Source organism: Aulonocara sp. 'chitande type north' Nkhata Bay, linkage group LG23, assembly GCF_057382095.1.
Source record: "Aulonocara sp. 'chitande type north' Nkhata Bay isolate Kocher_YH1m ecotype deep benthic linkage group LG23, A_spYH_male_GT1.1, whole genome shotgun sequence".
Lineage (NCBI taxonomy): Eukaryota > Metazoa > Chordata > Actinopteri > Cichliformes > Cichlidae > Aulonocara > Aulonocara sp. 'chitande type north' Nkhata Bay.
Window position 1 is genome coordinate 1,582,792 of NC_141365.1, and position 66,143 is coordinate 1,648,934.

Genomic DNA, 66,143 nt, shown 5'->3' on the forward strand with positions numbered 1-66,143 from the left:
GTTAAAAACAATTTTGTATTATTTGACTATGTACGTATTTTCCATTTTCTGTGTTTTTTCATTATTATAGGCAAGGCTGCATAACTTTAAAACATCAGTTCATTGAAAACTGCATTTTTAGTTTAGTTCGTCAGAGGCTATATAAGGAGAGGAGTGCTGAACACCCTCATTCTAGCCCTGACAGCCAAAGGAGCAACATCTCCAGATTATTCACAGCAGCCACTTTTTCGTTTTGTACCGCGTGTGCCCTGGCCTGAAGAAGACCCGGTGGGGTCGAAACGTTGCCCCGGGCACACTATCATTTGGCCTATTTTGAATTTATTAAGAATTAATCAGTTTTTCTTTATTTTTTTAAAAAAACAAACGCTTTCTTTTTTTCTCATTTTTTTTGCACTATAAATTAGATACATTATCATTCATACCTACATTCATAAATAACAAACAAACAAAATTTATTAAATTATAATACCAAAGGCTGCATCATCCACACAAAACTTTATTATTAGATAACAAAGGCTTCATCACAGACGAGACAATAATGGTCTACCTGGATGAGGACCAGGATTGGATCCCTGTACGGTACCGGGGACGGCGTCTTGTGCCTGGTGGCCGTAACAGGCAGTGGAGTAGCGGGAGGGCCCAAGGGAAGGACCGTGCACCTCCGCGTCCCTTCGGGGGCCGGAACACTTTTCCTCTCCCTAACCCTAACCCTAACCCCTAACCCCTAACCCTCCTAACCCCTTCCCTGTCCTAACCCCAACCCCAACCCATGTCCTAACCCCTATCCTTTTCCCTTACCCTAACCCTAACCATTCCCTTGTTCCTAATCCTAACCCTATCCCCTATCCTGTTTCCTTACCCTAACCCTAACCACTTCCCACTCCTAGCCCTAACCCTAACCTATCGTCCTAACCCCTGTCCTATATCCTAACCCTAATCCCCTTCCCTATTCCTACTCCTATTCCTAACCCTAGTCCCATCCCCTTCCCCTTTCCCCCATCTCCCACTATTTTGTTGAATACTTGGTGAAAAATATGTAAAATACTAAAAAATTAAAAATTAAAAAATTAAAAACACAAAAAAACAAATGAATAAATAAATAAATACTTCATGGATGTATAAATATTAAGTTTAAAACCTTTTTGTAAATAGTAATTTTATTTTCTGTATATACACACCATTTAGTTCATGTTGGTTCATATGGTGTTGTTTTAATTCATTGTAAGGGTTAAAAAACGTTTAAATTCATTTTTACTGTGGGGTTTTCTTTTTCTTTTTCTTTTTCTTTTTGTTGAAATTTCAGAAGCCGTTGAGGCGGAGCCAGAGCTTATTTAAGGGGTGAGCCTGCAGGCCAGGCTCATTTTTTTGCTGCCCTTCGACGATGACAGTCGCTTTTTCTGCAGTGGGCTTATTTTAGTTTTGAGTGTGCCCAGGCCTGAAGAAGACCACAATTGGTCGAAACGTCGCCACAGTGGCACACGCTTAGTTTTTTTTGAACCCTTTTCAGGGACTTGTTAGTTTTTTGAACCCTTTTCCGGGCATTTTTTGTTTTTAAGAGTTTTATTCTCTTTTTTGATTTTTATTTTCTCTTTTTCTAAAAAAATAAAAAATTAAAAAAAGTAAAAAACATAAAAAAATAACAAAAAAATATTGAAAAATTTACTTGAGCCCTCCATCATGTCTGATGAGGGGTGGCAGCAGGTCCGCTATGGGAGGAGGGGTCGCTCCCGTATGCGGCCCGATACTTATCGACCCCAATCTCGAGACCAGGACTGGTTTGTAGGGAACCGGGGAGGGAGGGGCCCAGGAGGGAAGGACCGTGCATTCCTTGGTCCCCCCCAGGGGGGACGGGGCCATTACCATTATCCTAACCCTAACCCTTGCTAGCAAGGGCAGCCTCCACTCTAAGAGACTCCAGTGAGAGAACTGCCCCGGTCTTTATTTTATACTCCATTGAGTGTGTGTGTGTGTGTGTGTGTGTGTGTGTTGACAGAGAGAGAGAGAGAGAGAGAGAGACAGAGAGAGAGAGAGAGAGAGGGAGAGATACAAAGGAATGTAATTCAAATTTTGCACTTCAGACCTTACAGTGTGTGTGTGTGTGTGTGTGTGTGTGTGTGTGTGTCTGTCTTTTACACAAAAAATGCACTTGCAACAACTTTAATATGGAATGTACTGGACTTCCCAGCTAGGCGCCCTCCTGTGGATGACAGGTGCAATTGATTGTCAAAAGCAGATATCTAACAGCTTCTGACACTTTGTACCGCATTGAGCCAGCAGAGGGAGCCCCCCTGGTTCAATCCCAGTTGCACAGCAGTTGTGACCAGCTTCTGTCTGTGTGCTTTGGTGTGTGTCAGTGTGTGTGTGTGTGTGTTGACAGAGAGAGAGAGAGAGAGACAGAGAGAGAGAGAGAGAGAGAGAGAGAGAGAGAGAGGGAGAGATACAAAGGAATGTAATTCAAATTTTGCACTTCAGACCTTACTGTGTGTGTGTGTGTGTGTGTGTGTGTGTGTGTGTGTGTGTGTGTGTGTGTCTGTCTTTTACACAAAAAATGCACTTGCAACAACTTTAATATGGAATGTACTGGACTTCCCAGCTAGGCGCCCTCCTGTGGACGACAGGTGCAATCCCAGTTGCACAGCACTTGACCAGCTTCTGTGTGTGTGTGTGTGTGTGTGTGTGTGTGTGTGTGTGTGACAGACAGACAGACAGACAGACAGACAGACAGAGAGGGAGATTCAAAGCATCAGGACCAGGAGATGACACAGTGCTCCAAAGGCCTGGTTCTGCTGCCTCCTCCTCCACCCACCTGCTGCAGACGCTTCTGTGAAGGGAAACTGCTACATGTTATGTCACCGATCCCTGCCATGCTGCGTGTCGAACAACCCGGCAGGGCCTGCTGAGTACAGTGGTGGTGGACCCAGGCCCTCTGCACCTTCCTTTCTCCGACTGGGACCGTTTTGTCCCATCCTTTTTGGTCCGATTCGCCATATCTCCAGAACCGAAGAAGCCATCGGCGTGGCCTCTTCGCCACAGCGTCCGGCACCCACCAAAACCCCCACCTAGACACCAACATCAGCCCTCTACACCTCTTACTTTTTCAGTTATTCCACTTTTGTCCCATCCTCTCCTGGCTTTTTCCCCATAACCTATCATTTAAGCCTCATCATACCTGCCGTGGGCCACTGGAGGGAGACAAATCACCATGCACTAAAATTCAAATTTTGCACTGCAAACCTCACAGTGTCTGTGTCTGTGTGTGTGTGTGTGTGTGTGTGTGTGTGCGCGCTTTGGTGTGTGTGTGTGTGTGTGTGTGTGTGTGTGCGCGCTTTGGTGTGTGTGCTTTGGTGTGTGTGTGTGTGTGTGTGTGTGTGTGACAGAGAGAGAGAGAGAGAGAGTGACACTTGCTGTGTATTTAAGAAACAAACGCTCAAAGAAACCAAACAGAATGACACAGGCAGAAAGACACTGTTTTATTTTGGTAACCAATGATGCATTTCTTATCCCCTTGTACAGGGCCTTTTATGACAGGAACAGGAACCACAGAGCGTCAGCCGCACACATCGAAGCTGCACAGGGCACACGCGGCACCACGCAGAATAAATGACGTTCCTGGGCCAAGGCCGAAGCCCAGCCACCCGCTGCCTCCTCGCCGCCTCCTCCCGGGACCTTCAAGGACCACCCACCAGCCACTGGTACACATTCCAATCTTACACAATGGCCCCAGCATCACAGGGCATCTCCTGACATTAAAATCTATCCTGATTTCTGTTGTTTTTCCCTCATCTCTGAGCCGCTGAGTGTGAGTGTGTGTGTGTGTGTGTGTGTGTGTGTGTGTGTGTGTGTGTGTGTGTGTGTGTGTGTGTCTCTCTCTTTTACACAAAAAACACATGTCAGTTGTTAAGGAAAATGTTATAAAACACTTCTTCAGTAAAGACTCAGAGAAGAGAAACACACAGAACTTCTTGCTAGCAAGGGCAGCCTCCACTCTAAGAGACTCCAGTGAGAGAACTGCCCCGGTCTTTATTTTATACTCCATTGAGCGTGTGTGTGTGCGTGTGTGTGTTGACAGAGAGAGAGAGAGAGAGAGACAGAGAGAGAGAGAGAGAGGGAGAGATACAAAGGAATGTAATTCAAATTTTGCACTTCAGACCTTACAGTGTGTGTGTGTGTGTGTGTGTGTGTGTGTGTGTGTGTGTGTGTGTTGACAGAGAGAGAGAGAGAGAGAGAGAGACAGAGAGAGAGAGAGAGAGAGAGAGAGAGAGGGAGAGATACAAAGGAATGTAATTCAAATTTTGCACTTCAGACCTTACAGTGTGTGTGTGTGTGTGTGTGTGTGTGTGTGTGTGTGTGTGTGTGTGTGTGTCTGTCTTTTACACAAAAAATGCACTTGCAACAACTTTAATATGGAATGTACTGGACTTCCCAGCTAGGCGCCCTCCTGTGGATGACAGGTGCAATTGATTGTCAAAAGCAGATATCTAACAGCTTCTGACACTTTGTACCGCATTGAGCCAGCAGAGGGAGCCCCCCTGGTTCAATCCCAGTTGCACAGCAGTTGTGACCAGCTTCTGTCTGTGTGCTTTGGTGTGTGTGTGTGTGTGTGTGTTGACAGAGAGAGAGAGAGAGAGACAGAGAGAGAGAGAGAGAGAGAGAGAGAGAGAGAGAGAGAGAGAGGGAGAGATACAAAGGAATGTAATTCAAATTTTGCACTTCAGACCTTACTGTGTGTGTGTGTGTGTGTGTGTGTGTGTGTGTGTGTGTGTGTGTCTGTCTTTTACACAAAAAATGCACTTGCAACAACTTTAATATGGAATGTACTGGACTTCCCAGCTAGGCGCCCTCCTGTGGACGACAGGTGCAATCCCAGTTGCACAGCACTTGACCAGCTTCTGTGTGTGTGTGTGTGTGTGTGACAGACAGACAGACAGACAGACAGAGAGGGAGATTCAAAGCATCAGGACCAGGAGATGACACAGTGCTCCAAAGGCCTGGTTCTGCTGCCTCCTCCTCCACCCACCTGCTGCAGACGCTTCTGTGAAGGGAAACTGCTACATGTTATGTCACCGATCCCTGCCATGCTGCGTGTCGAACGACCCGGCAGGGCCTGCTGAGTACAGTGGTGGTGGAATCGGCCCGATCGGACACTCCTATCTGCCACTTTGACCTTTTTATTCCGTCAAATTTGGACCCATTTACACCAAGTCCAGAACCGTTGGTGCTATCGACATGGGGTCTTCACCAGGGTGTCCGGAGCACCCCGAAACCCCCCCGTAGACACCACTTTCATCCCTCTACGACACTTACTTTCCCAGTTATTCCATTTTATTCCGTCAAGCTCTGGCTATTACCCCCTAACCTAACCAACCCTCATCATACCTGCATTTGTCCACTGGAGGGAGACAAAAACACCAAGCTCTGAGATTCAAATTTTGAACTGCAGACCTCACAGTGTCTGTGTGTGTGTGTGTGTGTGTGTGTGTGTGTGTGTGTGTGTGTGTGTGTGTGTGACAGAGAGAGAGAGAGAGTGACACTTGCTGTGTATTTAAGAAACAAACGCTCAAAGAAACCAAACAGAATGACACAGGCAGAAAGACACTGTTTTATTTTGGTAACCAATGATGCATTTCTTCTCCCCTTGTACAGTACACCCTGAAGCCGTGTGTGGACCAGGAGATCAGCAGAACAGGAACCACAGAGCGTCAGCGGCAGACATCCAAGCTGCACAGGGCACACGCAGCACCAGGCAGAATTAATGACGTCCCTGATCCACAGCTCAAGCCCAGCCACCCGCTGCCTCCTCGCCGCCTCCTCCCGGGACCTTCAAGGACCACCCACCAGCCACTGGTACACATTCCAATCTTACACAATGGCCCCAGCATCACAGGGCATCTCCTGACATTAAAATCTATCCTGATTTCTGTTGTTTTTCCCTCATCTCTGAGCCGCTGAGTGTGAGTGTGTGTGTGTGTGTGTGTGTGTGTGTGTGTGTGTGTGTGTCTCTCTCTCTTTTACACAAAAAACACATGTCAGTTGTTAAGGAAAATGTTATAAAACACTTCTTCAGTAAAGACTCAGAGAAGAGAAACACACAGAACTTCTTGCTAGCAAGGGCAGCCTCCACTCTAAGAGACTCCAGTGAGAGAACTGCCCCGGTCTTTATTTTATACTCCATTGAGTGTGTGTGTGTGTGTGTGTGTGTGTGTGTTGACAGAGAGAGAGAGAGAGAGAGAGAGACAGAGAGAGAGAGAGAGAGAGGGAGAGATACAAAGGAATGTAATTCAAATTTTGCACTTCAGACCTTACAGTGTGTGTGTGTGTGTGTGTGTGTGTGTGTGTGTGTCTGTCTTTTACACAAAAAATGCACTTGCAACAACTTTAATATGGAATGTACTGGACTTCCCAGCTAGGCGCCCTCCTGTGGATGACAGGTGCAATTGATTGTCAAAAGCAGATATCTAACAGCTTCTGACACTTTGTACCGCATTGAGCCAGCAGAGGGAGCCCCCCTGGTTCAATCCCAGTTGCACAGCAGTTGTGACCAGCTTCTGTCTGTGTGCTTTGGTGTGTGTCAGTGTGTGTGTGTGTGTGTTGACAGAGAGAGAGAGAGAGAGACAGAGAGAGAGAGAGAGAGAGAGAGAGAGAGAGAGAGGGAGAGATACAAAGGAATGTAATTCAAATTTTGCACTTCAGACCTTACTGTGTGTGTGTGTGTGTGTGTGTGTGTGTGTGTGTGTGTGTGTGTGTGTGTCTGTCTTTTACACAAAAAATGCACTTGCAACAACTTTAATATGGAATGTACTGGACTTCCCAGCTAGGCGCCCTCCTGTGGACGACAGGTGCAATCCCAGTTGCACAGCACTTGACCAGCTTCTGTGTGTGTGTGTGTGTGTGTGTGTGTGTGTGTGTGTGTGACAGACAGACAGACAGACAGACAGACAGACAGAGAGGGAGATTCAAAGCATCAGGACCAGGAGATGACACAGTGCTCCAAAGGCCTGGTTCTGCTGCCTCCTCCTCCACCCACCTGCTGCAGACGCTTCTGTGAAGGGAAACTGCTACATGTTATGTCACCGATCCCTGCCATGCTGCGTGTCGAACAACCCGGCAGGGCCTGCTGAGTACAGTGGTGGTGGACCCAGGCCCTCTGCACCTTCCTTTCTCCGACTGGGACCGTTTTGTCCCATCCTTTTTGGTCCGATTCGCCATATCTCCAGAACCGAAGAAGCCATCGGCGTGGCCTCTTCGCCACAGCGTCCGGCACCCACCAAAACCCCCACCTAGACACCAACATCAGCCCTCTACACCTCTTACTTTTTCAGTTATTCCACTTTTGTCCCATCCTCTCCTGGCTTTTTCCCCCTAACCCTAACCCTAACCCTAACCCCCCCTAACCCCTAACCCTACCCTACCCTAACCCTAACCCCCCTAACCCCTAACCCTAACCCTAACCCTAACCCTTGAGCCGGGAGCAGGGATGGCCAGTGCATTGGTGCTCGATCGCCTGCGGCGACCGAGCCCCCATCTTATGTTTCCCTAACCCTAACCCTAACCCTAACCCCCTAACCCTAACCCTAACCCCTAACCCTAACCCCTAACCCTAAAAACCTAAATAAAAGGAAGAGAAAGAACCTAAATAAAAAGAGTCATTATTACCGGGCCAGTCTGAAGAAGGCACAACTCAGCCGAAACGTCGCGACGGCCCCAAGACAGTTAACCCAAGATATGGGCAATTTTTGGAACACCCGGGCAGGGTCTCCACCTCCCGGCAAGAACCCTCGGCCCCCACGATGGTCAGTGCCTGCCAGGCCCTTGGTGGCCTGTTTTCACCTAACCCCTAACTTTGCCCGTGCCTCGTGGGGGTGGGAGATGCCCCTGCCTGTCCCAAACCCTTACCCTAACCAGGGGGGGGTTTGAAATTCAACTTTGAACAAAAAACCTAAAAAGAGGAAAGAAAAAAACCTAAAAAAAGAAGGGAGAAGAAATAATAAAGTAAAAAAATACTTACCTGTCGCAGAACCTAAAAAAAGAAGAAAAAGTAAAGTTAAAATATACTTACCTGAAAAAACCTAAATAAAAGGAAGAGAAAGAACCTAAATAAAAAGAGTCATTATTACCGGGCCAGTCTGAAGAAGGCACAACTCAGCCGAAACGTCGCGACGGCCCCAAGACAGTTAACCCAAGATATGGGCAATTTTTGGAACACCCGGGCAGGGTCTCCACCTCCCGGCAAGAACCCTCGGCCCCCACGATGGTCAGTGCCTGCCAGGCCCTTGGTGGCCTGTTTTCACCTAACCCCTAACTTTGCCCGTGCCTCGTGGGGGTGGGAGATGCCCCTGCCTGTCCCAAACCCTTACCCTAACCAGGGGGGGGTTTGAAATTCAACTTTGAACAAAAAACCTAAAAAGAGGAAAGAAAAAAACCTAAAAAAAGAAGGGAGAAGAAATAATAAAGTAAAAAAATACTTACCTGTCGCAGAACCTAAAAAAAGAAGAAAAAGTAAAGTTAAAATATACTTACCTGAAAAAACCTAAATAAAAGGAAGAGAAAGAACCTAAATAAAAAGAGTCATTATTACCGGGCCAGTCTGAAGAAGGCACAACTCAGCCGAAACGTCGCGACGGCCCCAAGACAGTTAACCCAAGATATGGGCAATTTTTGGAACACCCGGGCAGGGTCTCCACCTCCCGGCAAGAACCCTCGGCCCCCACGATGGTCAGTGCCTGCCAGGCCCTTGGTGGCCTGTTTTCACCTAACCCCTAACTTTGCCCGTGCCTCGTGGGGGTGGGAGATGCCCCTGCCTGTCCCAAACCCTTACCCTAACCAGGGGGGGGTTTGAAATTCAACTTTGAACAAAAAACCTAAAAAGAGGAAAGAAAAAAACCTAAAAAAAGAAGGGAGAAGAAATAATAAAGTAAAAAAATACTTACCTGTCGCAGAACCTAAAAAAAGAAGAAAAAGTAAAGTTAAAATATACTTACCTGAAAAAACCTAAATAAAAGGAAGAGAAAGAACCTAAATAAAAAGAGTCATTATTACCGGGCCAGTCTGAAGAAGGCACAACTCAGCCGAAACGTCGCGACGGCCCCAAGACAGTTAACCCAAGATATGGGCAATTTTTGGAACACCCGGGCAGGGTCTCCACCTCCCGGCAAGAACCCTCGGCCCCCACGATGGTCAGTGCCTGCCAGGCCCTTGGTGGCCTGTTTTCACCTAACCCCTAACTTTGCCCGTGCCTCGTGGGGGTGGGAGATGCCCCTGCCTGTCCCAAACCCTTACCCTAACCAGGGGGGGGTTTGAAATTCAACTTTGAACAAAAAACCTAAAAAGAGGAAAGAAAAAAACCTAAAAAAAGAAGGGAGAAGAAATAATAAAGTAAAAAAATACTTACCTGTCGCAGAACCTAAAAAAAGAAGAAAAAGTAAAGTTAAAATATACTTACCTGAAAAAACCTAAATAAAAGGAAGAGAAAGAACCTAAATAAAAAGAGTCATTATTACCGGGCCAGTCTGAAGAAGGCACAACTCAGCCGAAACGTCGCGACGGCCCCAAGACAGTTAACCCAAGATATGGGCAATTTTTGGAACACCCGGGCAGGGTCTCCACCTCCCGGCAAGAACCCTCGGCCCCCACGATGGTCAGTGCCTGCCAGGCCCTTGGTGGCCTGTTTTCACCTAACCCCTAACTTTGCCCGTGCCTCGTGGGGGTGGGAGATGCCCCTGCCTGTCCCAAACCCTTACCCTAACCAGGGGGGGGTTTGAAATTCAACTTTGAACAAAAAACCTAAAAAGAGGAAAGAAAAAAACCTAAAAAAAGAAGGGAGAAGAAATAATAAAGTAAAAAAATACTTACCTGTCGCAGAACCTAAAAAAAGAAGAAAAAGTAAAGTTAAAATATACTTACCTGAAAAAACCTAAATAAAAGGAAGAGAAAGAACCTAAATAAAAAGAGTCATTATTACCGGGCCAGTCTGAAGAAGGCACAACTCAGCCGAAACGTCGCGACGGCCCCAAGACAGTTAACCCAAGATATGGGCAATTTTTGGAACACCCGGGCAGGGTCTCCACCTCCCGGCAAGAACCCTCGGCCCCCACGATGGTCAGTGCCTGCCAGGCCCTTGGTGGCCTGTTTTCACCTAACCCCTAACTTTGCCCGTGCCTCGTGGGGGTGGGAGATGCCCCTGCCTGTCCCAAACCCTTACCCTAACCAGGGGGGGGTTTGAAATTCAACTTTGAACAAAAAACCTAAAAAGAGGAAAGAAAAAAACCTAAAAAAAGAAGGGAGAAGAAATAATAAAGTAAAAAAATACTTACCTGTCGCAGAACCTAAAAAAAGAAGAAAAAGTAAAGTTAAAATATACTTACCTGAAAAAACCTAAATAAAAGGAAGAGAAAGAACCTAAATAAAAAGAGTCATTATTACCGGGCCAGTCTGAAGAAGGCACAACTCAGCCGAAACGTCGCGACGGCCCCAAGACAGTTAACCCAAGATATGGGCAATTTTTGGAACACCCGGGCAGGGTCTCCACCTCCCGGCAAGAACCCTCGGCCCCCACGATGGTCAGTGCCTGCCAGGCCCTTGGTGGCCTGTTTTCACCTAACCCCTAACTTTGCCCGTGCCTCGTGGGGGTGGGAGATGCCCCTGCCTGTCCCAAACCCTTACCCTAACCAGGGGGGGGTTTGAAATTCAACTTTGAACAAAAAACCTAAAAAGAGGAAAGAAAAAAACCTAAAAAAAGAAGGGAGAAGAAATAATAAAGTAAAAAAATACTTACCTGTCGCAGAACCTAAAAAAAGAAGAAAAAGTAAAGTTAAAATATACTTACCTGAAAAAACCTAAATAAAAGGAAGAGAAAGAACCTAAATAAAAAGAGTCATTATTACCGGGCCAGTCTGAAGAAGGCACAACTCAGCCGAAACGTCGCGACGGCCCCAAGACAGTTAACCCAAGATATGGGCAATTTTTGGAACACCCGGGCAGGGTCTCCACCTCCCGGCAAGAACCCTCGGCCCCCACGATGGTCAGTGCCTGCCAGGCCCTTGGTGGCCTGTTTTCACCTAACCCCTAACTTTGCCCGTGCCTCGTGGGGGTGGGAGATGCCCCTGCCTGTCCCAAACCCTTACCCTAACCAGGGGGGGGTTTGAAATTCAACTTTGAACAAAAAACCTAAAAAGAGGAAAGAAAAAAACCTAAAAAAAGAAGGGAGAAGAAATAATAAAGTAAAAAAATACTTACCTGTCGCAGAACCTAAAAAAAGAAGAAAAAGTAAAGTTAAAATATACTTACCTGAAAAAACCTAAATAAAAGGAAGAGAAAGAACCTAAATAAAAAGAGTCATTATTACCGGGCCAGTCTGAAGAAGGCACAACTCAGCCGAAACGTCGCGACGGCCCCAAGACAGTTAACCCAAGATATGGGCAATTTTTGGAACACCCGGGCAGGGTCTCCACCTCCCGGCAAGAACCCTCGGCCCCCACGATGGTCAGTGCCTGCCAGGCCCTTGGTGGCCTGTTTTCACCTAACCCCTAACTTTGCCCGTGCCTCGTGGGGGTGGGAGATGCCCCTGCCTGTCCCAAACCCTTACCCTAACCAGGGGGGGGTTTGAAATTCAACTTTGAACAAAAAACCTAAAAAGAGGAAAGAAAAAAACCTAAAAAAAGAAGGGAGAAGAAATAATAAAGTAAAAAAATACTTACCTGTCGCAGAACCTAAAAAAAGAAGAAAAAGTAAAGTTAAAATATACTTACCTGAAAAAACCTAAATAAAAGGAAGAGAAAGAACCTAAATAAAAAGAGTCATTATTACCGGGCCAGTCTGAAGAAGGCACAACTCAGCCGAAACGTCGCGACGGCCCCAAGACAGTTAACCCAAGATATGGGCAATTTTTGGAACACCCGGGCAGGGTCTCCACCTCCCGGCAAGAACCCTCGGCCCCCACGATGGTCAGTGCCTGCCAGGCCCTTGGTGGCCTGTTTTCACCTAACCCCTAACTTTGCCCGTGCCTCGTGGGGGTGGGAGATGCCCCTGCCTGTCCCAAACCCTTACCCTAACCAGGGGGGGGTTTGAAATTCAACTTTGAACAAAAAACCTAAAAAGAGGAAAGAAAAAAACCTAAAAAAAGAAGGGAGAAGAAATAATAAAGTAAAAAAATACTTACCTGTCGCAGAACCTAAAAAAAGAAGAAAAAGTAAAGTTAAAATATACTTACCTGAAAAAACCTAAATAAAAGGAAGAGAAAGAACCTAAATAAAAAGAGTCATTATTACCGGGCCAGTCTGAAGAAGGCACAACTCAGCCGAAACGTCGCGACGGCCCCAAGACAGTTAACCCAAGATATGGGCAATTTTTGGAACACCCGGGCAGGGTCTCCACCTCCCGGCAAGAACCCTCGGCCCCCACGATGGTCAGTGCCTGCCAGGCCCTTGGTGGCCTGTTTTCACCTAACCCCTAACTTTGCCCGTGCCTCGTGGGGGTGGGAGATGCCCCTGCCTGTCCCAAACCCTTACCCTAACCAGGGGGGGGTTTGAAATTCAACTTTGAACAAAAAACCTAAAAAGAGGAAAGAAAAAAACCTAAAAAAAGAAGGGAGAAGAAATAATAAAGTAAAAAAATACTTACCTGTCGCAGAACCTAAAAAAAGAAGAAAAAGTAAAGTTAAAATATACTTACCTGAAAAAACCTAAATAAAAGGAAGAGAAAGAACCTAAATAAAAAGAGTCATTATTACCGGGCCAGTCTGAAGAAGGCACAACTCAGCCGAAACGTCGCGACGGCCCCAAGACAGTTAACCCAAGATATGGGCAATTTTTGGAACACCCGGGCAGGGTCTCCACCTCCCGGCAAGAACCCTCGGCCCCCACGATGGTCAGTGCCTGCCAGGCCCTTGGTGGCCTGTTTTCACCTAACCCCTAACTTTGCCCGTGCCTCGTGGGGGTGGGAGATGCCCCTGCCTGTCCCAAACCCTTACCCTAACCAGGGGGGGGTTTGAAATTCAACTTTGAACAAAAAACCTAAAAAGAGGAAAGAAAAAAACCTAAAAAAAGAAGGGAGAAGAAATAATAAAGTAAAAAAATACTTACCTGTCGCAGAACCTAAAAAAAGAAGAAAAAGTAAAGTTAAAATATACTTACCTGAAAAAACCTAAATAAAAGGAAGAGAAAGAACCTAAATAAAAAGAGTCATTATTACCGGGCCAGTCTGAAGAAGGCACAACTCAGCCGAAACGTCGCGACGGCCCCAAGACAGTTAACCCAAGATATGGGCAATTTTTGGAACACCCGGGCAGGGTCTCCACCTCCCGGCAAGAACCCTCGGCCCCCACGATGGTCAGTGCCTGCCAGGCCCTTGGTGGCCTGTTTTCACCTAACCCCTAACCCTAACCCTAACAGTTGATAACTGCATTTGGGAAACTTAAACCCTAAGTGGGAAGTTAATATCTAAAAATGCCAAGCATTTGGGTTGAGGTGGCCATGAAATAAGACTTAATTTGTCCTCTTATCTATGTTGAGGCCTCTGCTGACCGACTGACCGTTTACCTGATTTCGTTATAGTGATGTCTTCCCCCCATCATTTACTGGGGAGTATAATGGCTGTCCTATTGCAATAGGAAAAAGCAGCCTTTCAAGTTGTGGTTCTCGTGGATTGCTTGTTCAATTACTCTTAAAAAGCCATTCTTAATATTGGACTCTTATTATTATGGGTTGTCTTACATAGCCTTTTAGTTTTGGAATGAAGGTGAATATGGGTTGATTGTTTATTTAGTTTTTGCAGATTTTTTTATGTATTTTCTTTTTCCTTTCTTTCCCTGTTTTTCACGTTCCTGCTCCGGATGTTACCCGTTGTCGGGTTCTCCCCCTGGTCCGCGACAGCCCTAAGACTCCCTCCGGACCCCACTCCCTTACCTAGTTTTTTTATAATTTTCCTTTCCATCCCCATTTGATTATATTTGTCTTAACTTTAGCTTTGTTCTTTTTCATCCCCCTTGTTTTTCAGAGATATATTTTTTTGTGTTCACCTTCTTTCTTAAAAAATAAGGTCTTTTTTTATATATGTATACATATATTTTATTAAACTATCCTCAGCAGGAGGATGTGTTAATCATAAAAATTATTAATAATAATTTTATGGTTTTGAATTGTATTGTCATGGGTTTTGTTTTTATATTTTTTTACAATTTTCTATGGTTAATTTTATCTTTTTTTTATCAATTTCATATGATATTTTAAATGGGTTTTTTTATTTTCATTTTTTAATCTTGTTGTTGTTTTTTTAGAGAGAGGCCTGGACACCTTTTATTATTGGGGAGGGATTTGGTGACATGAAACCCATGTGACCTATGATTACCAATCCTGGGAGGGGCCCAGGACTTGGGCATCTCCCAGGAAATGTGTTTAAATGCCTCGCTCCTTCCGGACACCTAGTAGCATGTATCCCTCTGAAGAAGCGGTAACTCCGCGAAACGTCAGGGACGCTAGACCAAACTTATTGGAAGAAAGGCGACTTTTTTAGCCCTTCCAGAGATGGGCGACAAGTAACTTTGTTTAGCCCAGTCACATGAAAGACTATTTTAATTGACAAACTTTTTACAACTATAAAGTGGGGAGTTTTTATTCACCTGTAGCAAAGTGACCGTGAACTCTAAACGGGTAGTGAGAGGTGGCGTTGGATCTGAGCGAGGCATCGGTTTGTGCACCTAAACCCTCTTGTCTTTTGAGTCTTCACCGACCAACAGACACTGACGCGGGGACGCCCGTGGTCGGTGGGACTACCATATTTTTCGGGTCCAGGATGGAGGCACACCGGTCGGAAACGCCACGACTGCCAGAAAACGACATGCAGGATGGCGGATGGACGTTTCCACGCCACCAGCGAAGAGCACGGAGGAGGCAGAGATCACTGAGCCTGAATCGAGTGGTCCAACAAACACAAAGAAACTCAGGTGAGCTCCCCACTGACAAATATAAGGTACAAAACAATAACTTTGAAACCTTAGGTGAAAGTTTGTCTGGTGACGGTCTGGCTACGCATGCTGGGGGTCGGGAGGGGACGAGGCATGGGGAGGGATGGGGTCGCCCGTACATGAGACGTGTCAGACAACAAGGAGGACAAGATGCTCCCGCACCAAAGCGTGCACTTGATGCCGACACAAGGAAGAGTGCGAAGAATATATTTAATTTAATACGGACAGTACACCATAAAAGTGTAATTGAAGAAGCACGCGACACGGGCTTATACCCCAGGGGTATGATAAAACAGGTGTCCAGGCTCTCTAGTTTTATAAAACCGGCTGTGCCCACAGAACAAGTTAGGAGGCAACTTGATCAAAATACAGACTCTTGGATGTCTAAAAATTTAGATATTCTTTATGATCATTATGCCACTGTCATTGAATCTTTAAAAGAAACTAGAAAGACTGAGGTGTCATTTCAGGTGGCAAAGACGTGGGCTTTTAAAAGATACGGGGCTCGCTTACGTGTTTCTACAATGTCAACAGTTGAAACTCTGTTTAAATCGTCAGGGGAAGAGGGTGGAGGGAGGGCCCGTTCGGAGGCCGGCCACACACGGGAACAGAATACAGTACAGAGGGGGGGAAGATCGGGGGTAATGCCGATTGATTTGAGAGATGATAACGAATTTCCGCCCTTACCTACAATGGTTAAAAACCAGACTGCTAGTAGCAGTAATACACAAAATGTTTCCCATCAGAAAAACCTATCGTTGGGAAAAAGGAAAACTATTGTAGAAGAGCTGAATGAGCTTCAGACTGTTAATGCCCGTGCGCCGGCCACCGCGGGAGCTCTCCCGCAGGGGAGAAATGTAGATGGGGGGAAGACGGGAGAGGGTGGGAGTAGGGTGGAGACAACAGCCAGAATTAGATCAAACGTGGTGGTTGATTTAGATGAAACCGATGACATTCTGCCTGCCTCTTTGTGCTCTCCCCCTGTGTGTCCTAGAAATACTGTGCGCCGTGACTTGCCCTTAACGGCCGCGAACAGGTTGCCATCTGAGCCTGCCACCCCTTCAGTTTCTTGCTCCACGTCTCGCGCAGGAGACCGGACGAATGGTCCGGACCCTATAATGAAACAACAACAAAAGCGAGTAAAAATCCAAACCTCTGCTGAAACAGGTGATAAGATAGTGGGTGAAATGACGATTGAGGCCCTGCAACAGCAGGAGCCGGCGGGAAACCTGAGCAGTGACTCATTGGACCGCGCTGATCCCCACTATTATAATATTAAGAGTAATTTTCACCTTAGCGAGGAGGATAATGAGAGCGATGGCTCGGTGGCAGAGTTCAAAACCGTGCGGCAAATAAAGCAGAGGGAGTCTCACAGTGGACGCGGGATTACGGGAAAGGGAGATCTGGTTGAGGCGGGGGGGGAGATGAGGGGCGCAGAGGGGGGCTACCATACACCTACTTACCATCGGGCGAGGCCTAGTAGGAAACTGCAGGATTGGAGAATTAAAATTGACAAACCTGTAGTTTTCTTGGGCGACTCCAATTTAAATAGGATACCCCCCTTCCAGAATGATCAGATTCAGGTAGAGAGCTACCCGGGTGCGAATTTTTATCACTTTTTTAACCTGTTGGAAATGACACCGGTGTGTGAAAGTACGGCAATGGTGATTTTGTCTGTAGGCCTTAACAATAAGGACCAGGATCCCCAGAAGACCTCAATTAAACAACTACGCAAGGTAGTGAATGGGGCGAAAGCCGTTTTTCCGAATGCGGACATTTTTGTAGCCCACATCCACTTTTCCAAATCACTGTCCAAACTCCAACAGACAAATCTCACTATGATCAATAACTTCATCAGTACACATTATAATTATTTACCTTGTATAGCACAACAACACTTCCATACCGTAGCTGATGGTATTCATTGGACAAGTGAGACTGCTAAAAAAATCTTTGACTGCTGGTGTGAAAGCCTGCGACTAAACGTGGGTTTAGAGGAGTGACAGAGCCGTGCACGGAGCAGCGGATTGAGGATAAGACTCCTGTTCCCCTGCCAGATTTAGATTGGTCCTCTCCCTCTAATGTGTTGAACCTTTCTAGGCTTTTTGTCCCATCACCAACACAATTAGGTTTACTGGAGAAGGGCCTCACTTTCAGCCCAAAACCATTCAGCTTCTCCCGGGAGCTACTTCGACGTGACTTACATAATTACCATAGACGCTTAAAATTGAGAGATTATTTTGACAATGATGACTTTTGCAGAGAGCCCTTTATTCAGCCGTCTGTTTGGGAACCAGAGTGGGGCGCTTTGAGTGACTCGCTTAGAGATCTGATAAGGAGGGACATTCGGTCATTTCATTCCTTCTGTCCGCAGGTGGGTGGGGTAGGTGGGCTCTCGAGGGAGGAACGACAGGCGCTGAAGGACCTGAAAGAGAATGAGAACATTGTAATAAAACCGGCAGATAAAGGGTCCAAAATAATTATCATGGATAAACAGCAGTACAGGCTAGAGGCCCAAAGACAACTTGACAATACAAAATATTATAAATGTATCCCATATTCCATTCAACCCGAAGTGCAACGGAACATCAGAAAGATCGTTTATTCATTGTATCATAATAAACATATCTCTGCTAAACAACGGGACTATTTATTGGGCCCTGATGATCCACGCCCGCGCTTATTCTACCTTCTGCCTAAAATCCATAAGAGCCCTGACACCTGGACCGTCAAATTTGAAGTCCCACCTGGGAGGCCGATCGTGTCGGATTGTAGTAGCGCTACGTACAATGTGTCGCAGTATATTGATTCGTTTCTCGGACCGCTGTCTAATAAACACCCGAGCTATCTTAAGGATACGTACCACTTTTTGGATATTATCCGCTCTATGCCAGTGCCCGCCAATGCATTTTTATTTACCATAGATATTGACAGTTTATATACAAACATCAATACGGAAATGGGTCTGAGGGCAGTCAGCAATATCTTCCGCCGATATCCAGAGGCTGCGCGTCCGGACGCGGAGATCTTAAAGCTGCTAGAAATATGCCTCGTTAATAATGACTTTCAGTTTGAAGATAAAATCTATTTGCAGATGGAGGGCACGGCGATGGGCCAAAGATATGCCCCTTCTTATGCGAACATTTACATGAGCGAATGGGAGAGAGAGGCTCTGGCCAAATGCCCGCTACAGCCGGTATTTTATTTGCGTTTCCTAGACGACATTGTGGGTGCGTGGACGCACGGGGAGGATGCTTTCCAGCGGTTTGTACAGATATTAAATACACATCACCCATCAATAAAGCTAAAATATGAATACAGCCATGTTGAGATTAACTTTTTAGACACGACGGTTTTTTTCGGGGAGGTGGGGGAAGAAGGGAGGAGGTTACATACGAGAGTTTACTTCAAGCCCACCGACACGCATGCGCTTTTACATAAATCAAGTTACCATCCACCTCATACGTTCCGAGGAATTGTAAAGTCACAAATATTGAGGTTTCATAGAATATGTAGTAGAAGGGAGGATTTCAATAATGCTACCCGCATATTGTTCAAGAGCCTGAAAGGGAGGGGATACTCACGGTCAATGTTGAGAAGAGTATATAAGAATACCCTCTCGAACCTCTGCTCTCAGAGAGCACGCAGGGAGGATGATGAAGGCACTCCCTTCGAGCCAAACGCCATCAGGGATGAAGCTGAAGGGGAGAACATCTTGCCCTTTGTCAGCACGTTCCACGTGAGCTCCAAATCCTTTCTTGACGGTATACAACAAAACCTTGATGATATGAAAGCTCGGGGCCGTACGTTCGAGGTCCGGTTTATTAAGGCCTTTAGGAAGAATCCCAGCTTGGGTGACCTTTTGGTTAGGGCCAAACTGGGGGGGAGAGAGAAAGAACCACCTGATATACTCAAAGGCTATTTAACATATAGCCATATGGTTAGCAATCCACACAGTGGGGCCACTTGGGCGACCACAGGCAGATTTTCTCTTGAAGTAAAAAATGTGATTTATGTGATACGGTGTAGGCGGTGTGGACTAATGTATGTGGGGGAAACTGGGGCCTGTTTGAGAGCACGCCTGCAGCAACACCTGTATGCGATACGGGCGGATCAACCGCGCTCCACAGTGGCAATTCACTTCAGGGAACATACAGAGGATGCTCTGAGCATCATGGGTCTACAGGCCAATCCAGGCTGGTCAGTCGGTCAGCGGAGGAGAATGGAGAGGATATGGACTGACAGGTTGAAAACTTATAGGCCAACAGGCCTGAATGTGCCTGTCTGAGAAACAACTACAGACTCTCCGGTTGATGGTTATTTTGAATAATTTGTTTTGGGTGTAGAATTTTTAGTATTTGGTATTTCTTTGATGTTGTCAATATTAAGTATATGCAGTATATGGTTTGGAATAATCAATTAAGACTCCAATGTCTGAGGGAGGGAGAATCCTTAGAATTACAGGTCAGGCTGTGAAAGTATGGTGAGAAATAAAGAAAGTTCAAAAAGAAAAAATGGTCTGGAAACCTGTTGTTTGTTTTATAACATAGAAGTTCTGTGAACAGATCATATTTGTATTTCTAAGCAAAATGTCACCGAAAAAAAAAAAAAAAAAAAAAAAAAAAAAAAAAAAAATACAAAGACTACTTGTCAATATGGAGTATATTTCCCTGATTGCCATAAGTCCCCATGACAGAACTGCATGGAGGTTGTTTTGAACAGAGTGTAACACTAACAGTGTGAGGATTTGTTATAATTACTAACTGCATGGAGTGTGATTATTGTTGAAAATGAATAAGAAAATCAAAAACGATAAAAACCCTTTCTCTTGGAGGTCACATCCCCTCCAGGGAGTCATGGGAGAAATATGGCTTTGGGACCTTTTTTAGTATTGGTGACAGTGCTGGAACTTTCAATGAGTCTGCCTTATGGCCTGGGAGGAATAAAGACATTGGGGGACGGTTTTATGATTTGACAACATATGGAAGAAGGTACAAGATGCACCCAAGAAGAAGAGGAGTATGCTGGAGAGAAGGAGAAGAGCGGAGTAAGTGGAGATGGGATGCTTCAGTAATTCCTAGGACCGTGCACCAAAGTTTGAATTAAAAAACATCTAAGCTATAGTTTCCTAACACCTAACTAGCCTGTGCCAGGAATTTGTATCTGACATCCATCCACGATTCCTAAAAAGGACCTCTTAGTAAACAGACTGACTACTCCTTGAAACATAAAACAGCATCTCCTTGGGACAAATGGAGATTATTGAGTTTATTGAATTGTTTTTTTTCAAAAAGATCTAATAATCTGAATTTAACAATTTCTTTATTCGTATCTTCATTGTGTATAACATGTGGGATAAGCCTACCCAGGCCACTGGATCCTAAACTTAACCATTTTGCCTTAAAGAAAGAGTCCCTAGAATGTGGATAATTTGGAGGATGGTCTTAACTAGATACATGGCCCTAAACCTAACCACTTTGGCTTGGCAGATATTATTAGAAATGGAGAATTAAAAGGGAAGATGACCCTGCCCAGGCCGCATGACCCTATAATTAACATCTTGGGGGAAATATTAACAGTTGATAACTGCATTTGGGAAACTTAAACCCTAAGTGGGAAGTTAATATCTAAAAATGCCAAGCATTTGGGTTGAGGTGGCCATGAAATAAGACTTAATTTGTCCTCTTATCTATGTTGAGGCCTCTGCTGACCGACTGACCGTTTACCTGATTTCGTTATAGTGATGTCTTCCCCCCATCATTTACTGGGGAGTATAATGGCTGTCCTATTGCAATAGGAAAAAGCAGCCTTTCAAGTTGTGGTTCTCGTGGATTGCTTGTTCAATTACTCTTAAAAAGCCATTCTTAATATTGGACTCTTATTATTATGGGTTGTCTTACATAGCCTTTTAGTTTTGGAATGAAGGTGAATATGGGTTGATTGTTTATTTAGTTTTTGCAGATTTTTTTATGTATTTTCTTTTTCCTTTCTTTCCCTGTTTTTCACGTTCCTGCTCCGGATGTTACCCGTTGTCGGGTTCTCCCCCTGGTCCGCGACAGCCCTAAGACTCCCTCCGGACCCCACTCCCTTACCTAGTTTTTTTATAATTTTCCTTTCCATCCCCATTTGATTATATTTGTCTTAACTTTAGCTTTGTTCTTTTTCATCCCCCTTGTTTTTCAGAGATATATTTTTTTGTGTTCACCTTCTTTCTTAAAAAATAAGGTCTTTTTTTATATATGTATACATATATTTTATTAAACTATCCTCAGCAGGAGGATGTGTTAATCATAAAAATTATTAATAATAATTTTATGGTTTTGAATTGTATTGTCATGGGTTTTGTTTTTATATTTTTTTACAATTTTCTATGGTTAATTTTATCTTTTTTTTATCAATTTCATATGATATTTTAAATGGGTTTTTTTATTTTCATTTTTTAATCTTGTTGTTGTTTTTTTAGAGAGAGGCCTGGACACCTTTTATTATTGGGGAGGGATTTGGTGACATGAAACCCATGTGACCTATGATTACCAATCCTGGGAGGGGCCCAGGACTTGGGCATCTCCCAGGAAATGTGTTTAAATGCCTCGCTCCTTCCGGACACCTAGTAGCATGTATCCCTCTGAAGAAGCGGTAACTCCGCGAAACGTCAGGGACGCTAGACCAAACTTATTGGAAGAAAGGCGACTTTTTTAGCCCTTCCAGAGATGGGCGACAAGTAACTTTGTTTAGCCCAGTCACATGAAAGACTATTTTAATTGACAAACTTTTTACAACTATAAAGTGGGGAGTTTTTATTCACCTGTAGCAAAGTGACCGTGAACTCTAAACGGGTAGTGAGAGGTGGCGTTGGATCTGAGCGAGGCATCGGTTTGTGCACCTAAACCCTCTTGTCTTTTGAGTCTTCACCGACCAACAGACACTGACGCGGGGACGCCCGTGGTCGGTGGGACTACCATATTTTTCGGGTCCAGGATGGAGGCACACCGGTCGGAAACGCCACGACTGCCAGAAAACGACATGCAGGATGGCGGATGGACGTTTCCACGCCACCAGCGAAGAGCACGGAGGAGGCAGAGATCACTGAGCCTGAATCGAGTGGTCCAACAAACACAAAGAAACTCAGGTGAGCTCCCCACTGACAAATATAAGGTACAAAACAATAACTTTGAAACCTTAGGTGAAAGTTTGTCTGGTGACGGTCTGGCTACGCATGCTGGGGGTCGGGAGGGGACGAGGCATGGGGAGGGATGGGGTCGCCCGTACATGAGACGTGTCAGACAACAAGGAGGACAAGATGCTCCCGCACCAAAGCGTGCACTTGATGCCGACACAAGGAAGAGTGCGAAGAATATATTTAATTTAATACGGACAGTACACCATAAAAGTGTAATTGAAGAAGCACGCGACACGGGCTTATACCCCAGGGGTATGATAAAACAGGTGTCCAGGCTCTCTAGTTTTATAAAACCGGCTGTGCCCACAGAACAAGTTAGGAGGCAACTTGATCAAAATACAGACTCTTGGATGTCTAAAAATTTAGATATTCTTTATGATCATTATGCCACTGTCATTGAATCTTTAAAAGAAACTAGAAAGACTGAGGTGTCATTTCAGGTGGCAAAGACGTGGGCTTTTAAAAGATACGGGGCTCGCTTACGTGTTTCTACAATGTCAACAGTTGAAACTCTGTTTAAATCGTCAGGGGAAGAGGGTGGAGGGAGGGCCCGTTCGGAGGCCGGCCACACACGGGAACAGAATACAGTACAGAGGGGGGGAAGATCGGGGGTAATGCCGATTGATTTGAGAGATGATAACGAATTTCCGCCCTTACCTACAATGGTTAAAAACCAGACTGCTAGTAGCAGTAATACACAAAATGTTTCCCATCAGAAAAACCTATCGTTGGGAAAAAGGAAAACTATTGTAGAAGAGCTGAATGAGCTTCAGACTGTTAATGCCCGTGCGCCGGCCACCGCGGGAGCTCTCCCGCAGGGGAGAAATGTAGATGGGGGGAAGACGGGAGAGGGTGGGAGTAGGGTGGAGACAACAGCCAGAATTAGATCAAACGTGGTGGTTGATTTAGATGAAACCGATGACATTCTGCCTGCCTCTTTGTGCTCTCCCCCTGTGTGTCCTAGAAATACTGTGCGCCGTGACTTGCCCTTAACGGCCGCGAACAGGTTGCCATCTGAGCCTGCCACCCCTTCAGTTTCTTGCTCCACGTCTCGCGCAGGAGACCGGACGAATGGTCCGGACCCTATAATGAAACAACAACAAAAGCGAGTAAAAATCCAAACCTCTGCTGAAACAGGTGATAAGATAGTGGGTGAAATGACGATTGAGGCCCTGCAACAGCAGGAGCCGGCGGGAAACCTGAGCAGTGACTCATTGGACCGCGCTGATCCCCACTATTATAATATTAAGAGTAATTTTCACCTTAGCGAGGAGGATAATGAGAGCGATGGCTCGGTGGCAGAGTTCAAAACCGTGCGGCAAATAAAGCAGAGGGAGTCTCACAGTGGACGCGGGATTACGGGAAAGGGAGATCTGGTTGAGGCGGGGGGGGAGATGAGGGGCGCAGAGGGGGGCTACCATACACCTACTTACCATCGGGCGAGGCCTAGTAGGAAACTGCAGGATTGGAGAATTAAAATTGACAAACCTGTAGTTTTCTTGGGCGACTCCAATTTAAATAGGATACCCCCCTTCCAGAATGATCAGATTCAGGTAGAGAGCTACCCGGGTGCGAATTTTTATCACTTTTTTAACCTGTTGGAAATGACACCGGTGTGTGAAAGTACGGCAATGGTGATTTTGTCTGTAGGCCTTAACAATAAGGACCAGGATCCCCAGAAGACCTCAATTAAACAACTACGCAAGGTAGTGAATGGGGCGAAAGCCGTTTTTCCGAATGCGGACATTTTTGTAGCCCACATCCACTTTTCCAAATCACTGTCCAAACTCCAACAGACAAATCTCACTATGATCAATAACTTCATCAGTACACATTATAATTATTTACCTTGTATAGCACAACAACACTTCCATACCGTAGCTGATGGTATTCATTGGACAAGTGAGACTGCTAAAAAAATCTTTGACTGCTGGTGTGAAAGCCTGCGACTAAACGTGGGTTTAGAGGAGTGACAGAGCCGTGCACGGAGCAGCGGATTGAGGATAAGACTCCTGTTCCCCTGCCAGATTTAGATTGGTCCTCTCCCTCTAATGTGTTGAACCTTTCTAGGCTTTTTGTCCCATCACCAACACAATTAGGTTTACTGGAGAAGGGCCTCACTTTCAGCCCAAAACCATTCAGCTTCTCCCGGGAGCTACTTCGACGTGACTTACATAATTACCATAGACGCTTAAAATTGAGAGATTATTTTGACAATGATGACTTTTGCAGAGAGCCCTTTATTCAGCCGTCTGTTTGGGAACCAGAGTGGGGCGCTTTGAGTGACTCGCTTAGAGATCTGATAAGGAGGGACATTCGGTCATTTCATTCCTTCTGTCCGCAGGTGGGTGGGGTAGGTGGGCTCTCGAGGGAGGAACGACAGGCGCTGAAGGACCTGAAAGAGAATGAGAACATTGTAATAAAACCGGCAGATAAAGGGTCCAAAATAATTATCATGGATAAACAGCAGTACAGGCTAGAGGCCCAAAGACAACTTGACAATACAAAATATTATAAATGTATCCCATATTCCATTCAACCCGAAGTGCAACGGAACATCAGAAAGATCGTTTATTCATTGTATCATAATAAACATATCTCTGCTAAACAACGGGACTATTTATTGGGCCCTGATGATCCACGCCCGCGCTTATTCTACCTTCTGCCTAAAATCCATAAGAGCCCTGACACCTGGACCGTCAAATTTGAAGTCCCACCTGGGAGGCCGATCGTGTCGGATTGTAGTAGCGCTACGTACAATGTGTCGCAGTATATTGATTCGTTTCTCGGACCGCTGTCTAATAAACACCCGAGCTATCTTAAGGATACGTACCACTTTTTGGATATTATCCGCTCTATGCCAGTGCCCGCCAATGCATTTTTATTTACCATAGATATTGACAGTTTATATACAAACATCAATACGGAAATGGGTCTGAGGGCAGTCAGCAATATCTTCCGCCGATATCCAGAGGCTGCGCGTCCGGACGCGGAGATCTTAAAGCTGCTAGAAATATGCCTCGTTAATAATGACTTTCAGTTTGAAGATAAAATCTATTTGCAGATGGAGGGCACGGCGATGGGCCAAAGATATGCCCCTTCTTATGCGAACATTTACATGAGCGAATGGGAGAGAGAGGCTCTGGCCAAATGCCCGCTACAGCCGGTATTTTATTTGCGTTTCCTAGACGACATTGTGGGTGCGTGGACGCACGGGGAGGATGCTTTCCAGCGGTTTGTACAGATATTAAATACACATCACCCATCAATAAAGCTAAAATATGAATACAGCCATGTTGAGATTAACTTTTTAGACACGACGGTTTTTTTCGGGGAGGTGGGGGAAGAAGGGAGGAGGTTACATACGAGAGTTTACTTCAAGCCCACCGACACGCATGCGCTTTTACATAAATCAAGTTACCATCCACCTCATACGTTCCGAGGAATTGTAAAGTCACAAATATTGAGGTTTCATAGAATATGTAGTAGAAGGGAGGATTTCAATAATGCTACCCGCATATTGTTCAAGAGCCTGAAAGGGAGGGGATACTCACGGTCAATGTTGAGAAGAGTATATAAGAATACCCTCTCGAACCTCTGCTCTCAGAGAGCACGCAGGGAGGATGATGAAGGCACTCCCTTCGAGCCAAACGCCATCAGGGATGAAGCTGAAGGGGAGAACATCTTGCCCTTTGTCAGCACGTTCCACGTGAGCTCCAAATCCTTTCTTGACGGTATACAACAAAACCTTGATGATATGAAAGCTCGGGGCCGTACGTTCGAGGTCCGGTTTATTAAGGCCTTTAGGAAGAATCCCAGCTTGGGTGACCTTTTGGTTAGGGCCAAACTGGGGGGGAGAGAGAAAGAACCACCTGATATACTCAAAGGCTATTTAACATATAGCCATATGGTTAGCAATCCACACAGTGGGGCCACTTGGGCGACCACAGGCAGATTTTCTCTTGAAGTAAAAAATGTGATTTATGTGATACGGTGTAGGCGGTGTGGACTAATGTATGTGGGGGAAACTGGGGCCTGTTTGAGAGCACGCCTGCAGCAACACCTGTATGCGATACGGGCGGATCAACCGCGCTCCACAGTGGCAATTCACTTCAGGGAACATACAGAGGATGCTCTGAGCATCATGGGTCTACAGGCCAATCCAGGCTGGTCAGTCGGTCAGCGGAGGAGAATGGAGAGGATATGGACTGACAGGTTGAAAACTTATAGGCCAACAGGCCTGAATGTGCCTGTCTGAGAAACAACTACAGACTCTCCGGTTGATGGTTATTTTGAATAATTTGTTTTGGGTGTAGAATTTTTAGTATTTGGTATTTCTTTGATGTTGTCAATATTAAGTATATGCAGTATATGGTTTGGAATAATCAATTAAGACTCCAATGTCTGAGGGAGGGAGAATCCTTAGAATTACAGGTCAGGCTGTGAAAGTATGGTGAGAAATAAAGAAAGTTCAAAAAGAAAAAATGGTCTGGAAACCTGTTGTTTGTTTTATAACATAGAAGTTCTGTGAACAGATCATATTTGTATTTCTAAGCAAAATGTCACCGAAAAAAAAAAAAAAAAAAAAAAAAAAAAAAAAAAAAAATACAAAGACTACTTGTCAATATGGAGTATATTTCCCTGATTGCCATAAGTCCCCATGACAGAACTGCATGGAGGTTGTTTTGAACAGAGTGTAACACTAACAGTGTGAGGATTTGTTATAATTACTAACTGCATGGAGTGTGATTATTGTTGAAAATGAATAAGAAAATCAAAAACGATAAAAACCCTTTCTCTTGGAGGTCACATCCCCTCCAGGGAGTCATGGGAGAAATATGGCTTTGGGACCTTTTTTAGTATTGGTGACAGTGCTGGAACTTTCAATGAGTCTGCCTTATGGCCTGGGAGGAATAAAGACATTGGGGGACGGTTTTATGATTTGACAACATATGGAAGAAGGTACAAGATGCACCCAAGAAGAAGAGGAGTATGCTGGAGAGAAGGAGAAGAGCGGAGTAAGTGGAGATGGGATGCTTCAGTAATTCCTAGGACCGTGCACCAAAGTTTGAATTAAAAAACATCTAAGCTATAGTTTCCTAACACCTAACTAGCCTGTGCCAGGAATTTGTATCTGACATCCATCCACGATTCCTAAAAAGGACCTCTTAGTAAACAGACTGACTACTCCTTGAAACATAAAACAGCATCTCCTTGGGACAAATGGAGATTATTGAGTTTATTGAATTGTTTTTTTTCAAAAAGATCTAATAATCTGAATTTAACAATTTCTTTATTCGTATCTTCATTGTGTATAACATGTGGGATAAGCCTACCCAGGCCACTGGATCCTAAACTTAACCATTTTGCCTTAAAGAAAGAGTCCCTAGAATGTGGATAATTTGGAGGATGGTCTTAACTAGATACATGGCCCTAAACCTAACCACTTTGGCTTGGCAGATATTATTAGAAATGGAGAATTAAAAGGGAAGATGACCCTGCCCAGGCCGCATGACCCTATAATTAACATCTTGGGGGAAATATTAACAGTTGATAACTGCATTTGGGAAACTTAAACCCTAAGTGGGAAGTTAATATCTAAAAATGCCAAGCATTTGGGTTGAGGTGGCCATGAAATAAGACTTAATTTGTCCTCTTATCTATGTTGAGGCCTCTGCTGACCGACTGACCGTTTACCTGATTTCGTTATAGTGATGTCTTCCCCCCATCATTTACTGGGGAGTATAATGGCTGTCCTATTGCAATAGGAAAAAGCAGCCTTTCAAGTTGTGGTTCTCGTGGATTGCTTGTTCAATTACTCTTAAAAAGCCATTCTTAATATTGGACTCTTATTATTATGGGTTGTCTTACATAGCCTTTTAGTTTTGGAATGAAGGTGAATATGGGTTGATTGTTTATTTAGTTTTTGCAGATTTTTTTATGTATTTTCTTTTTCCTTTCTTTCCCTGTTTTTCACGTTCCTGCTCCGGATGTTACCCGTTGTCGGGTTCTCCCCCTGGTCCGCGACAGCCCTAAGACTCCCTCCGGACCCCACTCCCTTACCTAGTTTTTTTATAATTTTCCTTTCCATCCCCATTTGATTATATTTGTCTTAACTTTAGCTTTGTTCTTTTTCATCCCCCTTGTTTTTCAGAGATATATTTTTTTGTGTTCACCTTCTTTCTTAAAAAATAAGGTCTTTTTTTATATATGTATACATATATTTTATTAAACTATCCTCAGCAGGAGGATGTGTTAATCATAAAAATTATTAATAATAATTTTATGGTTTTGAATTGTATTGTCATGGGTTTTGTTTTTATATTTTTTTACAATTTTCTATGGTTAATTTTATCTTTTTTTTATCAATTTCATATGATATTTTAAATGGGTTTTTTTATTTTCATTTTTTAATCTTGTTGTTGTTTTTTTAGAGAGAGGCCTGGACACCTTTTATTATTGGGGAGGGATTTGGTGACATGAAACCCATGTGACCTATGATTACCAATCCTGGGAGGGGCCCAGGACTTGGGCATCTCCCAGGAAATGTGTTTAAATGCCTCGCTCCTTCCGGACACCTAGTAGCATGTATCCCTCTGAAGAAGCGGTAACTCCGCGAAACGTCAGGGACGCTAGACCAAACTTATTGGAAGAAAGGCGACTTTTTTAGCCCTTCCAGAGATGGGCGACAAGTAACTTTGTTTAGCCCAGTCACATGAAAGACTATTTTAATTGACAAACTTTTTACAACTATAAAGTGGGGAGTTTTTATTCACCTGTAGCAAAGTGACCGTGAACTCTAAACGGGTAGTGAGAGGTGGCGTTGGATCTGAGCGAGGCATCGGTTTGTGCACCTAAACCCTCTTGTCTTTTGAGTCTTCACCGACCAACAGACACTGACGCGGGGACGCCCGTGGTCGGTGGGACTACCATATTTTTCGGGTCCAGGATGGAGGCACACCGGTCGGAAACGCCACGACTGCCAGAAAACGACATGCAGGATGGCGGATGGACGTTTCCACGCCACCAGCGAAGAGCACGGAGGAGGCAGAGATCACTGAGCCTGAATCGAGTGGTCCAACAAACACAAAGAAACTCAGGTGAGCTCCCCACTGACAAATATAAGGTACAAAACAATAACTTTGAAACCTTAGGTGAAAGTTTGTCTGGTGACGGTCTGGCTACGCATGCTGGGGGTCGGGAGGGGACGAGGCATGGGGAGGGATGGGGTCGCCCGTACATGAGACGTGTCAGACAACAAGGAGGACAAGATGCTCCCGCACCAAAGCGTGCACTTGATGCCGACACAAGGAAGAGTGCGAAGAATATATTTAATTTAATACGGACAGTACACCATAAAAGTGTAATTGAAGAAGCACGCGACACGGGCTTATACCCCAGGGGTATGATAAAACAGGTGTCCAGGCTCTCTAGTTTTATAAAACCGGCTGTGCCCACAGAACAAGTTAGGAGGCAACTTGATCAAAATACAGACTCTTGGATGTCTAAAAATTTAGATATTCTTTATGATCATTATGCCACTGTCATTGAATCTTTAAAAGAAACTAGAAAGACTGAGGTGTCATTTCAGGTGGCAAAGACGTGGGCTTTTAAAAGATACGGGGCTCGCTTACGTGTTTCTACAATGTCAACAGTTGAAACTCTGTTTAAATCGTCAGGGGAAGAGGGTGGAGGGAGGGCCCGTTCGGAGGCCGGCCACACACGGGAACAGAATACAGTACAGAGGGGGGGAAGATCGGGGGTAATGCCGATTGATTTGAGAGATGATAACGAATTTCCGCCCTTACCTACAATGGTTAAAAACCAGACTGCTAGTAGCAGTAATACACAAAATGTTTCCCATCAGAAAAACCTATCGTTGGGAAAAAGGAAAACTATTGTAGAAGAGCTGAATGAGCTTCAGACTGTTAATGCCCGTGCGCCGGCCACCGCGGGAGCTCTCCCGCAGGGGAGAAATGTAGATGGGGGGAAGACGGGAGAGGGTGGGAGTAGGGTGGAGACAACAGCCAGAATTAGATCAAACGTGGTGGTTGATTTAGATGAAACCGATGACATTCTGCCTGCCTCTTTGTGCTCTCCCCCTGTGTGTCCTAGAAATACTGTGCGCCGTGACTTGCCCTTAACGGCCGCGAACAGGTTGCCATCTGAGCCTGCCACCCCTTCAGTTTCTTGCTCCACGTCTCGCGCAGGAGACCGGACGAATGGTCCGGACCCTATAATGAAACAACAACAAAAGCGAGTAAAAATCCAAACCTCTGCTGAAACAGGTGATAAGATAGTGGGTGAAATGACGATTGAGGCCCTGCAACAGCAGGAGCCGGCGGGAAACCTGAGCAGTGACTCATTGGACCGCGCTGATCCCCACTATTATAATATTAAGAGTAATTTTCACCTTAGCGAGGAGGATAATGAGAGCGATGGCTCGGTGGCAGAGTTCAAAACCGTGCGGCAAATAAAGCAGAGGGAGTCTCACAGTGGACGCGGGATTACGGGAAAGGGAGATCTGGTTGAGGCGGGGGGGGAGATGAGGGGCGCAGAGGGGGGCTACCATACACCTACTTACCATCGGGCGAGGCCTAGTAGGAAACTGCAGGATTGGAGAATTAAAATTGACAAACCTGTAGTTTTCTTGGGCGACTCCAATTTAAATAGGATACCCCCCTTCCAGAATGATCAGATTCAGGTAGAGAGCTACCCGGGTGCGAATTTTTATCACTTTTTTAACCTGTTGGAAATGACACCGGTGTGTGAAAGTACGGCAATGGTGATTTTGTCTGTAGGCCTTAACAATAAGGACCAGGATCCCCAGAAGACCTCAATTAAACAACTACGCAAGGTAGTGAATGGGGCGAAAGCCGTTTTTCCGAATGCGGACATTTTTGTAGCCCACATCCACTTTTCCAAATCACTGTCCAAACTCCAACAGACAAATCTCACTATGATCAATAACTTCATCAGTACACATTATAATTATTTACCTTGTATAGCACAACAACACTTCCATACCGTAGCTGATGGTATTCATTGGACAAGTGAGACTGCTAAAAAAATCTTTGACTGCTGGTGTGAAAGCCTGCGACTAAACGTGGGTTTAGAGGAGTGACAGAGCCGTGCACGGAGCAGCGGATTGAGGATAAGACTCCTGTTCCCCTGCCAGATTTAGATTGGTCCTCTCCCTCTAATGTGTTGAACCTTTCTAGGCTTTTTGTCCCATCACCAACACAATTAGGTTTACTGGAGAAGGGCCTCACTTTCAGCCCAAAACCATTCAGCTTCTCCCGGGAGCTACTTCGACGTGACTTACATAATTACCATAGACGCTTAAAATTGAGAGATTATTTTGACAATGATGACTTTTGCAGAGAGCCCTTTATTCAGCCGTCTGTTTGGGAACCAGAGTGGGGCGCTTTGAGTGACTCGCTTAGAGATCTGATAAGGAGGGACATTCGGTCATTTCATTCCTTCTGTCCGCAGGTGGGTGGGGTAGGTGGGCTCTCGAGGGAGGAACGACAGGCGCTGAAGGACCTGAAAGAGAATGAGAACATTGTAATAAAACCGGCAGATAAAGGGTCCAAAATAATTATCATGGATAAACAGCAGTACAGGCTAGAGGCCCAAAGACAACTTGACAATACAAAATATTATAAATGTATCCCATATTCCATTCAACCCGAAGTGCAACGGAACATCAGAAAGATCGTTTATTCATTGTATCATAATAAACATATCTCTGCTAAACAACGGGACTATTTATTGGGCCCTGATGATCCACGCCCGCGCTTATTCTACCTTCTGCCTAAAATCCATAAGAGCCCTGACACCTGGACCGTCAAATTTGAAGTCCCACCTGGGAGGCCGATCGTGTCGGATTGTAGTAGCGCTACGTACAATGTGTCGCAGTATATTGATTCGTTTCTCGGACCGCTGTCTAATAAACACCCGAGCTATCTTAAGGATACGTACCACTTTTTGGATATTATCCGCTCTATGCCAGTGCCCGCCAATGCATTTTTATTTACCATAGATATTGACAGTTTATATACAAACATCAATACGGAAATGGGTCTGAGGGCAGTCAGCAATATCTTCCGCCGATATCCAGAGGCTGCGCGTCCGGACGCGGAGATCTTAAAGCTGCTAGAAATATGCCTCGTTAATAATGACTTTCAGTTTGAAGATAAAATCTATTTGCAGATGGAGGGCACGGCGATGGGCCAAAGATATGCCCCTTCTTATGCGAACATTTACATGAGCGAATGGGAGAGAGAGGCTCTGGCCAAATGCCCGCTACAGCCGGTATTTTATTTGCGTTTCCTAGACGACATTGTGGGTGCGTGGACGCACGGGGAGGATGCTTTCCAGCGGTTTGTACAGATATTAAATACACATCACCCATCAATAAAGCTAAAATATGAATACAGCCATGTTGAGATTAACTTTTTAGACACGACGGTTTTTTTCGGGGAGGTGGGGGAAGAAGGGAGGAGGTTACATACGAGAGTTTACTTCAAGCCCACCGACACGCATGCGCTTTTACATAAATCAAGTTACCATCCACCTCATACGTTCCGAGGAATTGTAAAGTCACAAATATTGAGGTTTCATAGAATATGTAGTAGAAGGGAGGATTTCAATAATGCTACCCGCATATTGTTCAAGAGCCTGAAAGGGAGGGGATACTCACGGTCAATGTTGAGAAGAGTATATAAGAATACCCTCTCGAACCTCTGCTCTCAGAGAGCACGCAGGGAGGATGATGAAGGCACTCCCTTCGAGCCAAACGCCATCAGGGATGAAGCTGAAGGGGAGAACATCTTGCCCTTTGTCAGCACGTTCCACGTGAGCTCCAAATCCTTTCTTGACGGTATACAACAAAACCTTGATGATATGAAAGCTCGGGGCCGTACGTTCGAGGTCCGGTTTATTAAGGCCTTTAGGAAGAATCCCAGCTTGGGTGACCTTTTGGTTAGGGCCAAACTGGGGGGGAGAGAGAAAGAACCACCTGATATACTCAAAGGCTATTTAACATATAGCCATATGGTTAGCAATCCACACAGTGGGGCCACTTGGGCGACCACAGGCAGATTTTCTCTTGAAGTAAAAAATGTGATTTATGTGATACGGTGTAGGCGGTGTGGACTAATGTATGTGGGGGAAACTGGGGCCTGTTTGAGAGCACGCCTGCAGCAACACCTGTATGCGATACGGGCGGATCAACCGCGCTCCACAGTGGCAATTCACTTCAGGGAACATACAGAGGATGCTCTGAGCATCATGGGTCTACAGGCCAATCCAGGCTGGTCAGTCGGTCAGCGGAGGAGAATGGAGAGGATATGGACTGACAGGTTGAAAACTTATAGGCCAACAGGCCTGAATGTGCCTGTCTGAGAAACAACTACAGACTCTCCGGTTGATGGTTATTTTGAATAATTTGTTTTGGGTGTAGAATTTTTAGTATTTGGTATTTCTTTGATGTTGTCAATATTAAGTATATGCAGTATATGGTTTGGAATAATCAATTAAGACTCCAATGTCTGAGGGAGGGAGAATCCTTAGAATTACAGGTCAGGCTGTGAAAGTATGGTGAGAAATAAAGAAAGTTCAAAAAGAAAAAATGGTCTGGAAACCTGTTGTTTGTTTTATAACATAGAAGTTCTGTGAACAGATCATATTTGTATTTCTAAGCAAAATGTCACCGAAAAAAAAAAAAAAAAAAAAAAAAAAAAAAAAAAAAAATACAAAGACTACTTGTCAATATGGAGTATATTTCCCTGATTGCCATAAGTCCCCATGACAGAACTGCATGGAGGTTGTTTTGAACAGAGTGTAACACTAACAGTGTGAGGATTTGTTATAATTACTAACTGCATGGAGTGTGATTATTGTTGAAAATGAATAAGAAAATCAAAAACGATAAAAACCCTTTCTCTTGGAGGTCACATCCCCTCCAGGGAGTCATGGGAGAAATATGGCTTTGGGACCTTTTTTAGTATTGGTGACAGTGCTGGAACTTTCAATGAGTCTGCCTTATGGCCTGGGAGGAATAAAGACATTGGGGGACGGTTTTATGATTTGACAACATATGGAAGAAGGTACAAGATGCACCCAAGAAGAAGAGGAGTATGCTGGAGAGAAGGAGAAGAGCGGAGTAAGTGGAGATGGGATGCTTCAGTAATTCCTAGGACCGTGCACCAAAGTTTGAATTAAAAAACATCTAAGCTATAGTTTCCTAACACCTAACTAGCCTGTGCCAGGAATTTGTATCTGACATCCATCCACGATTCCTAAAAAGGACCTCTTAGTAAACAGACTGACTACTCCTTGAAACATAAAACAGCATCTCCTTGGGACAAATGGAGATTATTGAGTTTATTGAATTGTTTTTTTTCAAAAAGATCTAATAATCTGAATTTAACAATTTCTTTATTCGTATCTTCATTGTGTATAACATGTGGGATAAGCCTACCCAGGCCACTGGATCCTAAACTTAACCATTTTGCCTTAAAGAAAGAGTCCCTAGAATGTGGATAATTTGGAGGATGGTCTTAACTAGATACATGGCCCTAAACCTAACCACTTTGGCTTGGCAGATATTATTAGAAATGGAGAATTAAAAGGGAAGATGACCCTGCCCAGGCCGCATGACCCTATAATTAACATCTTGGGGGAAATATTAACAGTTGATAACTGCATTTGGGAAACTTAAACCCTAAGTGGGAAGTTAATATCTAAAAATGCCAAGCATTTGGGTTGAGGTGGCCATGAAATAAGACTTAATTTGTCCTCTTATCTATGTTGAGGCCTCTGCTGACCGACTGACCAAGCAAGAGTATAAAAGGCCCAGAGTGGCGAAATTGAACACAAGAAGCGGGTGGGCCAAGCCTGAAGAAGGCTCAGAGAAGCCGAAACGTCGCGAATGGCCCACCACAGTGCACTACACCCGCTTAGGGTAATTTTTTGATCAGGGGGCACCAATACCAGTCCCATGGATGGACCGTGCACCTAGGTTCCGGCATAGCCGGGCCTATTCTTTCCCCACACCCTAACCAGCCTGTGCCTCCTGGGATTGGTGGTGCCCCTGCCCATTGCCTCTCTCCCTCTTGTGGGGAGCCCCCCACCCACTACCCTGTCCTTACCCTAACCCCATTGCCCCCCTCCCCCCTCCCCTTCTAGCCCTAACTAAGGGAGCCCTAAAAGCCTAAGCTAAGAGAAAAAAGACAAGAAAGGTCGGAAAAAAAGACAAAGTACAAAAGGAAAGGATTTACAGGAAGGGGGTGCCATATAAAGAAAAAGAAAAATACAGAACAGGACGGGATGTCTAAAAAGAAGGGGGTGCCATTTAAAGAAATATGAGAAGGAATAAAGAAAAGAACACAAGAGAAATAAAGTGAAATGATAAAGAACAACAGAGAGAATAAAGAACAACAGAAATATAAAGAGAAAGATAAAGAATCACAGAAAGAATAAAGAACAAGAATAAAGAAAAACAGAAATACAAAGAGAAAGATAAAGAAAAACAGAAAGAACAAAGACCAACAGAAAAAGATAGAAAAAGGGAGAGCTAAAGCAGAAAAAACTGAGAACAAGAAAAAATAAGAAACAGAAAAAGTTAAGAAAAACAGAAATGAAAAGCAAGAGTATAAAAGGCCCAGAGTGGCGAAATTGAACACAAGAAGCGGGTGGGCCAAGCCTGAAGAAGGCTCAGAGAAGCCGAAACGTCGCGAATGGCCCACCACAGTGCACTACACCCGCTTAGGGTAATTTTTTGATCAGGGGGCACCAATACCAGTCCCATGGATGGACCGTGCACCTAGGTTCCGGCATAGCCGGGCCTATTCTTTCCCCACACCCTAACCAGCCTGTGCCTCCTGGGATTGGTGGTGCCCCTGCCCATTGCCTCTCTCCCTCTTGTGGGGAGCCCCCCACCCACTACCCTGTCCTTACCCTAACCCCATTGCCCCCCTCCCCCCTCCCCTTCTAGCCCTAACTAAGGGAGCCCTAAAAGCCTAAGCTAAGAGAAAAAAGACAAGAAAGGTCGGAAAAAAAGACAAAGTACAAAAGGAAAGGATTTACAGGAAGGGGGTGCCATATAAAGAAAAAGAAAAATACAGAACAGGACGGGATGTCTAAAAAGAAGGGGGTGCCATTTAAAGAAATATGAGAAGGAATAAAGAAAAGAACACAAGAGAAATAAAGTGAAATGATAAAGAACAACAGAGAGAATAAAGAACAACAGAAATATAAAGAGAAAGATAAAGAATCACAGAAAGAATAAAGAACAAGAATAAAGAAAAACAGAAATACAAAGAGAAAGATAAAGAAAAACAGAAAGAACAAAGACCAACAGAAAAAGATAGAAAAAGGGAGAGCTAAAGCAGAAAAAACTGAGAACAAGAAAAAATAAGAAACAGAAAAAGTTAAGAAAAACAGAAATGAAAAGCAAGAGTATAAAAGGCCCAGAGTGGCGAAATTGAACACAAGAAGCGGGTGGGCCAAGCCTGAAGAAGGCTCAGAGAAGCCGAAACGTCGCGAATGGCCCACCACAGTGCACTACACCCGCTTAGGGTAATTTTTTGATCAGGGGGCACCAATACCAGTCCCATGGATGGACCGTGCACCTAGGTTCCGGCATAGCCGGGCCTATTCTTTCCCCACACCCTAACCCTATACAAAAAATTAAGAATTTGACCATGGGGTCCCGGATGGACTCAGAAGGCTGGACGGTGGTGCGTCACAGGAGAGGGCGGCTGACTTCCCGTAGACGTGTCCAGCAGGGAACAAGTGGCAGGGGCGGAGGGATGGACTGAGCACCGTCTGGACCCTTTAAGGACCGGACTCAATCCCACATCCCTAACCCTCATTTAATTATATTATATTACATTATTAATGTTAAGGTTCAGTTTGCATACAATTACAATAGGTTACAATTGTCCTACAATGAGCTGCTTTTACTTTCTTACTTTCAGTACATTTCAGAGCCTTTTCTTTATTTTACTCTGAAACTGGAAACTTTCCTGTTTTTAAACACACGTTTGAAATTTGATGGCAGTGAGACATTTGAATAACGTTGTTCAACATTCCCAGTCACAGAGGAAGTCTCCTGGAGGTGGTCCTGCTGTAGAAGAGCCTGTTATCAAACCAGTGCTCCCAGCAGTCCTCGAACTGGGGACTCTCTTAGAGGAGCGCCAGGTGAGCGTGAACCTCGGCCTTCCTCAGCTACTACACTGCTGCCAGAAAGGAAACCCGATGTTGCTGATGTCTGACGGCGGCGTGAGTCGTATACAGGAGCCGGCTTGTTTCCAGGAAGCTGCTCGCCACCTCGAGCCTCCATTTAAATGGAAAAACATGCGTCATGGAAGAAAATCATCCTCCATGTTTGGATATTTACATCATTTCATTCACACAAAAACATCTTCAATAACAGTCTGAATGAAGCTCAGGTGTTGATGCTGCTCACTGATTGGACGGTTGGTTTCAGCTCTGCTCTCAGTCTTTACTGCGCAGGTAAAAGGTAGAAAGTAGGGATGGGTACCGGTATCCGGTGCCATGATGGCACCGGTTCTGACATAAACGGTAGTAACCAGACCGAAAAGCAGCGCACATTTCGGTGCTTTATTTCGGTGCTTTTTTTTTCCTGAGCTGTGATACACTTTAGATTCTAGCCGATCATTTTAGGTTTCCGAAGATAGAAGGCGGGGCCAGGTACGTACGTTCTTTTAGAGCAGAGCTACAGATTAAAAATGCCCAAGGCAAAGCGGTCAAAAGTCTGGCTGTACTTCACAGCAAAATATGCAAACTCAGCAGCCTGCAACAAGCGCTTTGAGCTGATACTGTGATACTGTCAAAGGAGGTAACACCTCAAATCCGATGAAACACCTGGCGACGCATAGCGTTTTTTTTAAAAGCCGAGAAATGCGCCGTATTTGATAGCTTGCTGCGAGACCTCACACCGAGCACATCTACTGCGGGTGGGTTGCCTGTTATTGGACCTGGAGTTAGCAACATTCCCCCAAAAACACGAAGAGGAGAGTCCTGGCCCCTAGCCCTGCCAGTGTAGCAGAAATGATGACGGATGATGATGGCAGCAGCAGCCGTTCTTCTCTGCGTGAGTAGCTTAATGTTGTTCGTGTGTAATTTATATTGAGTAGACTAACCACGTTATTAAATTAATGCATGTAAGGTGAACTAGCAAACATCATCATAGCTACATGTTGCTGTCTTCTTGTTTGATGGCAGATACTCCCTTCACCCTGACCAAAAAGGCTAAAATGACCAAAGAAAAAGTGGAAAACAGCTGAACATGAGAGGTTTTTGGACAAAGTTTGTGTTTTTTCATTGTTTAAGCACTGCTTCCAGCCAAGAGTGATACCATATATGCCCCATAGCTGCAGAAAAGGCTAACATTGTTATCTTTTGACAAAAAAACAGCTGAACATGAGAGGTTTTTGGACCAATTTTGTGTTCTCCATTCTTTAAGCGCCGGTTTGAGCACCGTTTAAGCACCGGCACCGTTTCAAAAGTACCGGTTTGGCACCGGTATCGATAAAACCTAAACGATACCCATCCCTAGTAGAAAGTGTGACTGGATCTATAGACTGGAAACGGAGAAACTCACTGTGACGACAAACAGTTTTGTTCCAAAAACAGTCAACAGTCTGGGTGTGTCAGTATTAGATGTATTAGATGTCTGTTGACACTGGCAGATAAAACAAGGTTTCATGTTAACAACGGAACTTTAGTCTGAACCAGCCTGAAGTTAAACACACTGATACAGGACCAGAAGCTGCAGTCAGACTAACATTAAATTATAAAACCAAGGCTCTGTCAGTAAAGTCTTTACAATGGTCAGGATTCATTAAAAATGTCAGATTTTTCTTATTTCCAGAAATCTTGTGATATCTTGTGTGAATTGTTTCTTCTCCATTTACTATGTGTTTATGCCTTTTGTCCTGTGTTCATATCGTTATTTCTTCACCCCCAAATCATCATGGCAGATGGCCGCCCCTCCCTGGTTCAGATCAAGATTTCTTCCTCTTAAATGGGAGTTTGTCCTTCCCACTGTCGTGAGATCACTTGCTCATAAGAGCAGAGATCCTTTTCAAGTAACGACTGATGTAATAGGTTTACTTTATTGGAGAGGTAATCAGTAATTAGTAACTAATTACTTTTTCATATAACTTGACTACCACTGCATAAGAGGCTGTATGATTGCTGGGTTTTTCTCTGTATGTATTACTGTAGGATCTACCTTATAAGATAAAGTGTCTTGAGGCAACTGTTGTAGTTGTTCGGCGCTGTATAAATAAAACTGAATAAAACTGAAACACCAGATAAACCAAAGAATTGATTGTTGCATGGTATCTGGAGCAGGTGGCACTACTCCAGATTATTTATGAAACACTTCTTTCATGTGGACACGCAGGTGAAACCCTGGATTAATTTAATGGGTTGAAAGCTACCTTCGGTGACAGTTTATTGTCATCACTGGTGTTTTGGTAAGCAAATACAGTTACTGGAAAAATACCCCGGATATATAGCTGACTGGCTGTGCTGAATGTAGGAAGTTTAACAGGATCTAGATGGCAAACAGGGAAACTCCCTGGCGTTGAATGTTTGCATTGTTCATATTCCAAAGAAAACAAACAATGTCAGAGCTGAGCTCCGATCAGTGTGTTCTGATCTCATCAAATATCCTTGAGTTCATGAACAAACATTCTGTTTTCACTTTTAGGGTATACACAGAGGATTATTTGGTGTCAGTCAGACTTTAAGGACTGCTCACAAAAACACTGCTGATTGCTTTCACCTGAATTCATCTCATCACTGTGAGTATGACTTTGTTTATTTGACAGAAAATGAGAGAAGTTAATGTTTATTAGTTAACCTTACATGTAAATGTTTCTCTAACCCCCTACTTTTTTAGAATCTTTTTTTCATTGTTTCTCTGCTCTGTGTGTTTGGAGCACTCACTGTGGAAATATGAGTAATGTCACAGATGCTCAAACGCACTGAGCATCCATTTTGAAAATGTGTTTTTAAAAGATTAAAGGAATGAAATTAGAAAGGGAAGTTTAAGGGGCGGAAAAAGCTGTAGAGCCCTTTGAAGGAAAATTTTTAAATAAGGTCTGTCTTCCTGGAAGTGTCTGACAGGATGGAGCACGGGGACTGTAACATGATCAGTGGACACTATGATGGCATTTGTATCATGTCTACTGGAGACTTCAGCTATGTGTTCACTGATGTACAAACAGAAATGCTTCCACAGACAGATGACATGTTCTTCACTCTCGTTTTGTTCTTCAGTTTACAGACACCATGGGTGCTCGGCAGTCCACCATTCATATTACAAACAAGACCCACGGCTACACCCTTCGTAACCCCAGGTGACTACACCTTTGTTCTTCTGTGTTTGCTGTGGTGATTTCTAAAGTGGGCGGGATTTATATGTAACCCTACAGTAAGTTTCCACACATTAAATATCTATACTGTATGAATCTCAAAGCATATTCTTTTGGTTTTATTTTACAAACTCATCCATATTGACCTTTCATACTGGTGAGTGCTGCTGAACTGAAAAGCTGATGAATTAAAAACAAAAGAAATGTACATAAAATGAAACAGAATTGGCTTAGCAGCATCACACCTGTGTTTGTGTGCAGTGACCACACGGGAAGCTGTAACAAAGACACATATTTAACACATATGCATGTTACAGTAATACCCCTGTCCATGTTTCTTACTCTAAAGACATTGACCCACCTGACTCATGATGAGGAGTATGGATCCTCTTTGAATAAAAATATTAATTCATGTTTTCTTTTTTCTGACTAGTCTGCATCTTGTTAGCGGACTTTGCCAGATTCCTTTGCCAACAAAACTCAAGCCTTCTGAATCTGGCAATGCTCTGTTCTCTAAGATTGGTGGCACAGCGTGTGGATCTGTTGGAGTCTTCACCTACGATCTCTACAATCCAACTACAGACAGAGCTGATAAGAAAATAGCTGTCATGTTCTCTGTTCCTTTTGACTATGGCCGGTACTCTAACTGGTTTGCAGTCGGAGCCTTTGACAGGGAAACAAACTGTGATAATGATCTTTATCACAAGATGTATTACAGTGATGAGAGAGGGTTTGTCAGAGGAAAAGCTGATGGTCATGATCTGAAACACAGAGATGATGATGTTGTCGTTACATTGGGCATGACAAACTCCAGTGTTGCAACACTGAAAGTTGATGTACACAACAGGGAACAAATCTAATTATTTAAATGAGAGGTCTTATTGTTTTTAGGGCAGATCTAGCGAAATGGCATGGTCACCCTTCATTAATATTATCTGGATTTACTCACCCTAAGGCTGATGATCCGGATATCAGATGGTTAAGGGCCCCAGGGCTTCCCTTTCTTTTACAGAAAATGATCCTTATAAAATCTAGAGCAAAGATATGCCAGTAAAACACAACACTGTTGTAAAAAGGACATCGGATTAAGGCTGCAGCTGTTTGAGATTGTGAACCAGCTTCACATTACAGAAAACTCAGGTTAACCCTGAAGTTACCTGAATAAGCTAAAATCCTCTGGAGTTAAAACCTTTAGTACTTTAAAAATTAGCTTTGACATTGAATCATTAAAGATCAGCTAAAGCAGGCACAACATGGTCACATAGACGGGATATATGAGTTGGATAACTGGTCAAATCAGACTGAACCTCACCACCAAATATTTTTAAAATCCTTACTAAACTGTAAGGGTGTAGTGCAAGATTTTAGGCATTTAATAATCTGTTATTGTTTCTGCTGGAAATACTTTCTGAGAAATACTGATGTTATGTTTCCTGTGCATAACTTTAAACAAACAATTGCTTTGTTTGTTTGTTATTTTACCCTGAACATCAATAAAGACATAAACCGGACTTTAATGAAACCCGTCTCTTTGCTTTATTCACTGACATTTCTTCCACTTTATTGATCTGGTTTCATTTTGTGAAAAATGTGTAATTCCTTTAATGATACAAATCTAATTTTGACACACATGTTCACAGTATTGCTATATAGAAAGAGCAGTCTTGGTCTTCCTTGGTCTCTTGTGTTCTGAGGGCCTCTGGATGTCTGGATCTCCTCCATACCTGCTTAATGCCCTGGGGGACGGGGCTGTGGCCCCCCCACACCCTCTAGCAGATCGTTACCTGAAGGAACCTTTTAAAAACAAGCGCGCTCATGCTCACAGGTGTACACACGGTGCTCACACACACAAACTACACCCTTTTTGGCTCCTACCTCAAAGCACACTGTGTGCTGTCGATCCTACGTGCTGCACAATAAGGTTTAATATTTAGTATTAACCGTTATACACAGATTATCATGATGATGTTTTTTATTATATTGCTCTCTTTTTTGCTTGTTTTCTCTTTTTTGTTTTCTCAACAGCTGATCCAGGTGATTGATATATATCTGTAACAACTTTTTTTACACTAGGATTGTGAATCTTCATCAACAGTTTCCCACTTCTTGTGATATGATCAATTGTTCTACCTGCACTATTTTGTCCTACTCAGTTGTCATCCTCTCAATCCAAATTTGAACTTCCTACAATAATTCAGGTATGTTCCATGATCACTAAATTAAGATCATCATCATGTATACTTGATCCACTGCCCACTAATCTTGTTAAACTTTTACTCCCCTCTCTTGGCTCATTGATCACTAATATTGTCATCAGACATCAGATTTCAAAGAGGAATAAATTTGGATACCACCGGCATAAAAGTAGAATGGGAGGGAGAGCCTTCAGTTTTCAGGTCCCTCTTCTGTGGAACCAGCTTCCAGTTTGGATTTAGGAGACAGACACTATCTCTACTTTTAAGATTAGGCTTCAAACTTTCCTTTTTGCTAAAGCATATAGTTAGGGCTGGACCAGGTGACCCTGAATCCTCCCTTAGTTATGCTGCAATACGTGTAGACCAGAGGCGGAGCCAGACATTTGAAACACCCGGGGCTTAGCCCTAAAGGGTAGTATGCATGTGGGATTTTTTTTTTTTTTTTTTGGGGGGGGGGGGGGGGGGGGGTTTAGAAATGACTGAAAGATTAATAGGCTCTGTTTTGAGTTTTGTTCAAAAAAGAATGACTTCATATAGGGAAAAATATATATCACATATACAGGACACCTTAAACTAGTTTTTTAATTAAGCAGCAAGGCAGAACAAAGTCAGGGCTGTATCAAGACACGAGGACTAAACCCCGATTCAACCAGACCCAGAACTGATCCGGAATTAAAACAGGACTGCAACAGTTCAAAATTAGGACTACTTAGGATTTAACCAAGATAGAACCAGAATCAGAACTAGATGATAGTAGCACTAAAAATCATCATAGACCTGCACTACACTTATTTTTTAATTCTACCAAAGTACACTATTTAGATTGAGAAAAGTTTATATAATTATTTAGCCTTGTTGTGCAAACAAGCCTGCATAACTTAATAAATATAGAATTTGAAAAATAGCAAACCTAAAAAGAAACACTAGGTACGAGATACATGAGTACCTATGATACGGTGATACTTTTGGTAAACAACCATTTGACTAACATGTGTGTCTCACCTGCTCTTGTTCCACCTCTGTTCTGTCCTCATTCTCCATCTCCCTCTCTGTTCCTCTCTCTCCCTCTTTGTGCTGACAATCATCAAATATACAGTTGAAACCACATATTTATGTACTCTTCAGATCAAAACACAAACACTTTTTTAATTGTAACATCAAATCAGACTAAACGTTTATTTTTTTAGATTGATAAATATAAAAAACATAGTTTCTCTCTTTACTCTTAAAGTTAACAAATATCTGTATTTCTTAATTGCAAATGGCACCAAATTGTATTCAAACTTGAGCCACACTTATGGAGCTCCATAGTTCTTTTCCTGGTGTTTTGGTTGACATCTCTTGATTTTCCCATGTTAAAGAAACAGGCTCTGTGTTTTGCCTTATATGCATCCACAGCTGTGCCACCAGTTTACTCACATGGACTCTACTAACCTATCAGAAGCTTCTTCAGCTCAGAATGGAATCGTCTGGAGTTTTCTTATTAATTAACAAACTTAGTGTATATGTACTCCTAAATTTGATCAAAGTGATAAAAAAAAATAGACAGCTCTGTCTCTCTTTATTCTGACATTTAACTAATTCAAAAGATATTTCAATATTTATCTAAAACAAAAGTTTACTCTAAATTGATGTTTTACAGTAAAAATGTTTTATGTTTTCTCCCTAAAGTGTATGTAAATATCTGGTTACAAATGTGAATATCCTGCTGTGTACTGAAATCCCTCTTGGGCTACGTCCACACGTACACGGGTATTTTTGAAAACTGAGATTTTCCGTTTTCGTTTTAAAAAATAATCCCGTCCACACGTAAAGGCAGAAATGAAGGAAAACGCTGCTAGGAACATGCCAAAGCAGCAGGTGGCGCTATATTCCTAACCGTGTAGAAATGTTGGCCAATCAGAAGTCTAGAAGCCTCGGCGGGAAAAAGTAAACAAAGCTGGGGCATAGAAGCAGAACCGAGTCGTATGTGTGGGGGGACAGTAACTGTGTGTGTATATGTAAGCATGTAAACACTGCAGAGAGTACAATTAACAGTAACAGTATTGTAGAAATTCATTTCACCGAAACAATAACGTGGTGCACACTGTGACGTCAAAAAAGGCGCACATCTTTGACCTGCATTTTCTGCGTTTTTCTCGTCCGCACGTAAATGCAAAAACGGAGTTTTAGAAAATATCCACCCTGCCCGGAGTTTTTAAAAATCTCCGTTTTCAGTGACCAAAAACGCCGTTTACGTGTGGATGAAAGGTGCAAACGCATAGGTTTTCAAAAATACCCGGGTACGTGTGGACATAGCCTTGTTTTGCATAGAAATATACTGAACAACATACAAAGCATAATATATAAAATAACATTTACCTGAGTTTTTTCTTTGAAAGAACCCTCTAATGTCCATTCTTATATTTCAGTGCATAACTGAAACCGATTTAGTCGGGGAGGGTAAGAACTGAAAATATGAAATAAACACACGTAAGCTAAGACTAAAAAAAATGGCATTTGTTCGGCTTTTCATTTCGCCATTTGTTGATTCACTTGAAGAGCAAGTAACGTAATATGGGTCAAGTGATCAGTTTGATATCAATCTTTCGTGATACACAGTCATATTTACATTATTTGTACAGTACGAATGATTTGCTTTGGTACCTGGTCAAACTTAAGCTCTCCTTAGTATGGCTGGCTCCGTTTCTCCAACAGTGCACTCACAGGCAGCAGCTGCCCCGCCCCCTCGCTCAGTCGCTTAGTGCCTGAGCTCGGATCATACCAATATCAGGGGGGATTCACGCACAGTCGTAAATTCCCACAGTGTGCACTATGTGCTTCGAATATTGTGTGTGCTTTTTGTTTTATACAGTTATCAGCCAGGCATCTAACTATGAAAAAATTACACTCCAAAAGACCCCGGGCTTCTGACAAAACAACCCGGGCTTAAGCCCAGTAAGCCACCCCCACGCTCCGCCCCTGAATACAGAGGAGGGAACTAATGCTGACTTTAGTGACCAGCTCAGGATTCACTTCTACTCTTCTCTTCTATTGTATATTATAGAGATCTCTATATTGCTTTATACCTCAAAGGTTTTTGAAACATTTCATCATGTGTCCATCAATTCATTTGATTCAGTAACGTAAATAACTGATGTCTGCACATGAATTATGTTTCTATCAGTAAAGTCTAGACTATTAATTCTGATGGTATTATAGGTGCTCTTAGTCTATCTGTCTGCTTTATACTTAGCTTCCTCTCCTCACCCACAACCGGTTAATGTTGCTAAAGGCTGTATTTTAATCCAAACCATGATGATGAAATAGAAATCAAAACTTAAACTCTGTCTCCTCCTTTCTGGTGTGTTCAAGGATGCTGGTTGATTAGAGATGGTCTATCTCTAATCTTCTGTGCCATTTAAAAACAAAAACAACAACTGTTAAGGGTTCAACTATTGAGGAGGGATACAGGAGGTAATCCAAATAACAACACTGATCCGGCCGGGTGGAGTCAAACGATGATTTTAATGAACACACGTGTGGGAGATGAACACTGTACGCAGACAGCATCGATCTCTCTCTAACAATACACAAGCAGTTGTTTTATATAATCAGGGAAATTTATGACGCCCCCTCATGAGTCATCACATGCATAAGTTTCAAAACCACAATGACTTTTAACACAGTTTGAAAAAACAACATCACCTCGTCTCCATCCCAGGTATCTTCCTGTCGCTCGTCCTGCCCGTGCTTATCGTCTGAAACATCAGACCCACATTCTGCAACAAACTGTTCTTTTGCAGGCACAATTTTGCAGTCACAAGCAAAATATAATTAAACTTTCACCTATAAATGAGTCCATCTACTGTGTGTGTGTGGCTGTGTGTGTGTCGACCTGAAATGCACTCAGTTTCACCTCTCACCTCACCAGCTAGACCTTGTAACCTTTCCACCAGACAGAAGGCCAGCACGTACACAACTGAAACTATATGTGTAATATGTTGAATAAATGTTTTAATCAAGAACCTCTACTAAAAGCTTAATCAAAAGATATAAACGAATAAAAGACAATAATGAATAACCTGGTTATTCAAATAGCATCCACCCAACAGCTCCTCAAAATAACTTACACTTAGACTCTGCTTTAGTTTCACTTTCACAAGCACGCTCTGCAAAAGCCTGCGCTTCCTGTCTACTTTGGCACAGAGTGTACTCAGAGTTAGGCCTTTCTTTTATAATGCAATATAATCTGCATATAAACATTTAAGATTATGAAAAGCATTCAAAAGCATTTAAGACTATGAATTCAACTCAGCAGTTTAAAGTGGTTATAACTGCACCTGTAATAAAAGTTAATTGGGTGCCAATATGTTTAAACATCTGAATACAATATCAATGCTGTAGATTATGTTATTAATGTTATTAATGCAATAGTAATGATGATGACCATGAACAATAGCAGTAAAATATTTCTCTGATCTCCACACAACAAAAAAAACCCTCAAAAAACAAACAAACAAAAACAACTGGATTTAACAAAAGAGAAAAACTTTTCTCTCTTGGCTTCAAGTTTATTTTACTGACTCTCCATCGCAGTGGGTGGAGGAGATGGAGCCCTCAAGCAGCAGATTCTGGAGTTAAAGTAACAATCAGAAGAAAGCTGGATTAGAGAGAGGACGGAGAACCCAAATGGCTCTCTGACAGAGGATGAGAAATTATTATTTCGAATTTTAAATCACATAAAGTTACTTCAATCACTAAATTCACTAAAATACAAACCTCGGTTATGAAAGAAACCTCAAACAATAAAACAAGCAAATACGACTTTATTTACACAATGAAACCAAACCTGTCCTGCTCTACTAGAGCTGAAAACCAATGAGAATAAGTAGTTTTTCAATTATTGACAGATTAGGCAGCTTTTATGTGAAAGAGCTAAATATTTTGAGCCATGAATGAAAAGACTTTTTCACCTCCGCTTTTGAGCACTGGTTTGAAAAAAACATTACTCCAGCAAGTAATTAAGTAATGTTCTGCATTACTTTTAAGAAAAGGAACCAGGAATGTGCAATACTTTACTTTCTTTTTGAGTAACCACCCTAACATGTGAACTTTACTCTGACTGAGACTCAGTTGGACTTGTCAGCTTTTCCTTGTTTTTCAGTTTGATTGCTGCTGTCACACTGAGGGTTTTGTGTTCACTTTGTACTTCTTTTAGTGTTTCAAGCTTTTAATAATTATTAGCGGATCAGAGTGTGGTCTCTCGAGTTTCCCTGTGTGTTGCTCTCCACTGAAGTCATTGGATATTTTGTATTTTTTTTTTTTTTTGTTTGATCCTATTTCACAGATAAGACCAGAGGCCTCCTTCCACCCTTGGTCATTGGTCATTAGCCAGTTCATTATTCTGTAGAAAGACTTCTTTCAGAGCAGGTATACTCTAGGTATAGGTTAAAATCTATCCATGTTACAATAACCACAACTGAACATTAATGACAACTGATTGCCTGGTACCAACATATCAGTCCTTACATAATAGACACAGAGTGAACTCAGTGTGTTTTCAATGTGTAGGAAATATTCAAGTGTAAAGATCTAAACCACTGTAATAAAGATAAGATGGTAGTGACCAGAAGATCAGGTCTGAGTTTGTCTGAGACCTTTTCACCCTTTCTTTTCACAAACAGTCAGACTTATCAATGAAACCTAAAAAAATATATATATTTAAAAACAGAAGGAATAAAGTAGAATAAAGATTTAATAACCTGTGTGATGTTCCCACACAGCCAACCAAAGCCTGATGGCTCTGAAAGACAGAATAGAAAGTCAGACATTTTTATGTATTTTACATAAAGTATATCTGATGTATGATCTGGATTAAAGTGTAAATCAAACTCCTCATGTATGTTAGTCTTTTTACAGTCTTTTTATATAACATGTTTTTACTGTAGAGCTTCACAAAGATCAGGTGTTCTGCAAACTGAAACTATGCTGCATGGAGGTCCCAGTTTTTCTAGTTTGTTGACGGGAACTATTATGAAAGAATGTTTTCCTTGGCTGAGAACACCTAACGTCATTAAAAAAAAAAAAAAAACTACCTTTATTTCTCATTAATTTGATGTAGGAAAGAGCAAAGAACCAATGCTGACTTTAATGAACATCCTAATCTCTATAATATTTCTATCTTTGAGGTTTCTGACAGGTTTCTTTATGTCTGAGTCCCTGAATTCATTTGATTCTGCATGGTGAATAATTTGATCTCTGCACATAAATAATAATCCATTAGTAAAACCTAAACTATTAATTCTGATGGTGTTATGTCTTGATGATCTTGGTCTGTCTTTCAGCTTTCTGTTGGTGCAGCCACTGTAGAAACAGTTTGGTCTCATAGTTTACTGACAGGAATAAACGAGTTCAGAGTGAAAAAAGAGTTACAACAGTCAAAATTTTGTGTGTCACTGTCCCAGAACATGTGATCTTTGCCAAGACAGGCAAAGAAAAGTGATGATTGTTGTTGCTGAAGAGTAAACTGTGATGATGAAATAGACAGAACTGTCTCCTCTTTTCATGTTGGATCCCAGTGTGACCGAAGTCTGATCAGAGAGGTTCTCTGTGTGATGAGTAAGGAGTGAGACTATGTTGGCCGATCATCTCTAAACTTCTATGTGATATAGAACAGGATTTGAAGTATCAGTTCAGCTGTATTAAAACCCTTAATAAACAGTCCTTCTGTATTTACTGTCTGTATTGGGCTCCTAATCTTCAAAGATTTAACACAAGATGTTGGTCACATGACAATCAACATAAAACACACACACAAAATCCAAGATCTGCTGCAGATGTTAAAGTTTGTTCTCCATATCAAAGAATCTGCTGATCATGTTAGTACCTGTAGGATCAATGGAAAAAACACTGATTGAGTTCACTAATCAGACTCAGAGGAAGAAGTAGAATATTTCCCCAGCAGCAGCAGCATCATGCTGTGATCCTTATTTCCTGTTTCAGACTCTAATATTTCTGCTCTGACATTTACTGACGTAACGAAAAAAAAAAAAGGTTTGTTAGAAAGATCATATTTGTGTTCTCATTAGGATACAGATCGGTGTGTGTGTGTGTTGGACTGTAGCATATTAGCATACAGTTTTGTATTGTTAACTGGTAATTATGTGACAGTTTATTTCCGGTCAGTGTAACGAGTAGTATAATATATTACTTACTCCAGAGAGTAATGAAGTAATGAATAACATACTGCATTACTTTAGTAAAAGTAGTGAATAATGGTTAATACATTACTTTTCTTGCGTAACTAATCCAAACAGTTCACATCACAATATGAACTGTAGTCTGACTCAGACTCAAGCGAGCAGTCAAATGGCACTTTTTTTTCTCAAGTAAACACATATATTTGTGGCCTCCTCAGTATGGAACAGTGCCGGCCATGTGCTTTTAACTGTTTTTAGTACCATTCACACACTCAGACTCAGACACCTGACTTGCTAGTTGACTCAAACACTATCATCATAAAGATGCTGTGTGAGCTCCTTCCTTTGTTATGGACTTTGAAGCTGAGCTTTGGCAGTTAGAAAGTTTCATGTTTTTAAATGCCAGCATGTAAACTTTAATTTCTTTCAAAAGTTTGTTTTTATTAGACAAAGGTTTCGGTGCAACATACAATACAGAGTACTTCAGAATTTTTCACACTATGGTTCCCTCCTCAACCATTAAACAACAAATAACTGCCAGCCAGATGAATCATGGATCAGCTGAAATGTTTGAAAATGTTCTCTACACGTGTTGAACTGACTGAATATTAATGGACTGAAGCTTCCAGTCACAGTGAATCAGTGTGTGTCAGTGAATGCATCGTGTGTGCTTCACGGCTCCATCTAGTGGACTGATAGTAGAGCAGCTGATGGCAGCTTCCTCTGCCTCACACTGCTGTCTGACTGCATTCAGCTGACACTGAGATGAAGCAGGAAAGAAGCAGCTGATATTTGGACAGCACACATGATGGAAAGGAGGATTTCAGTTGATGTGCACATGAATGATTTGTGTTTCCTCTGCAGGTGAAGGTAGAAAGTGTGTGTGAGCTGATGTGAATTGAGCAGCATGGATCAGTGTGAGGACAGAGAGGAGGGAGTCCCTCCCTCTAAAACCACTCTGTGTGGGGAACATGAGAGCCAGACCAAAGCTCAGAGGTGAGATGACCATCTCTAACTGTCCATGACTCTTCTCCATGTCACAGCTCAGCACTCACATCACTGCTCCATCATTATTCACAGGAACCCACCTGGACCTCCACCCAGCTCTGTGTCCTTACAGAGTGACTGGTGTAAAGATCTTCCCATTCATTTTAAAGTCCAGCCTGTATCTGCTGCAGAGAGGTGAGCTGTTAGTAACATGAACTCTTTGATGTCAGTTTAACGTTGATGTTGATGCTTGATGCTGTTTCCTGAGTGAGGAATTCCTTTATTTTATAAAACATGTCCAACACTTTAACTCCTGCTGCTCACAGTGGGACCCTCAGTTACAATGACTCACCTCAAATGTATTTAATGTAAAGTAATGAGCCTGCTTTGACAATGTAAGGTGCATATATTTGTTTAAAAATGTAGTGAGTAAAACAAGTAAATTACTTCAAATTTACTTCAATAGTGAAACTTAAAAGAGTGTGCTTAATATATAACGTCTTACACTCCCCTGCTCCACCACCCCTGAAGGAGTTCATTAGGCGTAAAGAATGCTTAGACAGGACCACTCGCGCTACAACCCGAGGAGAGTTGTTTATACCCCACAGATGGACTGCATTTGGGCAGAATGTCCTTTCTGTCCAGGGTCGCCGTCTGTGGAACAGTCTTCCTCAATCCATTATAAAATGCTCTAAATTCAACTTGTTTAAGGCAAAGGTTAAAAACTGGTTATGGACAAATCAAGTGTGTGATCATGTATAAGTTGTATAGTTTTAATGTTTTAAAACTCCACGACTCTTCTCCATGTCACAGCTCAGCATTCACATCACTGCTCCATCATTATTCACAGGAACCAACCTGGACCTCCACCCAGCTCTGTGTCCTGTAAGAGTGACTGGTGTAAAGATAACTTTATTGGTTTTAAAGTCCAGCCTGTGTCTGCTGCAGAGAGGTGAGCTGTTAGTAACATGAACTCTTTGAGAGATGATTTAACTGCTTGATGTTGTTGGATATAAAGTGCAGTGCAAACATGTCTGCAACCCAAAGGACCCAATGCGACTCCATGTGATGTGTTTTGCTTTTCTATTTTGGCACAATCAGTTTTTGTTCATTGCACTTTCCAGCGCATGCTGCTCTGGCTCCGGTGCTCTGCTTCAGCTGCTACCCTCTCTCCACCGCAGCCGCTACTGAAAGAAGAAAGGCATTGTTAGAAAATACTCACCGGCTGTGACACACCAGCCTCCCCGACACCATACCCTGAACCCATTGCTTCACTCCTCCTGTGCAGCCAAGCCACCAACCACACAAATTCTAAAACTAAAAACTAGTATAAGGGGGTCACTGCTGTGCAACAATGTTTTTATGTTAAAAACAAGGATACTTTGCAATTTCACCTGTTTTTCACTGAGTTTGTCATGTTTCGGCCGTGTGGCAGGCAGGATGAGGACCCAAATTGCAAACTCACAGACACGGGGGATAAACTCAAAATGCAGCTTTATTGCTGACAGGTGATAAACAATAACGATGATACAAAAGCAATGCAAAACTACACTAAACTGGGAAAAGCTAAAGTAACATATACCGGAAGACACGGGGAGAACCACACACGGCATGAGGGAGAACGCGACGCCGAACAGAGGAAGACGCAGACAGAAATACACAGAGGGTTAACGAGGAAAGTGGGAACACACGGGGAACACAGCTGACACAGATAACCATAACGAGACAGGGCGGGGTGAACATAACACTGACGGGTACAGGCACAGAGGTTCAGACAGGAGGAGAGAGAGCACGGGGAAAACACAGACATAACGGGCTGGGGAAACATGAAACAACCACAAAGGGAGACGAGGGCTCATAAATACATAGAGGGCACACAGGGGGGAGAGAGAGCACGGGGAGAACTTAGACATAAAGGGCAGGGGAAACATGGAATAAAACATAAGGAGAGACGAGGGCTCACAGATACACAGAGGGGCACACAGGGGGTAAAAGCCATGAAGGGAAAACACTTAGGGAACAACACAACAGGGCAACTCAGAAAACATGGTCTAAATAAGGAACGAAATACAAAAATACAAGAAACTAAGAATACTGGGCCCACATGGCCCAGGACCATGACAGAGTTACCAGTTCTGTCAGTATTTAGCTAATGTAAACTGATGTAAATCTGTTAGCAGCAACCAACCTAGTGACATGTTCTGTACAGTCACAAGATGCCATTAAACATGTATTAAAATCCTGTGTCTCAGACAGTGTTAAATGTGTGACAGTATTTAGAGCAGGGCTCCATGGTGTAAATTAGCCTTTTGGAGTGTTTTCACAAACACAGCAATCAGTATCAAGAACAGATGGTGTAGGAGGTATTTCTGTAGTGAAGAGGCTGAGTGTCTGCAGGACTCCAGCTGCTCCAGCAGGTATCTCCTTTGTGCTTTGCTTCAAACACAGTGTAGGTGGGAACTTCCACTCAGGTATTTCAGGTGTTGCTGGATGGAGGAGGACAAATAGTTTAGTGAGCATGACTCCATGTGAGAGCTGCTTTGATGTCCTGCTGAGACGTTTGTCTTCTTGGAGGTTTCAGGATTGTTGCTGTGAATATTGCAGTGATGAAATGAAGACCATGAACTGTGAGCACTGAAATTTCCATCTGAAGCCAGAAGAAAGAAGTATGGACCTTGTCTGTGTAGGTTCTCAGTGTCCTGCTAAATCAACAGCAAAACAGAAAACTAGTTTTCATGACTGTTGGAGAGTCATGAAAACTAACCTGAGTTGTTCTGCTTTACAAAAGCCTTAGTTTAGGAAAAGAAAGGAAGGAAAGTTGAAGATCACAGAAACTGAAGCAGAAAATAATAAATACATTCAAGAAGGATGAAAAACGGCACAAGACTACACTATAGTATTGCACTGACAAAAAAAGCACTGAAGAATTAAACATGAAAGAAATTAACTCAAAACATAAAATTAAGCTTAATGCAAACCATCATCAGCAAAACAAAATCATCAAGCACCAAAAACTCCACAGAAATGAAACAAGAACAACAAATTTGAAAACACAACAAACCTAAAGTTAAAATACTGTGATTGTGTTAAAATGAAAAAGAGAAATCTCAATGACCTTGAAAAATGATGACTTAAGTTTTCAAAAAGGAAAAGAAATATCTGCATTTGTAAGCAGTGACTGATGCATGCAAAAGGAACTTATATGCCAGATATCAGCTGGAGACACTACAAGCTCCAATTTGCTTTTGTGCTCAGAATATAAACCAGCAGATTGGTTCCAAGACTTGATGAATAACTAAATATACTGTCATAATTAAATTATATTGACGGGATGAAGTACACACTAGAAACAACTGTGTGTCTTTTTGTTTCTCTCTCGGCGACAAATTTAATGTGATCTAATTCTTCATGGTTCCTCCACAGAGTGGACCAGCAGAGCTCAAAGGTTCCCAGTGGTCAGTCTGCCCAGCAGCATCAAACACAGCTGGACTCCATATTTATGGTCTGTACATGTACAACAACTACTGTTACATCTATTCTGTTCACAATCATCTCCATGCTGCTCTTTGTAGACCAGTGGATTGTCAGTGTGTCCAACATGTATCTGGTGTTTCGCTCCATGATTTCAGTTTGATTGGCTCATTCATAAAGTATTCTGTTCCAGCTGCTGGAGGACAACATCATCACTTTTGTGAAGAACGAGCTGAAGAAGATCCAGAAGGTTCTGAGTCCAGATTACTCAGAATGCTCAGAGAGTCAGAGGGAGGATGATGAGGAGAGGAGCAGCAGAGAGGCATTTGTGAAGATCACACTGAACTTCCTGAGGAGAATGAAGCAGCAGCAGCTGGCTGACCATCTGCAGAGCAGTAAGAGGATTTCAAAAGATTTAAGCTGCTGGTGAAACATGAAATATTTACTAATTTCCAAATACACAGACCAACATGTAAGAATTATTATATATGGACCTTAAATCGTCTATGCATTTTGTAAAACAGCATAATGAATTTTACATTGTGTTTTATGTTTTTGTTTGTGTTTGTGTGGCTTTTTTTTTTGAGAACTTCCAGCTTCAGTTTGTCACCGTAACCTTAAATCCACCCTGAAGAAGAAGTTCCAGTGTGTGTTTGAGGGCATCGCTAAAGCAGGAAACCCAACCCTTCTTAATCAGCTCTACACAGATCTCTACATCACAGAGGAAGGGACTGCAGAGGTCAATGATGAACATGAGGTCAGACAGATTGAAACAGCATCCAGGAAACGAGACAGACCAGAAACAAGAATCAGACAAGAAGACATCTTTAAAGCCTCACCTGGAAGAGATGAACCAATCAGAACAGTGCTGACAAAGGGAGTGGCTGGCATTGGGAAAACAGTCTTAACACAGAAATACACCCTGGACTGGGCTGAAGACAAAGCCAACCAGGACATCCAGTTCATATTTCCATTCACTTTCAGAGAGCTGAATGTGCTGAAAGAGGAAAAGTTCAGCTTGGTGGAACTTGTTCATCACTTCTTTACTGAAACCAAAGAAGCAGGAATCTGCAGCTTTGAAGACTTCCAGGTTGTGTTCATCTTTGATGGTCTGGATGAGTGTCGAATTCCTCTGGACTTCAACAACACTACAATCCTAACTGACCCTAGAAAGTCCACCTCAGTGGATGTGCTGCTGATAAACCTCATCAGGGGGAAATTGCTTCCCTCTGCTCGCCTCTGGATAACCACACGACCTGCAGCAGCCAATCAGATCCCTTCTAAATGTTTTGGCATGGTGACAGAGGTCAGAGGGTTCACTGCCCCACAGAAGGAGGAGTACTTCAGGAAGAGATTCAGAGATGAGGAGCAGGCCAGCAGGATCATCTCCCACATCAAGACATCACGAAGCTTCCACATCATGTGTCACATCCCAGTCTTCTGCTGGATCACTGCTACAGTTCTGGAGGATGTGCTGGAAACCAGAGAGGGAGGACAGCTGCCCAAGACCCTGACTGAGATGTACATCCACTTCCTGGTGGTTCAGGCCAAAGTGAAGAAAGTCAAGTATGATGGAGGAGCTGAGACAGATCCACACTGGAGTCCAGAGAGCAGGAAGATGATGGAGTCTCTGGGAAAACTGGCTTTTGATCAGCTGCAAAAAGGAAACCTGATCTTCTATGAATCAGACCTGACAGAGTGTGGCATCGATATCAGAGCAGCCTCAGTGTACTCAGGAGTGTTCACACAGATCTTTAAAGAGGAGAGAGGACTGTACCAGGACAAGGTGTTCTGCTTCATCCATCTGAGTGTTCAGGAGTTTCTGGCTGCTCTTCATGTCCATCTGACCTTCATCAGCTCTGGACTAAATCTGCTGGAAGAACAGCAAACAACCTCTCAGAAGTCTGAAACAAGAGAATCTGCAGAGAAACTCTTCTACCAGAGTGCTGTGAACAAGGCCTTACAGAGTCCAAATGGACACCTGGACTTGTTCCTCCGTTTCCTCCTGGGTCTTTCTCTGCAGACCAGTAAGACTCTCCTACGAGGTCTGCTGACAGACACGGGAAGTAGCTCACAGACCAATCAGGAAACAGTCCAGTACATCAAAAAGAAGCTCAGTGAGAATCTGTCTTTTGAGAAAAGCATCAATCTGTTCCACTGTCTGAATGAACTGAATGATCGTTCTCTAGTGGAGGAGATCCAGTTGTACATGAGATCAGGAAGTCTCTCCACTCGTAATCTGTCTCATGCTCAGTGGTCAGCCCTGCTTTTCATTTTAATGTCATCAAGAAAAGATCTGGATGTGTTTGAACAGCAGAAATACTCTTCAGAGGAGGTTCTTCTGAGGTTGCTGCCAGTGGTCAATGCCTCTAATAAATCTCTGTAAGTAAATAGGTGCTCATCCCTTAATTTTGTAATTATTTTGTGCACAATTTTTAAAAAATAACTGTAATGGATGCTGGTATCTAGAAATTGGATAAAATCTTAAGTGGTCATCAGTACTCAATTCAATAGAGAATACATGTGTAGGAGCAGAAATTGTCAGCATTTCTGAAATAATTCTGGTTGTAATTGTTATTAAAGTAACATCCGGACCATAAGAACACAAGACCCAGCCTGTAGTGAATCCATACGTGATAATCATCAACTCTTCAAAAACGAATAGAAAAAAACTCATGTTTTGTTCATATCAAAAGCAATTTGAGTGAACCAGTGTTCTGTTACTGCACTGTTCTCTCTTCAGTATTCCTCATTTCCCAAAATACTAACTGGGTTGTCAGTTAAAGACGTGTTCACTCTTATATACTACACTAAGCCTTGGTTTTACAATCACCCAAATTTTGAAGCTGCTGGTGAATTTAATCATTTTCTTCATGTTGCTTGTGGGTTCCTGTTGCCAGTTCTCAGAAAAATCTCATTCTTTTTTTCTACAGCTTTGCCTCAATCCCCCCTGTTTCTACTTCTCTGATTAGTGCTGTCCTCCCCTTCAACCTTTTTCATGATATTGGATTCAGTTTGTATTTTATTTCTTCTTTCAGTCAGTCAGTCAGTCAGTCAGATTGACAGAATGCCATGACCAGTATAGACACAAAGGCACTATTAACACTGGAAAATGAAGCATGAGACTGCTGACTGTCTCTAATCGCTTTGTGGATGATCCTGATGTAAGGATTTGGGTTATTACTCTGCTTCTGTGGGAATAATTGCCAAGAAGTCTATACTGCACCAACCTCTCAGCCTTGTTCAAATTACCCAGCCTTTTAGCTTTTATTCTAGGTCACACCCTCTATCTACATTCCTCACACCTGCATTGTTCAATGCTAGATGCCAGGACCATGCCTCTTCTTGTTTCCTCTGAACCTGGGTTGTTCTGCTTAAGCCAGCACCTTACCAGAGTATAGTCAACCTGTAGTATTCCTCTAAGTCTTGAAAGATGTGGCTAGTCTTCTTGGAGTCTGATTTCCATGTGACTGAGCTGATTACCTGAGAAATTGTGCCTCCTGTTCCTGAACTAGCTAATCCTGAAGCAGATGATCCTGAACCCAGAATTTTGAGGCACATGAGCCTGCATGGCCCAGATCCTGAGGCAGTGTCCTGTTCCTGAACTGGAGCTGGCTGAACCGAAGACTAAGGCCACTGCTGGCTATGTGCCTGGCCTTCAGATTGGCTGTGTCTCTGTGGTTGGCCACATGTTTATCCACCTGAGAGGACTCAGTTACATCTCTGGCTTGACCATATTCTATCTTTAGACTAGCAACTTCACCACTGGAAATTCACCACTGGCTGGTTAGCTCCACCTTGATTTCCAATTATTTGTCCTGTCTCATTGATGGCGTGCTGATCAATCACCCTGCCTGACCATCACTGGGCATCCTCATTGTCCAAGTGGATAGTTCTACCTCAGGCACCTTTTTCCTCAGCCTTCAGAGGGTCTGTGTCCTGTTTTGCCTTCAGAATGGCACATAGAGAGGTTCCACTATCTTGTTCTATGTTTAGGTTTACTAATCTCACATTGCTCATTTACAGCCTTGTCAGTCTCAAAATATTGTGTATAATTTCTAACGCATAAACTTTAGTCAGCAGTATGTAACTACATCATCAACTACTATATTGCCATCCATCCATCCATCTGTCCATCTATCTGTCTTGGCCACCCGAGACATATAATCTTTCCAACATGTCCTGGGTCTGCCCTGGGGCCTCCTGCTGGTGGGACATGCTGGGAACACCTCACTCAGGAGGTGCCAGGGAGTTATCCTTATCAGATGCCTAAACCACCTCAACTGGCTCATTTCGATGTAGAGGAGCAGCAGCTCTACTCTGAGCCCCTCCTGGATGGCTGACCTTCTAACCCTATCTTTAAGGGAGAGGCCAGCTACCCTTGGGAGGAAGCTCACTTCTGCCGCCTGTATCCGTGACCTCGTTCTTTCAGTCACTACCCACAGCTCGTGACCCCTGGTTCCCCAGCTCCAACAGTCTCGGTCATTGTGTCCTTGGGCAAGACACTTCACCCGTTGCCTACTAGGCTTAAAATGGCGCCGGTGAGGTCGGCTGCCGTGCTGGATGCTCTGCCCTAACTTCTCCACTTTTTGCAGTTTTTCGTCACTTTTTGCTATATCTGCGATAAACTTGCATGGGCATCATGCAAAACACACAAATCCGCTACAGTAGAGACACTTTGGTTTCTATTGGTCTACAATACACGAACATTTCACCATGTTTAACTCCGGACCCAACCTGGCCAAAGGAGATCCTGAGAGAGAACAAAGGACGCGACCCTAAGCGACGGCCTCGAGGTAAAAGAGCCGGCATCAGGAACAGGCTACGGGCTCGCGCACACCGCGCACCCATGCCCAGTATCCTGTTAGCCAATGTTCAATCCATCGAGAACAAGCTTGATGACCTCAGAGCCAGAATCAAGTTCCAGAGAGACATTCGGGACTGCAACCTCCTCTGCTTCACCGAGACTTGGCTGAACCCAGCGATACCAGACCACGCCGTGCAGCCGACGGGGTTCTTTTGGGTTTACCGCATTGACAGGACAAGGGAGTCGGGGAAGAAAAGAGGTGGTGGAGTGTGTTTGATGGTGAACAACAGACAGCACAAACATCTCCCCACTCACACGCTCTTGCTCGCCCAATCTGGAGCTTTTGATCGTTAAATGTCGCCCTTTCTATCTCCCTCGGGAATTCACTGCGGTCATTGCCTGCACTGTTTACATTCCGCCTCACGCGGACTCGGACACTGCCTTATGTGAGCTACATGAGGCTCTCACACATCAACAAACACTTCACCAAGATGCCGCACTCATTGTTATGGGAGATTTTAACAGAGTGAATCTCAAACGGACATTTCACAACCTTCACCAGCACATCAACTGCCCCACCCGGGGCACGAGGACATTAGACCACTGCTACACCCCGTTCAAGAACTGTTACAAGGCTCAGCCCCTGCCGGCATTTGGAAAATCGGACCATGCCGCCATCTTCCTCATGCCTGCTTACAAACAAAGGCTAAAGCAGCAACCACCAATCAGGAGGGAGGTCGCTCGCTGGACGGACCAATCAGTGGCCGCGCTGCAGGACGCACTGGATGACGCAGACTGGGACATGTTTCGGCACAGCTCTGATGACATCAACATGTTTACGGAAGCGGTTGTGGGATTTATCGGGAAACTAGCGGACGACACAGCAGAAAGAACTATCATCCGAACGTTTCCCAACCAGAAGCCGTGGGTGGATAAAAACATCCGCGACGCTCTGAGATCACGCACCGCTGCCTACAATGAAGGGCTCGTCTCCGGTAATATGGACCTATACAAGGCTGCATCCTACAACGTGCGCAGCGCGGTCCGAAAGGCAAAGCGGAGCTACGGGGAAAAACTAGAGTCACAGCTACGACAGTGCGACTCTAGGAGCCTGTGGAAAGGACTGCGGACTATAACGGACTGTAAACGACCAGCATCTTCAATGATGAATGCCGATGCTTCACTGGCTGATGAGCTGAACACGTTTTATGCTCGCTTCGACGCCGCAGCAATTAAAACAACAAATGGCTGCGCGCGCTCGGAGTGCACCAGTGAAGAAAATGCATTCGTCATCACAGAGCATGCCGTGAGGAACACCTTCAGGAGGGTGAACACCAGGAAGGCAGCAGGACCAGATGCAATCCCTGGCCGGGTCCTTAGAGCCTGCGCTGATCAGCTAGCACCGGTGTTCACGGAGATCTTCAACCTCTCCCTGGCCCAAGCTGTGGTTCCCACGTGCTTCAAACAGTCCATTATTGTTCCTGTTCCAAAGAAACAACAGCCCGCTTGCCACAATTACTACCGTCCAGTAGCACTGACTTCAATTGTGAGGAAGTGTTTTGAAAGACTGATGAGAGATCACATCACTTCTTCACTTCCTGCCACCATCGACTCACTTCAGTTTGCTTACCGGACTAACCGTTCCACAGACGATGCCATATCTCACCTGCTCCACACATCCCTGAGTCACCTGGACACTGGCAGAGGGAATTATGTTAGGATGCTGTTCGTGGACTACAGTTCAGCATTCAACACAATAATTCCCTCTAAGCTTTTCACCAAGTTGACAGATCTAGGACTCAGCTCATCACTGTGTCAGTGAATCCTCAACTTCCTCACAGACAGACCCCAATCAGTGAGGGTGGGAAAACAAGTCTCCCCCTCCATCTCACTCAGCACTGGAGTGCCTCAGGGCTGTGTTTTAAGCCCCCTGCTGTACTCACTGTACACTTATGACTGTGTAGCCACATCAGACACCACCTCCATTGTCAAGTTTGCTGACGACACTGCTGTTGTGGGCCTGATCTCCGACAACATCGAGACGGCCTACCTGGAGGAGATTAGGAACCTGGAGACCTGGTGCCAGGAGAATAACCTCCTCCTAAACATCAGCAAGACTAAGGAGCTGATCGTGGACTTCACTACAAAGCAGGCGAGGAATTACAAACCCCTCATCATCAGTGGCACGCCAGTGGAGAGAGTGGACAGTTTCCGATACCTGGGTGTCCACATCACTCGGGACCTGTCATGGTCCTGCCACATCAACACCCTGGTTAAGAAAGCCCGTCAGCGTCTCTTCTTCCTCAGAAGACTTAGAGACTTCCATCTGCCACTGAAGGTGCTCAAGAACTTCTACTCCTGCACCATCGAGAGCGTCCTGACGGCAAACATCTGCACCTGGTTTGGGAACAGCACCAAGCAGGACAGACGAGATCTGCAAAGAGTGGTGCGCTCAGCCGAACGCATCATTCAATCAGAGCTCCCTGACCTGCTGTCCATCTACACCAAGCGGTGCAGGTCCAAAGCTAGGAAGATTATGATGGACCTCTCCCATCCCAACAATGGACTCTTCTCACTGTTGAGGTCTGGGAAGCGCTTCCGCTCCCTTAAGGCCAAAACAGAGAGAATGAGGAGGAGCTTCTTCCCCCAGGCTATTCGGGCCCTGAACCAGGTGTAGGACTGGACTCTCCCAAACACGTCACTATAAGACTGGACTCTCACACACGTCACCACACGCACCACCACACATTTCCTATAATCCTATAATTCCTATAATTTATAATCTTTATAATCTTTATAATCTCTTCTGCTATTTGCACATTCTTTACTGTAAATTCCTAAGTTAATTTGTAAATTCTGTAGTAAACTGTAAATTGTAAATATTGTAAAACTTTTCTTCTGTCATTTAATGGTCGGGCATTGTACAGCTACAAGCATTTCACCCCCATGTCATACTGTGTATGGTTGTGTGTGTGTGACAAATAAAATTTGAATTTGAATTTGAATTTGAATTTGAATTTGAATTTGAATTTACTGGTGGTGGTCAGAGGGCCCGGTGGCGCCAGTGTCCGGCAGCCTCGCCTCTGTCAGTGCGCCCCAGGGCAGCTGTGGCTACAATGTAGCTGCCATCACCAGTATGTGAATGTGTGTGTAAAAGGGTGAATGACTGAATGTAGTGTAAAGCGCTTTAGGATCCTTAGGGACAAAGTAAAGCGCTATACAAATACAGGCCATTTACCATAGGTGACGGTATGGACATAGATCAACCAGGAAATTGAGAGCATCACTTTTACACTCAGCTCTCTCTTCACCACGACTGACTGGTACAGCATCTGTATCACTGCAGCCACAGCACCAATTCATCTGTCAATCTCCTGCTCTTTTCTCCTGTCACAACAAGACCATGAAAAACTTAAAGTTCTCCACTTGGGGCAGGAACTTTGTCCCTGACCCATAGTGTACACTATACCCTTTTCTGGTTGAGGACCATGGCCTCAGATTTGGAGGTGTTGATTCTCATTCCCACCGTTTCACACTCGGCTGCAAACGTTCCAGTCCGAGGTGAAGGCCATCACCGGATTAAGCCAACAGAACCACATCATATATGAAAAGCAGAGATGAGATTCTGCAACCAGCCAAGTGAAAGCCTTCACCACTTAGCTATGGATAGAAATTCGGTCCAGAAAAATTACGAACAGAATCTGTGACAAAAGGCAGCCCTGGCGGAGTCCATCGTATGCTGAGAACGAGTCCAACTTATTGCCGGCTATGTGGACCAAGCTTTTGCAACAGTTGTATAAAGATTGAATGGCCCAAAGCAGACACCTCATAATCCCAAAGCACCTCCCACAGGACACTCTGAGGGACACGGTCGAATGCCTTCTCCAACTCCACAAAACACATTTAGACTGGTTGGGCAAACTCCCATGCACCCTCAAGTATCCTTGGGAGGATAAAGAGCTGGTCCAGTGTTCCATGACCAGGACAAAAACCGTATTGTTCCTTGCTCCAAGGTTCAACTAATGGACAGACTCTTTTTTTTTTCCAGCACCCTGGCATAAACTTCCCAGGGAATCTGAGGAGTATGATCCCACTATAGTTGGAACACACCCTCCGATCCCCTTTCTTAAAGATGGGAACCACCACCGCAGTCTGCCAATCCAGAGGTACCACCTCTGATCCCCACACAACAATGTAGAGGCGTGTCAATCAAGACAACCCTACAACATCCAGAACCTTCAGGAACTCAGGGAGTGGACCTCATCCACCCCCGAGGCTCTGCCACCAAGGATTTGTTTAACTGCCTCAGTGACATCACCCCCAGAGATAGGTGAGCCATCCCCATACACTACTTCCTCCACGGAAGACACGCCAGTGGGATTAACAAGGTCCTCAAAGTATTCCTTCCACCGCCCTGAGAATGTTCTCCTTTGAAGTCAGCAGCGCTCCACCTGCACTATACACAGTGCAGGTAGAGCGCCACTTTCCCCTCCTGATTCACCTGACAGTTTGCCAGAAGGAAGTCCAAAAGTCTTTTTCCATGGCCTCTCCAAACTCCTTCCACACTCGAGTTTTTGCTTCAGCCACTGCGCAACCCGCGTTCCGCTTGGCCTGTTGGTACCTGACAACTGCGTCCAAATTCCCACAGGGTAAGCCTGGTGGCTCCCTTCACATGTGATGTCCACCATTTGGTCAGGGTTTCCACCACAACAGGCACAGGCCACCTGGCGGCCGCAGCTCTGTTCAGCAGCTTTGGTAATGGAGGTGATGAACATGGTCCATTCGGACTCCATGTCCCCAGTCTCCCTCGGAATGCTGTTAAAGCTCTGTCTGAGGTTGAAGATCTCACGGACTCTGGCCTCTAGTAGGCGTTCCCAGTGCACCCTCACTATTCGTTTAGGTGTGCCATGTCTGTCCAGCATTCTCCCCCGCCACCTGATACAACTCACCTCCAGGTGGTGATCAGTTGACAGCTCAGCCCCTCTCTTTGCACAGGTCACAGGTCTGGTGAAATGATTACAAAATCAATAATCCACCTAGGGTGTCTTGGTGACATGTGCACTCTTATTTTTGAACATGGTGAGGACAGTTCACTAGCTAAGGATTTCCTTGCCCTTAATTAACACCTTCAATCTCACCCAGTGGGTAAGTGAACCAACTCACACAAAAGGTCATATACTTTATTTGGTACTGTCCTATGGTCTGGACATTTGCATTACAGACATTAAGGACTCTGGGATTTCAGATCACTTCCCGGTTTTTGTTTAATGCTGTAGTGAGCAATGTGGAATTGAACAGTGATAGTCCTTTGCGGCAGATGCATACATTAACTCCCAGTCAATCGCTCACTTTGCAGCTGCTTTCCTTGACCCTCCCCTCTCTGATGCTAACTGTAATGGGGATTTATCAGCGGCTGAGCTTGCTAACCTCTTTTATACTACATACGCTGACATTCTTAACTCTGCGGCACCTCTGAGGATTACATGTGCCAAATCCACATGCCAACCCTGGCTAAATGATACTACTTGCGCCCTTAGGCGTGAATGTCGTCACACTGAGAGAAAATGGAAGAAAGACAAACTCCACATCTCTCTGGACATCCTTCATAATTGTTTATCTAAGTATTAAAAGTCTGTTAAAGCTGCCAAATTTGCCTTTTTGTCTAGCATTATTATGACTAAAACCACAACTCCCGAGCCCTTTTAATATTTTTTTCTGTGATAAACCCTTGCACTATCACTTATAGGGATGCCTCCCCGGCTCTTTGTAATAAATTCTTAAAGTATTTCACTGAAAAGATCTCAGCTCTAAGGGCTTCTCATCCATCTCATTTATCGTTAGTTTTAGACCCAGTTCCAGTCTCTGAATGCTTGACTGTCTTTCAACAGTTTGAGTCAGTCTCTTATTCTGCTTTAAAAGATATAATTGATCATCTTAAAATCTCTGGTCCCCGTACGATATTCATTCTTGTTTCTTTAAGCAAGCTTAACATACTATAGTTCCTTGTATCTTACTTCTGCTGAATGCATCATTGTCATCAGGTTGTGTACCGTCTGTCTTTAAGCATCCTGTGGTGCAACCTATTATGAAAAAGAAAAACCTTGACCCTAAAATCAAATCAAATCAATTTATTTATATAGCACTTTTCACAGGATAAAAACCACAAAGTGCTTCACAGTAATATAAAACAGAAATACATAAAATACATTAATAATAAAACACACAGCACAAATCTAATTAAAAGCCAATCTAAATAAATGAGTCTTAAGTTGCTTTTTAAAAGAATAAATGCAATCAAGGCAATGCTCTCATTAACCTCAGGCTGATCTCCAAAATCCCTTTTATGTCCAAAATATTGGAAAAAGTAGTTCTAAAACAACTTAAGGCCTTTTTAGATGGAAATGGTATTAATGAAAAATTTCAATCTGGTTTTAAACCTCACCACAGTTCTGAGACAGCCTTACTTAGACTTTTAATGATCTTCTTTTAACTGTTGACTCTGGATATTCCGTAGTTTTAGTTTTACTAGACTTGACTGCTGCTTTTGACACGGTTAATCACAACATTGTTCTATCTAGACTGGAACATTTTGTTGGTCTTAAAGGTACAGTTTTACCCTGATTTAAATCTTACCTCTGAGAGATCATTCTCTGTTGCTTTGGGGCAACACTCCTTGGCCTCTGCCCTTATTTATTGTGGTGTGCCTCAAGGGTCTGTGCTTGGTCCTGCTCTTTCTCTTTGTACATGTGTTACGTCCCCACGAAGAGGTCTAGGCGTTTGAGTGAGGGGACCAGTAACAAATGGGTCCGGAAATAGAATGAAAAGGAAAACAGACAAGAGATATTCTATAACAATATAGTTTTATTACAAATAATATAGTTTTATTACAAATAACCTTAACTTAAAGAGCCGGCAATGCCGTTTTACCAACAATGCCAAAGAAACAA

General features: G+C 43.6%; 5 protein-coding genes and 1 long non-coding RNA gene across 10 annotated transcripts in view; all 6 read left to right on the plus strand.

The window, feature by feature from the left end:
* LOC147300787 (uncharacterized) overlaps positions 1-7,095 on the plus strand; it is a 15,220-nt gene extending 8,125 nt beyond the window's left edge. For 2 of the 4 annotated variants that reach the window (XR_015127281.1, XR_015127284.1), the window contains exons 4-6: positions 3,514-3,692; positions 5,644-5,844; positions 6,928-7,095. This is a non-coding gene — a long non-coding RNA (uncharacterized LOC147300787). Of the gene's footprint in view, positions 1-3,513; positions 3,693-4,920; positions 5,117-5,643; positions 5,845-6,927 lie in introns of those variants that run through there. The other 2 variants (XR_015127283.1, XR_015127282.1) reach the window with 2 other exon arrangements.
* Positions 7,096-13,390: 6,295 nt separating this feature from the next.
* Positions 13,391-21,552, plus strand: LOC147300788 (uncharacterized). The gene is made up of 2 exons (XM_086283829.1): positions 13,391-14,935; positions 15,951-21,552. Exons 1-2 carry the CDS (start codon positions 14,844-14,846, stop codon positions 16,957-16,959), a joined length of 1,101 nt encoding a protein of 366 aa, XP_086139955.1. The 5' UTR covers positions 13,391-14,843; the 3' UTR covers positions 16,960-21,552.
* A 136-nt stretch (positions 21,553-21,688) lies between these two features.
* Positions 21,689-28,703, plus strand: LOC147300789 (uncharacterized). Its single transcript, XM_086283830.1, has 2 exons — positions 21,689-22,085; positions 23,101-28,703. The coding sequence occupies exons 1-2, from the start codon at positions 21,994-21,996 to the stop codon at positions 24,107-24,109; spliced, it is 1,101 nt and encodes a 366-aa protein (XP_086139956.1). The 5' UTR covers positions 21,689-21,993; the 3' UTR covers positions 24,110-28,703.
* A 136-nt stretch (positions 28,704-28,839) lies between these two features.
* On the plus strand, positions 28,840-33,899 carry LOC147300790 (uncharacterized). The gene is made up of 2 exons (XM_086283831.1): positions 28,840-29,236; positions 30,252-33,899. Exons 1-2 carry the CDS (start codon positions 29,145-29,147, stop codon positions 31,258-31,260), a joined length of 1,101 nt encoding a protein of 366 aa, XP_086139957.1. The 5' UTR covers positions 28,840-29,144; the 3' UTR covers positions 31,261-33,899.
* Positions 33,900-37,004: 3,105 nt separating this feature from the next.
* On the plus strand, positions 37,005-42,061 carry LOC147300791 (DELTA-sagatoxin-Srs1a-like). Its single transcript, XM_086283086.1, has 4 exons — positions 37,005-37,346; positions 39,889-39,982; positions 40,461-40,540; positions 40,989-42,061. The coding sequence occupies exons 3-4, from the start codon at positions 40,473-40,475 to the stop codon at positions 41,413-41,415; spliced, it is 495 nt and encodes a 164-aa protein (XP_086139212.1). The 5' UTR covers positions 37,005-37,346; positions 39,889-39,982; positions 40,461-40,472; the 3' UTR covers positions 41,416-42,061.
* Positions 42,062-50,659: 8,598 nt separating this feature from the next.
* On the plus strand, positions 50,660-56,775 carry LOC147300792 (protein NLRC3-like). Of its 2 annotated transcripts, XM_086283659.1 has the most exons (5): positions 50,660-50,927; positions 51,769-51,870; positions 54,342-54,420; positions 54,583-54,784; positions 54,977-56,775. In XM_086283659.1, exons 1-5 carry the CDS (start codon positions 50,839-50,841, stop codon positions 56,773-56,775), a joined length of 2,271 nt encoding a protein of 756 aa, XP_086139785.1. In that variant the 5' UTR covers positions 50,660-50,838. The 2 variants fall into 2 exon arrangements, 1 of the variants encoding a protein (XP_086139785.1); XR_015127215.1 differs by lacking the exons at positions 51,769-51,870; positions 54,342-54,420; positions 54,583-54,784; positions 54,977-56,775 and adding an exon at positions 51,012-51,069.
* Positions 56,776-66,143: the final 9,368 nt, after the last annotated feature.

Bases quoted from the DNA above. Each gene is read 5' to 3' on its own strand.
- LOC147300792 (XM_086283659.1), top strand. From the start codon at position 50,839: ATGGATCAGTGTGAGGACAGAGAGGAGGGAGTCCCTCCCTCTAAAACC. The intron at 50,928-51,768 runs GTGAGATGACCA...CATTATTCACAG, and splicing joins AGCCAGACCAAAGCTCAGAG to GAACCAACCTGGACCTCCAC. The intron at 51,871-54,341 runs GTGAGCTGTTAG...GTTCCTCCACAG, and splicing joins CCTGTGTCTGCTGCAGAGAG to AGTGGACCAGCAGAGCTCAA.
- LOC147300790 (XM_086283831.1), top strand. From the start codon at position 29,145: ATGGACGTTTCCACGCCACCAGCGAAGAGCACGGAGGAGGCAGAGATC. The intron at 29,237-30,251 runs GTGAGCTCCCCA...TGTGTGTCCTAG, and splicing joins ACAAACACAAAGAAACTCAG to AAATACTGTGCGCCGTGACT.
- LOC147300791 (XM_086283086.1), top strand. From the start codon at position 40,473: ATGGGTGCTCGGCAGTCCACCATTCATATTACAAACAAGACCCACGGC. The intron at 40,541-40,988 runs GTGACTACACCT...TTTTCTGACTAG, and splicing joins TACACCCTTCGTAACCCCAG to TCTGCATCTTGTTAGCGGAC.
- LOC147300789 (XM_086283830.1), top strand. From the start codon at position 21,994: ATGGACGTTTCCACGCCACCAGCGAAGAGCACGGAGGAGGCAGAGATC. The intron at 22,086-23,100 runs GTGAGCTCCCCA...TGTGTGTCCTAG, and splicing joins ACAAACACAAAGAAACTCAG to AAATACTGTGCGCCGTGACT.
- LOC147300788 (XM_086283829.1), top strand. From the start codon at position 14,844: ATGGACGTTTCCACGCCACCAGCGAAGAGCACGGAGGAGGCAGAGATC. The intron at 14,936-15,950 runs GTGAGCTCCCCA...TGTGTGTCCTAG, and splicing joins ACAAACACAAAGAAACTCAG to AAATACTGTGCGCCGTGACT.